Source organism: Mirounga leonina, unplaced genomic scaffold (assembly GCF_011800145.1).
Source record: "Mirounga leonina isolate KUSES-001 unplaced genomic scaffold, KU_Mleo_1.0 Mir_125, whole genome shotgun sequence".
Classification (NCBI taxonomy): Eukaryota; Metazoa; Chordata; class Mammalia; order Carnivora; family Phocidae; genus Mirounga; species Mirounga leonina.
Genome location: NW_023270305.1, coordinates 9,751,902 through 9,823,990, shown reverse-complemented (window position 1 = coordinate 9,823,990; position 72,089 = coordinate 9,751,902).

The following is a 72,089-nucleotide window of genomic DNA, read 5'->3' as shown; positions in this document are numbered from 1 at the left end:
TCTGATCCAGCTATTTCTCAGACATCACCTCCTCTAACTCTCCGTTCTCTTGCTGTTTCCAGTCACACTAGCCTCATTGAACATGGTGAAGGCTCAATTAGTCTTGGAAACCTTATAGTAGATGTTTCCTCTACCTACAACTGTGTTCCACATCTCTTCATGGCTGATTCCTTCTTGTCATCCATATCTCTTCTAAGAAAACTTCCTTGAGTGTAAAGTAAATGTGACAGAAATGAGAATGCGCTCAGACACTCAACCATAGGGAACACAACTGAACCAACTGTTGTATTTTGGTATTCATCACTGTCTTTGCACCAAAGTCATGCCTCCTCCAAATAATGATTGAGTTTGACAGAGACACTAAGGCACACTCATTGCTAAGAGACATGGAACTCCCCTGATAGCCATCTTTAGCTTGAAGACTCACAAATGGCTTTGCCAAACCATAGACTGTACAACAATCTATGACACATTTGCCCAAACTTCCTTTCTCTCTCCTTCACTCAGGGTCATACTTGCATCAAGGTATTCAGTTCCCTCAGCTTTCCTCATCTCCCTCCCTATTTTCCCTGACATAGGCACTTCCACTAGTAAAAATCTTGCAGATTTTAGCCCTTTTCTTGTACCTGTTTTTCAGAGAACCCCAATTAAAACCCCTATAAAAAATATTTGATTCTGAGACATTAATGATTTTTAAAATCTGCCGCATAACTTAAAAATCATTTTATTGTTACATTATTCAGCCCACCTACAACATTGTCCCCATTTTTTGCATTAGGAGCTGAGGCTCAGAAAGAATAAATGACTTATGCTAAGGATCATAATAAGCAAATGTAAAAACAGAACTTGCCTTCCTAAACACCTTACACTATATCTACTGTATGCCCTCCTGTGTACCAAGGAGGGTTTCAGAGATGCCTGGGAAGACTGAAAACTCCACCAGATCTGCATCCAAATTATGCTCTAAGGGTTTGTACTTTGGTTGTGACTGACCCTAGGGTTATGCATTTAGTTGGGGAGGACAGAATGCTTAGCATTTTTATTATACATGACATTCTTCTGCAGCAGTAACACATACAGTCTTTACATTATGCAAATGCATTTTCTTCTGGCCTCTCATTATTTTAGTGAATGAAGTCTACCAAAGGTCAATGTCTTGTTCAGCAGTAGGGTGGATGCCGGCTGGCAGTGTGACGGGACAAAAGCTGCAGTCCGTTAGCAGTCACTGTCAGTAGTAAGTAAGCTGTGATCCTACCTCTACTGCCCTAGCAGAGCCATTTCGCTCTCCCTTCACACCAGCCTGGAAGAAAGAATTTCCTCTGCTTTTGATATTTGAAACCCGGATCCACCTATTTGTCCAAATGCCCAGCAGAATTGCTGCTGGCTATTTGGAAGGGTCACTTTATCAAAACTTTACTGTAAAGACTTTCTGCTCCTTCACTCAGCTATCATTCCTGCACCAATACTCCTGCTTCTTGCTTCTCAAGAAGATTTAACAAACCTCAGAGAGGCCAGGGAGCGCAGCCACCAATTTGCAAATCCTGAAATATCCAAAGTAACACGAGTTCTCAGTAGTACCAGTTCTACTCTATGAGATTTGGGTGGCAAGCCATCATCATTTCCTTTGGAAAAGCCCTGCTCTGGGACGCCTGGGTGGCTCAGTTGGTTAAGCATCTGCCTTTGGCTCGGGTCACAATCCCAGTCCTGGGATCAAGTCTAGCTTCTCCCTCTGCCTGCTGCTTCCCCTGCTTGTATGTGTGCACTCCCTCTGACAAATAAATAAATAAAATAAAATAGAAAAGAAAAGCCCTGATCTTCCAACATAACACACATACAAACTTTGCGCCATTTCTTCCAGTACAAGTTTTCTTCTAAATTTTATATTTAGGTGTATTTTCACTTGATATATAAGGCATAGCAGGAAACTATTTTGGGGGGAAAAAAACATGTAAGGAAAGAAAAAGCAGTTTGCTGTCAGGATCACAGGAAAAGTGCCATATATTTAAAGGATGAATACATCGTGGGATTCTAAAATAATGAGACTGATTTTCAAGTGTACTTTATATATACCTCCTTAAGAATCTGATTCATTTCTTATTTTTTAAGATATTTTATTTATTTATTTGAGATAGAGCAAGAGAGTGAGAGTGAGAGCACAAGCCGGGAGACAGAGGGAGAGGGAGAAGCAGGCTCCCCACTGAGCAGGGAGCCCAATGCGGTGCTAGATCCCAGGACCCGGGGATCATCACCTGAGCCAAAGGCAGCCGCTCAACCAACTGAGTCACTCAAGCATCCCTGACTCATTTTTTTTTTAATTTGCGTCAACACTACTAATTTTATTATATTTATCAAAGTTAGAGGATACACTGTAATTTTATACAAAATCTGGTTAATATGAAATGCCACTATTCTAAAATTTTTAAAAAAATAAAGTTTTCTGATAGAAACTTTATATGAGAATCCATTCACTCATACAGTATTATCTTTTTGCAGAAACAACTAAAATGCAAAGAGCATAATTAAGTTTCCCAAGGTCATACATCTGGTTAATGACTGAAAAGGGATTAGAATCCAGATTTGCTAGTACATAATTACTCTCATGCTCTGTACTCATCTTGCAAATATCTGAACACCATGGTATAGTCTGATTGGTTCATAACAATATAGTTCATATATGTACACCAAGGTAAGATGACTTTATCTTGGAAGTGTTGTGGTTTTGTTTTACTAGAAGTGTTCAAAGAGCAGCTGGGAACCAGCCATCAGAAAGTTTAGGAAGATTTCTAACCCTGGTTTGGAGAAGGTAGGACTTGATTGACCTTTGAAGAATGGAGTGAGACTAACCAAGAGAAGATAAGGGATTTAAAGTATAGTCCCAGAAAAGAGTGGGAACATTTGGGGGTAGTAACTATATTACTATGTACATAAGAGAGGCTGCAACACAGGCTGGAGAAGTCAGGGAGACCAAATGTGGGGCTCTTGAAGGCTTACTGGAGAGGAGATGCTAGTTAAGTGTATTAGACTCAAGTGGGAGCTGGCCTAGATAATGGCCAAGGCACAAAGTGGTTGGCAATGAGAGAGCGAGATCTTGGAATTTTTCAGAATCTGAATTTTTGTCCAGCCCTATGTCTGACACAAACTTGCAAGTCAGAATTTATATGGTCTTGCTGTACTTACAGGTAGGTTCACATTCCCTGTGACTTCTAAACGAAGCTTGTCACATATGGGAAGGTGGTTTCTCTGAGAACCAAATGCACTTGAGCAGTAACACAAAATGCAGACTCAGGAATCATAGACTTGACCTCCTAAAACTGTTCTGGAATAGATAAAAGTAGCATAGCATGGATTGATGCAAGAAGGAAGCTGAGGACTATGAAAACAATCAGGGCAACTCTTAGCAAGGAAAAGAAACAGTGAGAGGTTTACAGAGAGGGGACTTGAGGAGTCCAACACTACAGATAAGTAAAAAGAGTATGTAAAAAAAAATCATTTCCTCTTCCTTCTCCCCCTGGCTCTACTTCCCACTTTCATGTAAAAGGCTCAGGTACTATCATTCCTTACAAATACCTTTAAAGCAGATGAGAACCCAACTGAAACATGTGTCTCAGAAGTAGATACAACTTCACAGAAGTTCAAGGGCCCACAAATGACAATACAGACGGTTACCAGCATAAAACATGTAGAAAACCATCAAAACTCAGAGAAAAAAAACAAAACCTATTTTCATATTTAGCAAAAAAAAAAGTAGGCCAACAACTTAGGTATTTAAATTGATGCATGAACCCCACAGGGCAGGAGGAAATCCAATGTACTCCAGAACCAAATTACAAGGTAGAAAAGTTCAATTCACATAAATACATGGATTAACTGATCTGAGAACTGGGTTCAGTTGTCACCTTTGGGAAAATAAAATCTGTCATATTAATAACAAGAGAATTAAGATGATCCTCCTATTCAAATGCTAATCACAATAAGGGCTTTTCTACGTGTTATCAAGCAAAATAAAACATTTTTCAAATATAAAGATTCTACAAACTTCATAATACCTCCAGAGCCTTATTAAAAGTGTTCACACATTTAAGTAAAATTAAATTCCAGCCTAATCACCTCAGGCAGATATCTTTCCATGTGAGGTGGCTTGCCCCCAGAGTCACATCTTAACAACCATACGCAAGGGATTTCACAGTGGTTTATCTCTTGTGGCATTACATATATTGAATTCAGATTATTTATGTTGCAGAACTAGTGGTTTAATGATCTAGAGGCCATGTCCACAATCTTAGCACCTAATCACTTTGACCAGGGTGGAAGAATGCAGATACTAAAAAAAAAAACAACAACAAACAAACAAAAAACCCAAAAAACAAAAAAACCCAGAAAACTTCCTAGAATAAGACTTATTTCTGGAAGGCAAGGCTGCCAAGCCCTTATACCTAAGAAGAATTACAGTTTATATTCAGAACACCGCAGCCTGGATTCTTCAGGTAGTTTGGAAATAAATGACAACCTCATTAGTCACAGAAGCTTACAGTCCTGTGCCCTCTGCACTCAAGCAACAAAGCCAAGGCCTCAATCCCAGATTGAGTTCCTTAAAGATTTCATTCAACTATCTAGTCTAGTGATGAGCATCACGCAGTATTTAGCAAAGTCCTATGGATTTATTCTCATCACTGTATAAAGTATGTTAGGAGAGTGAACACTCAGCTGCAGAAACTACCAATTTCTCAGTCTCTGCGATTTAACACAGTAGAAGCATATTCCCACTCATCTCACAGTCCCTTGACTTTTGTTGGGCAGGATCCTGGTTCTTTTTTTTTTTTTTTTTTTAAAGATTTTTATTTATTTATTTGACAGAGAGAGGCACAGTGAGAGAGGGAACACAAGCAGGGGGAGTGGGAGAGGGAGAAGCGGACTTCCCGCAGAGCAGGGACCCCGATGTGGGGCTCGATCCCAGGACCCTGGGATCATGACCTGAGCCGAAGGCAGCCGCTTAACGACTGAGCCACCCAGGCGCCCCAAGGATCCTGGTTCTTTACAACTTATATCACCATCACATTTGAGGGCCCCTCCACTGAATTATTTACATCACTCAGCCAACTAGTAAAGAGAGTAAGTATGGAAAATAAGGGACAAGAGAAAATGGATTGATAATCCAGTCTCTGCTATGTAAACTGCCTAATTTGTGTTTAAATTCAAAAAGAGGAATTTCATAGGAGAACACGGGAATGGTAGGACAAATTACAAAATTCCCTAGGTAGGGGCGCCTGGGTGGCTCAGTTGGTTAATCATCTGCCTTCAGCTCAGGTCATGATCCTGGAATCATGGGATCACTGTCTGGGCTCCCTGTTCAGTGGGGAGCCTGCTTCTCTCTCTCCCTCTTCTCCCCCCGTGCCCCCCCCCCCCCCGCTTATGCTCTCTCTCTCTTTCTCTCTCTCAAATAAATAAATAAAGTCTTAAAAAAAAATCCCCTAGGTAAATTATAGCTTCAACAAAGAAAATTCAAAATAAAAAGTTTATGCCCCACGCATCAATTCCCTCAGTCAGCCACTGATACACACCTTGTCCACCTGGTCTTTTTCACATCTTCAGGGATGGATTTGAGCCTCTGCAACCACCCCCATGCCCAAGAGCATGCAGGATACTGGGAGTGTGTTGGAAAGGGGAAATAATAAACAGAGGAACACAGTGTGGTGGGAGCAAGAACAGAGACATATTAAAAGGTGCTACCTCTTCTGGATTCTTCTTTGTGTCTGCTTAGTCTCAGAAATTCTTTGTGACAACAACACATTTGCCTTTGAATTGCCATTTCTTGGTCTCCTGGAAAAGGTGTGAGGACCTTGGAGTATCTGTGTAAGAGCAAATAAAAGAGGGAAAATGCTTAAAATAGACTAAATAAAAATTAAACATTAATATCTAGTGTATAGCAAAAACCATTAAGGTATTCATTCCCTCTAGCCTAATCATTGTTTTCATGAGAACATATCCTAAAGAAATCATTCAACAGAAGCAAATTGTTTGATAAATCAACAGGTCTATTGAAGAGTAAGTTATAATAGTTTAAAAATAAAAGAAGGAAGAGCCCAAATACCCAATACTAAACTTACATTTACTTGATGGGATATGATAGACTCATTAAAATCATACTAAGTTGCCACGTCAAAATGTTTATGTCACTGTTTTAATACAAGCAGACAATGAAATGTTTCTTTCACATAGAGTATAATACACATAAAAAATGAAAGTATTGCTTTATTGTGATGAAATGACAGGTAATTTTTTAATTCAAATATTATCTTTAATATTGCTACATCACCTTCTCGGTAATTAAAACATTTATACCATCTGCATGTGGGAGGCTAAACATACAATTTATTATTCATTCTGAAAAAAATTGTCATTTCACAAAATTACTAGTATTTGTCATCTAGGATTTTTTATTTGAGTTGCATGTCCCCCTTTTCCCCAACTGTATTGCTTTCTTCTTCACAGGATCCTCCCCCAAATCCTTTCTCCTGCAGAATCATAACATTCCCTTTGGCCCTCAGAGGGCTGGATTCCTGGGTAAAGGAGAAAGCCCATAGCCATATCCATTCCCAGCAGTCATGATTTGCCATCTCTTCCCTAAAATCCAGAAAATCCCTAAACTCTGGGGCAGAAGAAATTGTGTTTGCTCTGAGTCATACTTGAGGTAGGAGGTAAACAATAGTTTGAAGACACAACAATAAATGTCCTCTAGGGTTGTAGGGTTGAGAATTAAGTAAGATAATATATGTAAATTATCAGATTAGGAGCTGTAGTAAATTGCTTCAGGTCAAATTCTGATGGTTCATCTTATTGTGATATTGGGCAATTTATCTAAAATTTCTATGTCTCAATTATTCCATCATGTGAAGGACAAGAAGAGGAGAGGAGGGGAGCTGCTACCACACAAAGGCAGTATAAGGATTAAATGGGATAATGGATGCACTTGCTTAGAACCATCTTGGCATATTGTGTTTACTCAGATGGGCTAGCTATTTTCTCAGTAATAGTTATGAGGGTGGAAAGAGATTGTGTTTTCATTTAAATATGGGTGAATTATGTAGAACTGACCAGGTGTAAAATTCCTCAACTTTCTGCCCTCCCTTCTGTAAGAGTCATCTGCATCTCAGATGACAGGTATCCTTGTTCTTGTTCCACCTGTGTTCTTGTCCCCATCTCTTCAAATCTTAAATATTAACCCATAATTTTTCTCTCATATTTTCTTTATCTTCAACCAGTCCCATTTTGATTATCTTTCTATCCAAGCTTGTAAATATATTCAAATCTCTAACATTCTCTGGGAAAAAAAATATATTTCCCAGATCATTTTTAAACCTACTCTTTCTCCTTCAATTTTAAACTCATTTCCCAGTGATAGCCATTTGCTCTGTTCCACTCAGTTTTCAATCTACCCTAAAAGTTTCTGGCCAGACCATTCCATTGAAACTTCTCTAACTAAAGTCATCAATGAACTTCATATCAGGAAAGAATATTTTTCATTACTTATTAGATTTCTCTGGTAAATCTAATATAATTTTATGATGTATTTCTGTTGTTTATGTTTATTTTCTCCAGTCTTTCATTCTGACTATCTACCTCCTTGACTTCTGTGATTCTAACCACATCTTTCTATCTGCACTCACTACTCTACTACTTTTTCATTTCCAGATTCCTCCTCCATCAAACACCAAGACTCAGCATCCCCCAAATTCTGAGCACTGCTCTTCTCTCTCACAAGAAATGCTCAATAGTCAACCTCAAGTGACTGTTGGTTTTACCCATGATGCTAAAATTGATAACTTCCAAATCTATATTTCTATCCTTGACCAGTACCATGAACATATCAGACTCAGAGTAAAATAGCACCCAGCCTGTACATATTGACAATAAATATTTGTGAAAAAATAATAAAAAAGAATTTTTATTACAGCATCTCAATGTCCCAGACCTGCCCCAAAGGCTAAAATTAACCTAAGGAGAAATTCCTGAGAAGGAGCAAAGCCTTCTCTGTATTACTGGTCTCTGAATGGCTACAACATACAGCCATTTACGCAAATCAGGGATGTGGAAGTCATCAAAATCCTTCAGTCTATCCTCTTTCCATATTATTCTCCTTCAAGATATCAGCAAATATTGATTTCACTCCCTGGTATTTCCCAAATCTATTTTTTTCCTTTCTATTTTACCTCTGCTGCTCTAGTTGATGTCATCAGTTCCTACCTAAAGTATTGCAGTAAGGAGCCATATAATCAGTCTTGCCTGAAACTTTGCACTGTCTGAAATCCACTCTGCCCTCCAGAAAATTTACCTAAAACACAACAAATGACTGTACCACATATTTCTCTCTGCAGAACTTCAGTGGCCTTTGATTACTTACAGGATAATGTGCCAGATTTTCAGCGTGCCATGCCCCTTCTACAATTTTTGCTCTTTGACTCACCTTGCTATGAACTTGGCCATTTTTAAGACTTATTTTCTGTAATACAGCATACTAGATAATGAAAAGTCTCAGTCTGAAAATACTCAGGCATTCACAAAAGCAAACACAAACTCTGTACCCTCAGAACTTTCCTTCAACAACAGCCTCAAATTAAAAAGATTTAGATTATGACATCATAGGCAAAACTCACTAAACATACAAGAAAAGAAGGCACCATGTACAAGAGTAGACAGAAACAACAGATCATAGAATCAGATGTCCAAATACCTTAACTGTGGAATTATGAAAACTGAATATAAAAAAATATGTTAATAAAAGGGAAATTTTAAATGTAAGAAAATATAAAATGCCAGGCTTATTTGAAAAAAAAAAAAGCCAAATATGTCTTGTGGAAATAGAAAGTATAGTATTAGAAGTTTTGAAAAATCTGTAATGGAAGATTTAAAGGTAAATAGACATGACTGAGGAAGTAACTGATGAATTGGTCTAGAATGTAGCTTAAAAAGATGGGAAATATGAGAAAGAGGTTATAAGACAAAGTGAGAATATCCATAATGTATCTAATCTGATTCTAGAATGAGAATAGATAAGGAATGAATAGAAGCTATATTTTAGGAGATAACGACTAAAATTTTTCTAGAACTATTAACAGTTATAAATCAATAGCTTCAGGTAAACCACACATCTATTTTACATATCAGAAACAAGGAGATGACTCTAGAAATAGCTATAGTAAAAATACAGATTACTTACAGAGGAACAATTATTGGAATGGCAACTGCTTTCTGAGCTGCAACAATGAAAACTGGAACACAGTGTAATAAAATATTCATTGTCTAATAGGCAATAACTTTCAATGTAAAGTTGTGTTTACAGTAAATGTATCTTTCAAGAATGATGTGTAATAAAGACAGTTTTTGACAAGAAAAAAGTGTGAGTTTGCTACCAGCAGATCTCACATACCATTGGTGAGAATGTAAATTTATATGACCAGTTTAGAAAACAGTTTGGGATTAACCAGTCCAGTACACTTGGACATGGACATACCCTCACACCCTAGTTTTACTCCTACATATGCTCCATAGGAAAAACTCTCCTATATGTGCACTAAAAAAAATATACTATGATATTCATAGTGGATACAATGTCAATAGCATGATATTAAAATGGGTAACTATCATTATAATATAATTAATACAGTGTAACAAATGGGTAAATCACAAACTGAAACAAGGCATAGAATATATGTAGTATGACCCATTTATATAAATTTTCAAAACACATGGAAAGTTAATAATTATTTAGAGTCAGAAATATATGTTAAAAATACAAAAAAAAAGAATAAAGAAAATCAAGAATCTGATAAATACAAAAATGAAGACAATGTTATCTGAGTGGGGTGGAAAGCAATGGAATGGGAAGAAATATATCATGGGCTTCAAGAGTCGTGATCAGGGATGCCTGGGTGGCTCAGCCATTAAGCATCTGCCTTTGGCTGGGGTCATGATCTCAGGGTCCTGGGATCGAGTCCCACATTGGGCTCCCTGCTTGGCAGGAAGCCTGCTTCTCCCTATCACACTCTCCCTGCTTGTGTTCCCTCTCTGGCTATCTCTCTCTGTCAAAAAAATAAATAAAATCTTAAAAAAAAAAAAAAGAGTTATGATCATTTTTAAATGGAGCACGGGATACATGAGTGCTTGCTGTATTGTTATCCTTTATATCTTACCTATATTTTATAAATATTCATACGTATCTACCCAATATTTAATTTGAAAAGTTGAAGTGAAGGAAAGGCATCCACTCCACACTCTTGAGTTTTCTTCCAAATTGCCTGTACACAAGCTTGTCCTTCTTGGAATATGCTCTCTCCTATTTTTGCCTGGCTAATACTTGTACTTACCTTTACTCTCAAAACCTTTTTATCAAACCCATGGTGGATCTAAGGACTGCCTTCTTCTACCCTTCCCCCAAATACATATATACACACCTTCCTTTGTTCTCTGTGAGTGCAAACCAGTCTTTATCATGCTTTACATAATATGCTGAAAACACTTTACTTCCCTCTCCCCAACACACTGCAAGTTCCTATAAAGTGGGCATTTTCTCTTATTTTGCATGCCCAGTGTCTAGTTCATAGTAGATGGTCAATGAAAATTACATGGTTTATCACTTGGAAGTAGAGTTATGTTCTTATATCCACCAGAGTCATTCTGGAGGAGGTGGAAACTGAACAAGGTTTGAAAGGAGAAAGTAGAGGAGAATGAGGAATTTATTTATTTATTTTTATTATGTTACATTAGTCACCATACAGTGCATCACTAGTTTTTGATGTAGTGTTCCATGATTCATTGTTTGTGTATAATACCCAGTGCTCCATGCAATACATGCCCTCCTTAATACCCATCATCGGGCTAACCCATCCCCCACCCCCTCTGTTCTAAAACCCGCAGTTTGTTTCCCGGAGTCCATAATCTCTCATGGTTCCTCTCCCCCTCTAATGTCCCCCCTTCGTTTTTCCCTTTCTTCTCCTAATGTCCTCCATGCTATTCTTTATGTTCCATAAATAAGTGAAACCATATGACAATTGACTTTCTCTGTGTGGCTTATTTCACTTAGCATAATCTCTTCCAGTTCCATCCATGTTGATGCAAAAGTTAGGTATTCATCCTTTCTGATGGCTGAGTAATATTCCATTGTATATATGGACCACATCTTCTTTATCTATTCGTCTGTTGAAGGGCATCTCAGCTCTTTCCACAGTTTGGCTATTGTGGACATTGCCGCTATGAACATTGGGGTGCATATGGCCCTTCTTTTCACTACATCTGTGTCTTTGGGGTAAATGCCCAGGAGTGCAATTGCTGGGTCATAGGGTAGCTCTATTTTTAACTTTTTGAGGAACCTCCACACTGTTTTCCAAAGTGGCTATACCAACTCGCATTCCCACTAACAGTGTAAGAGGGTTCCCCTTCCTCCATAACCTCTCCAACATTTGTTGTTTCTTGCCTTGTCAATTTTTGCCATTCTAACTGGTGTAAGGGGGTATCTCAATGTGGTTTTGATTTGAATTTCCCTGATGACTAATGATGATTAACTTGTTTTCATGTGCTAGCCATTTGTATGTCTTCTTTGGAGAAGTGTCTGTTCATGTCTTCTGCCCATTTTTTGACTTGATTATTTGTTTTTTGGGTGTTGAGTTTGAGAAGTTCTTTATAGATCTTGGATATCAGCCCTTTATTTGTAGTGTCATTTGCAAATATTTTCTCCCATTTCCTGGGTTGCCTCTTTGTTTTGTTGATGGTTTCCTTTGCTGTGCAGAAGATTTTTATCTTGATGAAGTCCCAAAAGTTCATTTTCGCTTTTGTTTCCCTTGCCTTTGGAGACGTGTCTTGAAAGAAGTTGCTGTGGCCGATGTTGAAGAGGTTACTGCCTATGTTCCCCTCTAGGATTTTGATGGATTCCTGTCTCACATTGAGGTCTTTCATCCATTTTGAGTTTATCTTTGTGTATGGTGTAAGAGAATGGTCCAGTTTCATTCTTCTGTATATAGCTGTCCAATTTTCCCAGCACCATTTATTGAAGAGACTGTCTTTTTTTCCATTTGATATTTTTTCCTGCTTTGTCAAAGATTAGTTGACCATAGAGTTGAGGGTCCACATCTGGGCTCTCGCTTCTGTTCCATTGATCTGTGTGTCTGTTTTGTGCCAGTACCATGCTGTCTTGGTCACAGCTTTGTAATATAGCTTGAAATCAGGCAACGTGATGCCCCCAGCTTTGTTTTTCTTTTTCAACATTTCCTTGGTGATTCAGGGTCTCTTCTGGTTCCATACAAATTTTAGGATTGTTTGTTGCAGCACTTTGAAAAATGCCATTGGTTTTTGACCGGGATGGCATTGAAAGTATAGATAGCTCTGGACAGCATAGATATTTTAACAATGTTTATTCTTCCGATCCATGAGCTTGGAATGTTTTTCCATCTTTTGGTGTTTTCAATTTCTTTCATAAGTGTTCTGTAGTTTCTAGAGTATAGATCCTTCACCTCTTTGGTTAGGTTTATTCCCAGGTATCTTATGAGGAATTTAAAAGTTGAAATGACTGGGAATTCCATCAGGATTACAAATTATTCTGATGTTGCTTCTACACTTATGGCCAGTGTTCTCACTGCCCCATTAATATGCATGTACATCTCTGCTTCCAAGTCCTGCTTCAATCCTTCTTTTCCTTGGTAGGTGGAATGCCTCCCTTTGCTCATCTTACATTCACCCAACTCATGTATTAAAAAACTTGATCCTAGGGGGCGCCTGGGTGGCTCAGTCATTACGCGTCTGCCTTTGGCTCAGGTCATGATCCCAGAGCCCTTCATCGGGCTCCCTGATCAGCAGGAAGCCTGCTTCTCCCTCTCCCACTCCCCCTGCTTGTGTTCCTGCTCTCACTACCTCTCTCTCTGTCAAATAAATAAATAGAATCTTAAAATAAAAAAAGGAACAAATAATAGTTAAAAAAAAAAAACAACTTGATCCTAGAAAGACAACTTTCCTCATTCATATCCAGTCCTTAGGAATCATTTAATTAAATTAGAAATCATTGATTGAGCTGGTGACTAGCTGGTCACTTTACATTTTCAAGACTCCTGTTACCTTGGAAAGATAAATAGCCCTATGTGATAAGTAAGCCATTTAGGGCCTGATTTCTGTAAGAATTTTTTTTTCAAGGAAAACGTTTGTCACATAAAAAAACACATCAAGAATAACTTTAGTTATGGGTGAGGGATAAACAAAGGTACAAGATTCCTAGAACCAGTTCTCATGGAAACGAAGATAATAATCTTGTTTGTCAGGATCAGCAATAGACATTTCCACAGTAATGTTCTCCAGGGGATATAGTCCCTCAGGGTCAGAGGTTTTCTTGAGCATCTAATATGCATTCAACTTGAAGAAACTAAGGACATAATGCTTTGTCTTAACCTTTATGATTTAAAAATTATTTCATTGAGAAAACAGTAAAACACCCATATGGCAGTAAATAATATAAAGGAGCTATTCCATTTAATTACAAATATTACTGAACATCTATGACATATCATTCTTCTAGGCATGGGACATAACTAAGAATGAATTATGTTGTGAAATCTATTTTTCCATATATTTTGAATAGCCATCAAGGCTTCTCTATTTTCACAGACTCTAAGAACCTAGAATGGTGCTTTAAACAGGTTCCATGATCAATCAAGGTATGTTTTAGAGGATCATGGCAGCTACATATATGTAGGAAAAGTTGGTGGATAGTTTATAGTATTAGAATACCTTAGTGCCTTTGGAATTGCATAGGGCAAAGACATGGTGGCATGTATATTTTATGTGTATTTATTTTAAGTGGATTCTGACTATTGCCTCCATGGTGGTACTGTCCCCTCTCTATTCAACTCAGACTGCTTCCATTAGCCTGAACTCAAATGTTGCTGAACACGTTATTGGTCTGAATTAGCATGAAGTAGGCTATCAGTTAAAATGGTCCTATGAGCACTCATCCATTGTCCACCATCAACCATGTCTGGATCACTATCTAAAGAATTGCCTGAGGACTAAAGGGACCAAATGTGGAAAAAAACAGAAGGGTGGAGAGTAGGATGACTTTCCTCTGGCTTCTTCAGAATGCCTAAGGTTTAGAGGAAAATCACAACAGGGTCCTTGAGCTCTCCATCATCTTTACTACAGGAAATACAGGCTACTATTTCCTTCCTGTCTGAGGCCTTATGTAGCTGATGCATCCCCTTACCATCAGCCATTTCAGTTCCCCAATACAATGGTCGATTCTCTTTTATAATAACTCTTCCCTTTCTTACTACTCCCAAGAGATAAAACTGGTTTATTATATCTTCAAAGATCTTGCTTCTCAGAAACTCAATATTCTTCATTTAAAGCCTGTCTTTTTGCTTCATGCTCTCTTCCATCAGTGATGGAAAAATAAACAAAGGGCCAGACATCTTTGGATATGTACCACAAGGGCCAGGCAAGAGCTAGCAGCTCATAGACATGATCTAATATAATCCTCATTACACTGAATCAGCTGTTATTATTCTCTTTATTTGCATATAAGAGAGATTAAGTGAATTGCCCAAGCAATTCTGAATTAAACCAACCATTCAAACTTTCAACCAAATTGTATCAAACCCAACCTTGTATTGTTTACACTAAACCTATCAAAACCTTTTGTTTCTCAAGGAAATAGGAAATAGTACCAGTCTTGAGTAAGGGAGATTCGACTCTCTTCAAGAAAGTTTACAGAATTTTATTGTGAGAACTTTGCTAGGGAATATTTTATATTCCCTATGAATATATGAATATAAATATTTTCTAGGTAAAGAAGTTTTGTGTTTGTATGCATACATGTGCTATATCCAAGTTCACTATAAATTATTGACCCTTTTATACTATAAAGAATTTGAAAATATCTATTTTTTTGCAGATTTTAAGATTTTTTATTGTTCTCATATCATTAGGAATTAAGAAAAAAGAGAATAGTCTCTGCAGTGTTCATTTCTTTAGTAATCCTCAAAAGAAACATAAAATGTGACCTATACTTCCTTAGCCAAAACTAAATATAAAATCTGCCACGCTGAGCTGAGTAGTCCTTATGCTAACTCTTGGAAAGGAATGGCCTGTTTCCTCTCAATTCCATCTGGATCTTTCTATTCAGCTCAGATTAATGGATTCAGCTAATGAGTCACCCTGTCAGTGTCTAGTTGTTTAGCACTGGAGTTAAAAAACAAAACAAGAAACCTTCCACCTCTCCTTATAGCAATTAAATTTCTTAGCTGAATAAAACATTCAAGAGGAAAATATAAAGTTATGAAAAATAGATTTGCCTCTTTCCAAATAACAGTAGGGGTATTTTATAAGGTGTAATTCCAAAATGGCCACATTTGGATGGGCTCAGATATAACAGGGTATCTACAAATTGGATTTGGCATTTATTACAGCAGTTGAATGAGATATTATGACCTTTCCTTTACATACTTGGCTGCCCATTGTATTACATATGTGATTAATGTGTGTGAGTGTGTTTATGTGGATGTATGTGTTTACCAACTCTGCCTATTTCCTTTTTGGAACACAATGGATGATCATAAAATGATTACTTATGGAATACAAGAAATTAGAACACCTAAAATACAGGAATCCCAACTTTGTGCCCTTTTTCCTGTAATTGGCTTCCCGAAATATTAGACTTACAGGGAAAAAAAGGAAGGAACAGGACATTTATGAGTGCCTCTGATTCATAGGAATAGTTCATTATGTTGGTTGTAATTATGTCAGGTGAGGAACCAGAGAGAAAGAAAGAAAAGGAAGGACCAGAAGAGACACAGACAACATTTTAGGATAGGTGTAATGGTGAGTACAGGTGATGACCTAGAAATAAGGATATCTAGGAGAAAAAGATCACAATGAGGCACTGAGAAAAACTGGAGACAAATGTGGCACAGATAAAAGAAAGTTGTATTTTACAAAGCTTCAGGTACCTGGAAACAAAATCCCAGTTTATGGCCATTGAGCATGCATGGTGTAACAAGATAGGAAACCCAGGACATTAATCTGAAGCACTTTCAAGAACATTCAAGACTAAAAGTCTCAGGAGTTTTAATAAATGTCACATGTGTTAGGTTAAGATGTTCAGAGCCAGATTTTGGAAGTACTGAATGGTTAAAATATAATAACTTGCATCTTCTAAAGAAGTACAGAGGATAACCCTGGGATACACTTACCAGAAGAATGGCTGAACTCCTGCATCTTTAGATGTGAGCCTGGAAAAATTATCTCCAACAAAAGAGACATATTTCCTAAGAAAGGAATCATCTCCAGGAAGGCTGGACTAGCAATGACATGGAAAGAAAGAAACCATGACAATTGTTTTCCAGAGCCTTGAAAGTGGAGAAAAGCCTTGGGTGTTTAATACTTCAAGGGACTCCTCTGGTGGTAGGAAATGAAGTGGATGACTTTAAAAAATATGAGGTTGTTTACATAAGCCTTATATCAGGAAAAGTATAATCTTATAAAGAATATTAAAAATCAATATAATAGTTATTCAAACAGTTGAATGACCCATTTGATCATAATGTATTATTCATTTTATATGTTTTTGAATCCAGCATGCTAAAATTTTGTTTAGAATATCTGCATCTATGTCATAAAGAATATTGGTCAGAATTTTTTTTCTTTTTTATAATTTTATTTTTTCATCATGATAAGTGTACTCTTTAATCCCCATCACATATTTCAACCATCCCCCCCCACCAACCTCTCCTCTGGTATCAGTTTTTTCTCTATAGTTAAGTGTTTCTTGGTTTGTCTCTCTCTCTTTTTTTCCTTTGATCAATTGTTTTGTTTTTCAATTCCACATATGAGTGAAATCATATGGTATTTGTCTTTCTCTGACTTATTTTGCTTAGCATAATACTCTGTAGCTCTATCCATGTTGTTGTAAATGGCAAGGTTTCATTCTATTTTATAGCTGAATAATATATTCCATGGTATGTGTATGTATATATATATATATACACCACATCTTCTTTATCCATTCATCTATTGATGGACACTTGGGCTGTTTCCATAACTTGGCTATTGTAGATAATGCTGCTATAAATATAGTGTTGCATGTATCCCTTTGAGTTGCTATTTTTGTATTCTTTAGGTAAATACCTAGTAGTGCAATTGCTGGATCTCAAGGTAACTTTTTTGAGGAATCTCCATACTCTTCTCCAGAGTGGCTGTACAAGTTTGCATTTCCACCAACAGTGCAAGAGGGATCCCCTTTTCTCCACATCCTCACCAATACTTATTGTTTCTTGTGTTGTTGATGTTAGCCATTCTGACAGATGTGAGATGATATCTCATTGTGGTTTTAATTTGCATTTCCCCGATGATAAGTGATTGTTGAGCATCCTTTCATGTGTCTGTTGGACAACTGTATGTCTTCGTTGGAGAAATGTCTGGTCATGTCTTCTGTCCATTTTTAAATTGAATTATTTGGGTTTGGGGTGTTGAGTTGCATTGTTTTATTAAATATTTTGGATACTAATCCTTTATTGGATATGTCATTTGCAAATATCCCCTCCCATTCAGTAGGTTGACTCTTAGTGTTGATTGTTCCGTTAGCTGTGCAGAAGCTTTTTATTTTGATGTAGTCCCAATAGTTTATTTTTTATTTGATTTCCCTTGCCTCAAGAGACATATCTAGAAAAATGTTGCTATAGTCTGAAGGTTTATTTTCTTGTAACATCTTTGTCTAGTTTTTTCATCAGGGTAATACTGGCCTCAAAACATAAGAAGTATTCTCTCTTCTTCAATTTTTTGGAAGAGTTTTTATGGAATTGGCAGTATTTCTTCCTTAAATGATCAGTAGAATTCACCAATGAACCCATCTGGGTGTAGAATTTTCTATGTGGGAAGATTTTTCACTAGAAATCACACTACTGTCGTTGATATAGAGCTATTACATTTCTTTTTAAATTAGGTTTTCTAGTTTGAGTCATTCAAAGAATTTGTCCATTTCTTCTAAGTTGCAGAGATCAGCATAAAATTATTCAAAATATTATCTTATTAACATTTTAATATGTGTAGAATGTATACCAATGTCACCTTTCTCAATTCCAACACTGACAATTTTGTATCTTTCATTCATTTTTCTGATTAGTCAGGCTAAAGATTTGTCAATTTCTTAAAATCCTTTCAAAGATCAAAAAAGATCATTTGGTTTTAATGTCTTTATATTTTTCCTTCTTTCTAGTATATTGATTTCTGCTCTGATATTTATTCTTTCTTTTCTTTTACTTATTTTGTACTTAATTTGCTCTTCATTTTCTAGTTTCTTAGGGTGAGCTGAGGTCATTGGCTCAATACTATTCTTGTTTTCCAATATAGACATTAATGTGATAAATTTCCCTCTAGCTATTGCTTTAGCTTATCCCATAAATTTTGAAATGTTGTGTTTTCATTTGCATCCAGGACAAAATTTTAATTTCTTTTTTGCTTCTTTTTTGACATGGGTTATACAGAAGCATGGTATTCAATTTCCAAATATTTGGAAACTTTCCAGAGATCTTCCTATTTTGTATGTCTAATTTAGTTCCCTTGTAGTCAGAGACCATATTTTTGAAAAAAAATTACTGAGACCTACTTTAAGGCCTGAATATGTCTTTTCCTGGTAAATGTCCATGTGCACTTGGAAAAAAATGTGTATTTTGCTATTGTTAGGTGGAGTGTTCTATTAATATCAAAATTTCAGGTTGGTTTACCTGTGATGATTAATTCTATGCATCAACTTGATTGGGCTCAAAGATGCCTAGAAAGCTAGTAAAACATCATTTCTAGGTGAGTCTGTGAGGGTACTTCTAGAAGATGTTAGTATTTAAATCAGTAGACTGAGTAAAGATCACCTTCACCAATATAGGTTAGCATCATCCAATCTGTCAAAGGCCTGAATAGAACAAAAAGATGGAAGAGGAGTGAATTTGTTCCCTGCTTAAGTACCTAATTCTGCCCTTGGACATCAGCACTTGTTGTTCTTGGACCTTTGGATTCAAACTAGAACTTATACCATTAGCTCCTTGGTGCTCAGGCCTTTGGGTTGGACTGAAACTGCACCATCATCTCTCCTGGGCTTCCATCTTGAAGATGGTAGATCAAGGGACTTGTCACCCTCCAAAATCATGTGAGCCAACCCCTTATAATGTCTCTTTCTATGTATCTCTTCACAGATATTCTACTGGCTCTATTTCTCTAAAGAATCCTAACTAACACAATTGTGTTATTCAAGTCTTTTATATACTTAATGATATTCTTTTTACTTGTTTTATCTACTATTGAGGTAGGAATATTGAAGTATCTGAATGTAATTGTGGCTTGTCTATTTCTTTTTCAGTTATATCAAGTTTGCAGGTGTATTTTGAAGCTCTGTTATTTGGAATGTAAATGTTTGGGATTATGATGACTTCTTGATGAACTGACTTTTTCATCATTATGAAGTAACCTTCTGTTTCCCTAATAATATATTGTTTCTCTGCAGTCAACTTCATGGGACCTTAATATAGCCAGTATAGCTTTATTTTCATTAATGTTAGCATTGCTATACTTTTTTTTCCTCCTTTTATTTTCAACTTATTTCATTATATATTTTTTTTCCCCAAAGAAGGATTTGACAGAGAGAGACAGCGAGAGAGGGAACACAAGCAGGGGGAGTGGGAGAGGGAGAAGCAGGCTTCCCCCCGAGCAGGGAGCCCGATGCGGGGCTCGATCCCAGGACGCTTGGATCATGACCTGAGCCGAAGGCAGATGCTTATCGACTGAGCCACCCAAGCGCCCCTTCATTATATTTAAAGTGCATTTCTTTTGGGTCTTGCTTTCTTATTCAAACTGATAATCTCTGCCTTTTTATTGGGATTTTTTAAAAAATATTTATTTATTTATTTGAGAGAGAGAGAGAGATCATGAGTGGGAGAGGCAAAGGGAGAAGGAGAGAGAATCTTAAGCAGACTCCATGCGGAGCATGGAGACTGATGCGGGGCTTGATCTCACAACCCTGAAATCAGAGCCTGAGCTCCAGAGTTGGATGCTTAACTGACTGCTCCACCCATGCTCCCCTTATTGAGATTATTTTTAAACCATTTACATTCAATATGATTTTGAAATGGTGAGGTTTAAGTCCAATGCCTTGAAAACCATTGTTTCATACATTTTATCTGTCTTTTGAATATTTGGAGATTAAATTCAGTTACTTTTATTCCATGTTGACCTGATGTAGAAGTTGCTATATTGGCATTTAAGTACATGTTTACAGTTCTATCTTATATTCTATGTTATTAATGCATTACAAGCAGAAAATGCCTTATTCATCTTTCTTGAACTTTTGACATTATTGGTATTTTACAGCTAGAATCTAAAATTGCTTGGCTATCTATCTTTTCAGCAAATGAATACATCCATTCATTCTTCACTAAGGAGTATCAGTTGCAAATGGGTGCTTTAACTTCTCATTACAAGCCCATAAACATCATCTGGGTTAAAAGTTGCGCTTCTATTCTATGGTCTCAGACTATTTTTAACTTTAAAGCGGGGGGGGGGGAGGTAACTGAGAACTGATTTTATGTACTTTTGGAATCAATGGTTTATTGGATATACCACCAGTATTCCAACGGGAATGTTAGTGTGTCAAGTATATGTTCCAACAGGATGTAAGAGAGAAAACTAGCATTAAAATTACTTGCCTGATTATTTCTCCTTGTCTTACAGAATAAGATGCTTATTTTAAGTGGTATAAATGCTATTAATTCAATACCGGAGAGAGAAAAAAAATGAATATTTGACCAGCACTGTTAGCGCATTCAATTGAAATACTGGTTTTAGCCCTTTCCAAATCCCAAATGTGGAAAAGTCCAGAACGAGATGAACAACTTGACTTGTCTCAATTAGTCAGAATTTTAAAAACAGTAACGCTAATTTTAAAACCATCTTCAAAGATTTAAAGAGCAATTGGTTCGAATTAAGTTTAAAAAATACTACTATTTTCTGAATTCAGGTATTAAGATTAGTTGAACTTGATCAATATTAATGCTGTAAACATGCTTTTATTTTTTAATTTACAACTTTTTTGTGTGCTCATTGTAGTATAACATATATAAGATGTCTGGGTTTACTTATTAAGCCATGAATCAAATTTTCCTGTAAATTTGGACTAGTTCCTAACTAGAAATTTTAAGGGGAAGAAAAAAGCAGGCACATCTTATATTTTGAAGAAGTTGTAGAAAATATATCCTTAAAAATGAGTTTTTCCAAAAGAAAAAAAGAATATGACTTCCCCCTTTAAAAAGGTTTGAGAATTTGAGTGAAAGATGAAAAATGATTCTCCATATAGTGAAACCACAGGCAAAACAGAATAGTTTTGGCATCTTAGGAGCTGTAGAGTGAAAAATGAGTACCCAGAAGTAGATAATTCTATTTTGGTTGTACAGTTAAAGAAACTTAAGGGAAACACTCTTTTTTTTTTTTTAAGATAGATAGATAGATGTGTATGTATATACCTGAAGTATTATAAATTGGCCAACATATAGTTAAGCTGCTATAATTCAAAGTATGTTAAAGGCAAAATTATAATTGGGCATCTTTTATCACAAATGACTTAAAAGTAAGATTGGGTTCCATAGAATGTGAATCATCTGCATACTTATATATTCTGTTACATCAACTTGGTGAGCTATTGCCACTGCTGCTCTAGCATGTAATTTATTAATAGTAATATTAAGCAATATTCCCTTGATTTCCATAACTGTAGTTTCCCAGGATAGTGTGATGCCACAAATAAGCTAGGATAATGGTTGTTGTCATTTGTATTCGTTATTTTGGAAGCTGCTCCCAAAATAGAACTACTGGTAATAGTTACCATGTCTGATTTTGTGTTCAAGGTTATGATTTTAAGAAATGCTTGCCCTGTTATGAACCACAGTTTGTTGGTCTCCTATCAGCAACACTGAAGTTTACCTAAACCAGATAAGTCTTTAAGGGACTCTTCCCAAAGGCTTGAAATTACCAAAGATGCACTTAATAATTTCTCTAAGTGAAGTTGCACTGCAAGGCATACTGTACCAACCAGCCACACAGGCTGGCAAGATAGTTTATATGCATAGGAACTCACAGTCCCAGAGTTTCTCCCCTGAAGAATGTTTTTCAAGTTTTTCTTTAAGCACACCATACTGTTTTCCATTTAAAGGCCTTGGCCTCCTACCACTGGATAATAGCATGTTGTTGAGTAGAGAAGTGACATTGGGAGAACAGCTCTTGAATGAGGAAGACCTGAAGGATTGTTGGAGGCAGGGTAGTTTACAAATGTCAAAGATGATTATTCCCCAGGACATAAAATAAAGGTAAATAGAGAACATAAATCTTGTCTTTCTACACTGAAGGTTTTATTGTGTTTCCCCTAGTTATTGCAAATCCAATTTTCATTGGAATCCCATTGGGAGTGTGGCTCACACTAATTTTTGAGCTTGGAAGAATTATCAGAGAACAAAATCATTTGTATTGCTTTTGGACTCAAATGCAAATCTAGTATGAATATGGAACAGGCATTTCTGTACATTGAAAAAGTGTGTTTCTTTTCACCTTAAAAAAAACAAGCTACAAGAGACATATTCCTCTCCAAACATTAAGAAACAACTGAGCTAAGTTGCAAAATACCTTCTCTTCCTAGGTTGCCAGAACATGAAAAATTGCAGAGTTTCTAGGCCTTGAGCCAACCTTATTCAGGACTCAGGAAAGAAAAGAAAAAAAAAAAAAAAAAAAAACAGTCTGGATAAATTCTCAATGTAAACTGCTATGGGATCATGCTACCATGTAAGCCTGAAGAGAGGATGTACTTGTACCTCTGTCTTGCCTTTCTGTTATTCCATCCTCAGCAAAAGGCAAACCAAGTTAAAATGCTACCACCAGCCTTCCTTTCACTCAGCTCATTCAAGTCATCTTTACAGATGGCAGCCACACCTTGTGTCTACACATATTTCCTAAGTATTTCCAAAGCAAGTGGTCAGCTTTACCAACTAAAAGAAAAAAACAGATATTAGTCACATTACATGATTGAATTTACAAGGTCTAAAATCAAACAAATAATTGCACAACAGCCCTGGTTTTCTACCTGTTTTGTTCCAGATACATTTCATCAGTTGAAATAATCCCCCAAATCCAATATATTCAAATGAATAAACCAGAGGTCTCTGGCTGAAATGTCCATGGAGATCTCTGAGCCAGCCCTCCCTGGCCCAAGAGCTTCCTCTTCCCTGAACAATTGCTAAGACCCCTCAGAACTTCTATGGCTTCACCTGGCTCAATGTACAAACCTCTAGCATAAGATCACCCAACTCAGATGCAGGCCACTTGTACCCCAAACCAATCATCATCACTAAGATAAGGTATGTGTTGAAATGGAACAAGGTTAATGCAAGAGATATTAGGATTTGAGTAGGTGTTAGAGAATCTAAAAGAAGCCAGATGAAGCCAACTCTGATCTTCTTGATGTCTGTCTAATGATGACTAAACAAAATAGTAAACCCTTCCTTATAGTCATGATCGTCTCACTCTTCATCAGTTCTTGAGGCTACCTGTACATGATTCTCCTTCTAAACCTCCAAGGAGATGGAACTTCTCACATCAATATGCTAGGGACCCCCAGATCAAAAGGCCATTGTTTCTTCCCAGACTTACACTTTCTGCCCTGTGCTTGAGGCTCTGATGATACCCTGAGCCCCTCTGGCCTTCTGCAACCATCTTCTAGCAATCACCTATCCTAGGTAAATACGAAGCTCAAGAAGGCCCCTGTTAGGATTGAAGCAGATTCTTGTTTTATCCAGGTCATGGACACATTCTGGTTTGCTCTTCAACTTTAACCCTAGTCAAATATTTTAGCTAGAAGGGTCCACATTGGCCAGCTACTCGTCCCAACTGACATCCCTCCATGAATCACTAGGTCTCCTTATAGCAGACAACTTTGCCCTGTCTTCCACTCTCTGCATTTCCAGAGGCCACTAGAGATGCCATGTCTCTAGACAAGTGACAACCTCTTTTACAATGGCAAACTTAGAGTGGCCCTGTACTACATATTAGACCCTAGGAATGCTGGTTGCTATGTAACACTCATGCCAATATTTTCCAAAAAATCCATCTAACGTATGTAATAGAATATTCAGGGAACAAAAAGAAAGTAAATCTTTTCCTAATAGGTTATATACCTTGCTATAAAAATAATTAATTTTCGAGTTTTCAAAGATAAAAAAGAAATGACTAGAGGCTGTGCATGTGTCCAGGTAAGGAACATATGGGAAATCTCTATACCTTCTATTCAATACTGCTCTAAAAAATAAAGTCTATTTTTCAAAAAAAATCAAACTAGCTCTAAAATAAATACAAACATCTGGAATAAAAGAAATTTTAAAAGTAACTCTTAACCTTTTCCCTGTCAACACTATTCTGCTTTTTACATTGTTTTCTATTTTTAAAAATTGTGATAAAATATATGTAACATAAAATTTACCATTTTTGCTATTTTAAGTGCACAGTCCTATGGCATTAAGTTAATTCACATCATTGTGCAATCATTATTGCTATCCATCTCTAGAATCTTTAAATCCTTCCCCAATAAAACTCTGTCTTTATGGATTTGGCTACTTTCTAGGAACTTCATATAAGTAGAATAATACAGTATTTTTTGTAATGTGTTTTCATTTAGTATAACATCAAGGTTCTATGTTGTTACCTGTATTATAAATTCCTTCCTCTTTAATAAAAGGCTGAATAATATTCTGTTGTATGTATATATCACATTTTATTTACCCATTCACTCATTAATGAATGCTTGGAGTGTTTCAATCTGTCTCTTAACTATATATAATTTTGAAGTCATAAACAATAAAAAGATAACCTTGTATCATCACCATTTCCTTAAAAAAATTAAGCAAAGGACTTTCATGAAACACATGTTGATAAGAAAAAAAGAAAAAAAGAAAAAGAAAAAGTGGCCATATCTTATCAGCATGAAAAGGCTTAATCATCACTCAAAAATCAAAGTAGAAGACATATGAGTTACAGATTCTAGGATGTTATTATGTGACTATTGTAAATTTAATGGAGCTTTATACAATGTCTTTAATAATGGGTGATATTATGCCCACATTTTTCACCTTCTCTAACTGCTCTTCTTGTTTTTATTTCTCTACTTCACTTAGGATAGCTGCTGTCTCCTCCAAGCATTTTTCAAATACCTCAAATCCTATGTCTTGCAGAAAGTCTGACAGCTACAGTTATCCACCCACCCTGATCTTGCCTTCATTCTACAAACATATGTTGATAACTACATGTAACAAACTCTAGGTAATCAGGGCTAAGGGCTCTGACTTATTTGAATTCCTTTTGCATGTCCACATACACTGAGAAACATGGATTTTCCATACACGCATTTGCTAATGGCTTCATGTGTCTTAGTCTCTTTTGGTCTCTGCTATAATGTCTTGCCTAGAACTGGCCACAGAGTTCGTGTTCAACATACTTAATGATGGTTAATAGCATGTTTGCTCAGCATGTGTCCACATGCCATCTCTCCAATAAACAGCACACTCTACTGTCAAACGGGTATAAAACCTAGTGCAGGGTTGTGCTTGGGTGGCTCAGCCGGTTAAGTGTCTGCCTTTGGCTCAGGTCGTGATTCCAGGATCCTGGGATGGAGTCCTGCCTCAGGTTCCCTGCTCAGCAGAGAGTCTGTTTCTCCCTCCCCTCTACCCCTCCACCTACTTGTGTAGGCTCTCTAAAATAAATAAAATCTTAAAAACAAAAACAAGAAACCTAGTGCATTATCTCATATGGTAACAACAGAATGGTTGAGCTGAAGAAACTATATTCATTACCTGAGTAACAGCACAAAGGTAAGTATCAGATTCCAAAAACTACTACAAACCATTAGAAAGCATATGGTAAGTGACTCACAGCAGTTCAATGCTTTGGTCAGAGCTTGAACTACAGAAAAGGACTCTCAAATCTGATGCCTTTTGTGATGGCCATCACAATCTTTACCGCATAACACTAACTGCACCCAGCTAAGGGTAAATAACTCAACACTAGTACTCCTCTTTATAGAAAAGGCTGTGTATACCTGACCCCAAGCTCTAGGTATATGGAATGGGATAAAAACCATAAATATCTAAGTTTCCACTAACATTTGACCATACATATACCTCCTAGAGAAGTTCCAGGTTTCTGGCTATTTCTTCAAGGTCCCTTTGCAGAGAGGAGAACAGGGAAAAAGTATGCTACTAGAAGTCAGAACATCTGGGTTGATTTCACATCTGCCATACTCAAGCTATCTGAATTTAATTCATTTTCTCTTCAATCTGAGAATTTATTTCCTCTTGAAAATAAGTTGTCTTTTTTACCTTTTGTGAAGTCATGCAATATTACATGTATAATAAATGTGATTTTTTTTGTAACTGTGAATGGCTAGATATACCCAAGCAAAGTTTGTTCACATACTGTCTATGAGGCACAAACTTATAGCATGGAAATACTGGGGACAATACTACAGATTTTAAATCTTTTTCTTTCTTTCTTTTTTTTTCTATTCCACCAAGATTTGATTTCCTATTCTTTCCTAAACAGTATCAAAGAAAAAATTTCAGATCCCTGGGATGGTTAGAGGCACAAATCATGGCAGGAAGCACATGGAAATCCTGGAGATTTGAAGTGTGGGTGCATCTTGATAGTAACTTGTGCACAGATTCAGATATGTCTGTGGATATGTGTAAGCAGTATGCAATGATAAACATTTATTGAACATGTACAAGTGCTGGGCCCTGTAAGGATAATGATAGCAAATGTTTAGTAAGCCCTAATTTGCATCAGGTACTGTTCTAATAACTTCATATACACTATCTTATTTAAATATCACAGCAATCCTAATAGTCAGTGACTATTACTATCCTATTTTACACACAAGGATACTGAAGCACAGAGAACTTGAAAAACTTGTCCAAGGTCCCTCAGCTAGTATGTAGAAGAGCCAGAATTCCAAACCAGGCACTTACCAGAAACCATACTAAGCATTTTTCTGCTCCCAAGATAACAACAAAGCAAAGCAGAAGTCTGGCTGAGTGAAGAATGGATAAAAAATCTTTATGAAACAGCAGCTGCTGAGCATTTCCATCTTTTCTTCTAAACCTTAAATATAGGCAGTTACAACCAGGAGAAAGAAATTCTTAGAAAACTTCTAGATTTCTCAAGGGAGAAGGAAAGACTGGTAGTGACACAGCAAATGGGTATGTTAAGGCTACCCAACACTAAACTCACCACAGGGAGCAGAAGCCCTTCTCCCCTGGTAAACATGACTAGCTAAGGTAAATGAGCTTAAAGAAAAACATAAGAAGCTGAGTACAGCCTTTAAAATAGGATGTCAGCACACAGAACAATGTATATTCTGTGATTCAGAGATCAATGTTTAAAAACAAACATAAATATCTTAAAAGAGCTAGGCTAGGATATATTGATGACATTGAGCAACAAAACACAATTACCAAGAAGAAGCAAATAGATTAATTAGTATAAAAGAGAATAATAAGCATAGATAATAAAAACACAATAGCCATTTATAGCAGTTTCAGAATGAAATAAATAAATGAAGATGTTAAGTCGATAAAATAAATATAATAATAATATTCTATCAATATTTCCCAGGATTTAAAAATATGAACACCTAAGATAAAGGACCTTGGAATGTGCAAAATAGTGTAGATAGAAAAACCTCCACACATGTGTGCATTTTAAGGAAATTTAACAAAATGTTCTACATGCTTTCAGAGAGTGAAGTTATTTTAAAGGAAAAAGTTTCAGATTGATACCAAATTTTTCGCTATTAACATTGGGAGCCAGGTGACAGAAGGCTAACATTTTCAGAGTGTTAAAGACCTTTAAACCTGTAACTACCAATTGTTTTATTTATTTATTTTATTTTAGAGTGCAGGTGATTCCCTGAATAATAAAACCCCTCTTTGAAAAAAGTAAGAAAAGAAATGAATCTTAGACAATGTTATGTGAAATCTGGGAAATGAGTGTAATCAAATAACTTAGTAAGGTTTATTATTGTCTAAAAGTAAAGAATATAATGAAAACTTAGGAGAGGTGGTGATGAAAACAGAAGGGAGTTTACGAACCATGTGGGAATATCCAATGGGTTTCTCCATCTTTCTCAAACATTTCTGTTAGTTATTTATAATCTAAAGCAAAACACTCTTCTCAGCACTTCCTTCCTCCAATCATTTAAAGACAAAAATCTGCCCAAAAGTATTGCCTGGTGGTATGGGAGCCAAAAGGAATACTCAACAGAGGACCAAGGATATACTGGTTTTCTATTACTGCATAACAAATTGTCACAAATTCAGAGGCTTAAAACAGCACACATTAATTATTTCCCAGTTTCTGTAGAAGTGTAGACACAGCTTAATTAGGTCTTCTGCTTTAGATTCTCATCTGGCAGCAATACAGGTTTAAGTGGGGTTTCAGTCTCATCAATGGTTTGATGGAGAAAGATATACTCCCAAGCTCTCTCAGGTTGTTGACAGAATTCATCTCCTGAAGCTGTGGGACTGAGGCTCCCATTTTCTTGCTGATTTCCATTCCTAGAGGCTACCTGTGATTCCCTGTCATGTGACCTTTTCCATAGGCAATTCACAATATGTCTGCTTTCTTCTTCAAGACCAGCAGGAAAATGTCTCCCTCCAGTCTGTGAAGATGAAGTCATATATAACAAAACATAATCATGGGAAGACATTCCATCACATTTGCCAAGGTCTATTGCTTAGAAGCAAGCCACCGGTTCTACTGACACTGAAGAGGGAGGGGATTTACAAGGACATGATCGGTAGTAAGTGACCAAAAGGTGTGTCCACCACAGGTGCACAGGGGTTTCCACCTTGGAACTTATTTCCTCCTTCTATTAGACTGCCAAGGTAGGTCAAACTTGATCCTGTCCATTACCGCAAGAGATAACATTCAGGAAAATATGAACTGGCATGCCAAATTTTCAAGCACCTACAGAGTACAATCACTATACAAGAAAAACTACAAACCAAACAGCATATGCTACATAAAGCAGAATTATTGAAACAGATGGCCTACAAATATAAAATAAGCACACTAAATATTCTCAAAGATAGGAGGGAGTATACTATTAATATAGAGCAAGGGCAAGAAGTCATAAAAAAAAGTTGGAAATATTGTTTGCAGGATACAGTAGCTAGAAGTTTTTAAATGTTCTAATTAGTATGAGGACAACTGAAGAGTGAATGAGCAAGCTGAAAGATCAGATTGAGGAACCCTCTCAGAAGACACCAAAAAGGAAAAAAAAAAGAAAAAGAAAATGTAAGGGAAAATTAGGAGAATACAGAGGTTAGAAGTAGGAATGCCAATAACTGTAATAGTTTCAGAAGAACAAAAGATAATAAACATGAGAAAGAAGGTATTTGCAAAAAGAATGAAAATAAATCTCCTAGAATTAAAACCTTGATAAGAAACCTCAGCCTGGAAGGGTCTATATGGTGCCAAATAAGGAAAGGAAACATCCGTAAGGAATGTAAGGTAAAGAAACATCTGTACCTATACATGTTAGAAACATCCAAAACACATGGACATTATCCTCCAGAAAGAACATAGGTTACCTATAATGAAACTGAATGAGACTGACATCAGATCCTAGAATTCTTTGTTTAGCAAAATTTCCATTAAAATATGAGAGTGAAAAAAAATATCTTCAGGCATGTTGATCTCAGAAGATTCAACATACAAAAATTCCTTTGGAAAACACTCTTGGAAGAAGCATTCAAATAAGAAAAAATACATATCCAGGGGGATGCTGCAATCCATATTTTAGCACAGATTATAGTTTACCTCTTAAAACAAGGATAAAAGAGGAAAGCAGTACTCTGTACTGTGTAATGAACTTAGAACTAAAATGTAGAGGGAGGTAAGTGGGAGAAAAGACCAAAACATCCTAAGAATGTCATAATTTTGCTTCTTTGGGGGAAAGATGCAGATAATAATAAATTTAAGAAATCAATATGGATATAAACAGGAGGATTCTTTATTGAAAGAATAAGGAATAAGGAATAAGAATAAGGAATATAAAAACAAAATAAGCACCTGGAATTTCAAAACCAACAAAAGAAAACCTGACATGACCAATGTTGACCAAAGTGAACAAAAGTAAAGGACATTAAAGGGAAAACATTAAATAAGATCACACAAACAATTCCCCATGTAATTATGAAAATAAGATTAAACTCACCAATAAAAGAGAATAACTCAGACTGAAAATAAAAACAGTTACAACAATATATCATCTGTAATATTTGAAAATAAAGTAAGAGTTGAAAGTAAAAAATGGATGAGAGATATGTCATAAAAATATTAATGAAAAGAAATATGGGAAAGTATTCTCAATATCTAGCAAAATATAGTTGCAAACAAAGAAAATCACAAGAGTTGAAAGGGGATCATTATACTGGCAAAAAGTGCAATTGAACAAGATCATAAAACCATGATAAACAGCTATCACTACAACAATAAAATCACAAAATATATAAAACCAAAATGGGAAAAACTAAAGAGAGAAATAAATAAATTATCAATTGTTGCTAGAGATTTTATTATACTTCTCTCAGAAATAGATACAGAAGGCAAAATAAATAGAAATATGAAAAATCTGGAGAAATGAACTTCTGTTCCTTGAAGGACACCCTTAACACAACACAGAAATACAACAGTAGGGACAGGGCAGGTCATAAAACGGTATCTATAAAGTGAGGACCCCAAAACAAATGTGAATAAAGATATTAATAGGTAATAGAAGAAAACAAAATTGACTAATAAGTGCAAGAAGAAAATGTCAGACTCACTAGAAAGCAGAGACGTGCAAACGAAAGTACGACATATGATTTTACATCATAAGAAAGGCAAAAACAATTTTTTTAAATGACTAGTACCTATTAGGAAAGATGCATACACCTGTGTACCAGAGATGGCAATGCAATGTCCAAAAAAAACCCAGGCTCCCTTGGCACTAGTACTAGTATCCAATGAGGGTGCGATCTCAGATGGGAGACATGCCAGCAGAAATACAGTAAGTGCACAAATCCCCAACTCAGTTCATCCTAGGTGATCTCAGCTGGCATTCAGAGTGTGCTTTAATTTAAATCTAGAAGCAACAACAAAAGAAAAGACAAAAGTCCCACTCTCTGCAGGAGGAAGGTTGGGATAGGCCTTACCTAATTCACTCCATGGCTGTCCCAGATGTCCAGAGTATCTTGAGGACCTCAGATCCTGTCTTCCTGGGAGACCTCACTCTCCAGTGATGCCCAGTTATGTCCTAGGTTTGAGTGGCTTAATCTCATGTTTTATTTCCCAAGAGTAAACCCCTGAATATTACTTGTTTCTCCCTTCTTAAGCCACAAACATTGGACTCCAGATAAACCAACATACATCATGTAACTGGATATAACAAATCAATAATAATCTTTTACTGCAAATTAGTTTCTGATTAAACATAATATGATAATTATGATCTGTTAGCAATTACCAATTTTTGATTGACTAAATGCTAATATATCATAATGATCAATTAAACTCGATTCTTAAAATTACTTCAGCAAGTACCTCCTCATCTAATGCCTTTCCAACACAATAATAATCACCTCGCAATTTCTCTGTGTGTATTAGCACTGTGATCTTCACATAGACAGAAATCCTTTTTTGCCACATATTCATGACACTTTGTGATCAGTTTTGTCAGATAAAACATAAGACATCAGTTAAATTTGAATTTGAGTTAAATAATTTTTTTAGTATAAGTATGTCCCAAATATTACTTATACTAAATCTGGCAACTGCTTGATTCCACATTAGCCTGGCCTCTAAATAGCAGGGCTGTTGATATTTAGTATTTTCTTCTTTCTGTTCACTTTTGTCAGAACTGAGTCTCATTCTTCTGGTATTTTTTCATTGCCCATAAAGTGAAATAGGCTTCCAAGACAAAAGAAAGGAACATGGATTTTTCCCCTTAATTGTAATAAAATTATGATATAGGTATTATTATTCCCAATGTATAAAGAACAAAACTGAAGTTCATATGTTCAAAATTTCTCCTGGGATCACAGAGCTACCCAGTGGAGTCAATTCTAGAATATGGAGTAGTCTGAGTCCAAAGTCATTCCCTTTCCACTTAACCATACTATTAGGAAGAATAAAAGAAAAACTCAAAGACTTGGCAATGCATTGGGGTGGGTGAATGGGGCAATATTTTTGCACTGATTGAAGAGTTTTGACCAAAGTGGGATAGTATCCAAAATATATAAAGCACTTAATAAAACTCAACAACCAAAAAACAAGTAATCCACTAAAAAAATGGACAGAAGACTCGAACAGACATTTCTCCAAAGAAGATACAGATGGCAAACAGACACATGAAAAGACGCTCAACATCACTGATCATCAGGGAAATACAAATCAGAACTACAATGAGATATCACCTCATGCCTGTCAGAATGGCTAAAATTAACAACATAAGAAACAATAGGTGTTGGCAAGGATGTGGAGAAACAGGAATACTCTTACACTGTTGGTAGGAATGAAAACTGGTGCAGTCACTCTGGAAAACAGCATAGAGGTTCCTCAAAAAGTTAAAAATCGAACTACCCTGAGATCCAGCAATTGCATTACTAGGTATTTACGTAAAGAATACAAAAATACTAATTTGAAGGGATACCTGAACCTGATGTTTATAGCACTATCTATAATAGCCAAATTATGGAAAAAGCCCAAATGTTCATCAACTGATGAATGGATAAAGAAGATGTGGTGTACATATACAATGCAATATTATTCAGCCATAAAAAAGGAATGAAATCTTGCCATTTGCAATGATCTGAATGGAGCTAGAGAGTATTATGCTAAGCAAAATGTCAGAGAAAGACAAATACCATATGATTTCACTCATATGTGGAATTTAAGAAACAAAATAAATGAGCATAGGGAAAAGAAGAGTGAGAGAGACAGACCAAGAAACACACTCTTAACTCTGGAGAACAAACTGATGGTTACCAGAGGGGTGGTGGGTTGGGAGATGGGTTAAATAGGTGATGGGGATTAAGTAGTGCGCTTATGGTGATGTTAAATGTGTTGTATGTAATACTGAATCACTACAATGTATACCTGAAACTAATATTACACTTTATGTTAACTAACTGGAATTTAAATAAAAACTTAAAAAAAAAAAAGAAAAAGAAAAAAGAACTCCTGATACTGATGTTGGGATCTCAGGCTGGGTTAGAGCAATGGTGCCTGGACCTCTGTAAGTTGCAGAGCTGAGCTCACTGTGCTGCTTCTTTTAAGTCATCTACTGGAAACCCAACAGTGAAGAGCCATCTTGGACATGCAGGGAGAAGGAAAACCCAAAGCAGTGACTTGAAACCACATTTACTTGTCCCTATTCCCAGAGCCCCCAGATAAGTCATTTTACATCTTCTTGCTTTAGTCACCATATATAGAATACAACAAAGACCAAATTCTAAATCCTAATTCTAGGAACCATTTACAAAACTCAGTGCCCTTTCCTCCATCTGTCCTCCTTCACTGAGAAGACATAACTCTCCTACATTTAGGAAAATCACCCAAATTATATGAGCTAATTATCCAAGTCATTTATCTCTCTCTCTCTCTCAATTATGGTCACCTTTAAGAGAATCCAATTGCTTCTTTTTAAACAGAAGATTAAACCACCTTTTGGAATATAAAAGAATGTGCTAATTGGAGTTCAAATCAAATAAGGGACACAGCCTAAATTTACACTTATAAAACAAATTATCCTCACCTTTGCACCCCTAACTCCATGGACTTTTCAAAACAGAAGAATGACCCAGAGTCACCTTGAACCTGTCCATCCTTACAACCTGACAATGACTGTTTTGTTGTTGTTGTTTTGTTTTGCTTTGTCTCTTTCAACCAGAAGTAACTGCTCTTAACTGTGAGATTATGCAGCTCTGTTCGGGAAGCTTTTGTGAGTCCCTGTAGTATAATGACTTTCCTTTAGAGAGCATGTAATTTTAGGTTCTTGCATAACAGCACAGATTTTTATAGTATTACTAAACTTTGTAATTTTATTTCCCTCTGACAATTAAGTGCACATTGATGTTATGGATTTTTTTCTTCCTTCCATCACAGTTGGATGAAATTGGAAAGGCAGACTGTGCTGTGTTGGGAGTGCTCATGTCTAGAAGTGTAAATGTTTTGTGATTCCCTTGTTGAAGATCCATTTCACACATAGGCAAATCCATCACATTGCTACTGTTTGCTTTCAGTTACAAACAAGCTGTAACCCAAAACACACAATGCACCAACCAAAAACAATCACTGTGCCATTTATGCATTCCCTTTGTTTAGGAAATAGTTTAACAGTTTACAGTACATTAGCTCAGATGTTTAAACTAACCTTTCTGCAGAAAGTGAGCATCTTCCAAATAAATGCATTTTTTTTCTCTTGGAATTCATCATTTCTCGTCACTAGCCATATCACTTTCTTGTCTATTGCACCAGACCTGAGCAGTAACACCTGTCTTCTATAGAGACCCTCACTGCTTCCCTTTGCTATGTAAATGAGACACATCACCTGTTCAGATCCAGGCAGCTGAATGCAGATGATTATGAACTGATCAACCTTATTTGGACATGTATGACACTTTGTCCTTGGAGGCAAGGTGAAGGTTTCTCTACCACAAAGATGACTATTCAGTACCCATTAGTCATATGACAATTAGCCTCTGAGTTCCTCTAAATTGAATTTTGTAATTTATCCAAGAATCTCTAAGAATGATAATGCTCTCTTTTAATTTTCATTTGTTGGCTTTAATCCATTCCCTGATGATTAGAGTTTTGTAGGCTTGCTAGGACTTAATGATGCCTCTCCTAGAAAGGTTTATATGATCAATAATAGTATGATCCCAAGACAGGGTGGATAGAAACTCTGAAATTCAGTCTGGCTCAGCCTCTACTCTATGGTCAGATGCAGGCATTTCCCACTAGAAATCACTTCCCATAGTTGGCAGATGCCACGTCCTTATACTCTGTCACTCAGATTTGTGAAACGGAGGTACTAGACAAATATTTGTGATCTTCACTCCATGTAATAACCTTATCTTAAAATCTACAAGTGGCTCTTACTCCTTCCCTAACACCTGGATATGCTCTCATGGACTGAGTGTTCACACCCCCGCCAATTCATATGTTGAAGCCTTAACCCCTAATACGGCTGTATTTGGAGATGGGATCTCTAAGGAAGTAATTAAGATTACCATTGTGTATGTATGTGGTGAGAGCACCTGAAATCTACTCTCTTAGCAAGTTTCCAATATACAATACAGTATTATTAACTATAGTCATCATGCTGTACATCAAATCATATTGTACTCCTTAAATATATATAACTGTCATTTAAAATTTCTTAAAGAAAATCTCTAAAATTGTTTTTATTTGAAAAAAATAAGGTTAAATGAGGTCACAAGGGTGGCCTGATCCCATAGGATTAGCATCCTTCTAAGAAAATACACCAGAGAGCTCTCTCTCAGCACACATGCACAGAGGAAAGGCCATCTGAGGACACAGTGAGAAGGGGGCCATACACAAGCCAAGAAGAGAGCTCTCACCAGAAACTAACCATGCTGGCACCCTGATCTCAGAATCTGCCTCCAGAACTGTGAGGAAATAAATTTCTGTTGTTTAAGCCCTCTAGTTTATGATTATGGTAGCATGACAGACTAATACATACTCGTGTGTGTAAGTTATCCTAGAAGCCATCTTAATATTCTTGGGGTTTTCACCAAAGAAGTTGCAGATGAATTGGGACTCATTTTCCACACACAAAACACCATCTCTAAAATTACACAATCAAGAAATTAATACATGGAGATGTATGGTCTCGGATTTAGTAGCTGGGCAAATAATTATGGATTTATTCCCTCTAAACTTTGAAGCCTGCTTCTATGCGCTATCCTGAATAAACCCAAAATAGTCAAAAAAGGAAAGGAAAAAAGTGTTTCCCCAGTAGTGGTCTGTCCACTAATGTCCAGAATGGTATGTCTAGAAGCAGTATCTCAGAGCTCAGAGATTTTGCTGAGGTAAGGATAAAATGGCAGTCTGTTCATCCTTGATTCCCTAAATACTCACTTTTCATGTTGGTCAAACCCACCAATCACTTATTACTTTTTCTAACAGAAGTTTTTCCCAGATTCAGGAACCTCAATTGTTAGGCTGATTAGACTACAAAGTTTAGTGGCTGCGCTTGCCTAAGTGTGAACACACAGAATAGAGCAGTCCCCACACACTGCCATGTGAGGATGACCCTTCTGTGGCCATTCTGTCCATAGTCATTCAAGAAATTCTCCAGCAAAACTGACTCATGTCAGTTTCATAAACAATTTAATTGGGTCCAAGAAAATAACCAGGAAACTTTGCCTGGTGTATCAATGTAGATTGAAAATCTATAGCTTTCTTTGTGTGTGTGTGTGTGTGTGTGTGTTGTGGGCTAGGAAGCGTTCATTGGAATTGTTATTTTTAAGAATGCATGAAATACCCTGTGTACTGAAAACTGTGGAGATCTGAAGATCCAAAATGGACTTAAGTGAGCCATGCCCACTTCAGGAGCTCAGTCAGCATTAGACTTCTTCCTTCTCACAAGTGTCCCATGCCAGCTGGTTCCCTATCCCTCACTCCTCTTTCCTTCCCAAGTTCAGTGCTTTCAGCTAAACCTCTGGGGCATTCCCTGTATTGAGTATTTTAATTGAGAATAGGGATAAATAAATGTGAAGGAGGGGATGAATTTAGCCTCCTCTTTGACTGAGGCACCTATTCAGTGAAGGTTTGTCCAGTAAGAATTCAGTGATCCAGGTTCTTAGAACAGAGAAATTTTTACCCTGTGATGTGACTTGCTCTTCTTCCATTTGGTGACTACAGATTGTGATTAATGACTCTCTCCCCACTCATCTGGCCCAAATCCCCTCTAGACCCTCCTCTGGGACTATGTAGTGAGACTAGAAATGCATTTCTCTTCCCCAAACTCCATCTCCCATTCCTGGAAGAACTCTGCAGCTTCCTGTTGAACAGGGCTAACAGGGGAGCCTGTGTATATGCTGGCCAAATTCAAAACAGGATTTATGAATCCTGAGCAGGATTTTCATGCTGTCTACACCACCGCAAAATTATCTGCTGACTCCATTTAGTGAACAAGGCAGCAGGTTGAAGCCTGCCATTCCCAAGCCCAGCAGAAAGATTATGTGGTCACAATGCTAATGCAATAATGCACAGACTAATGAACGGGACTTCTACTGGGGAGGTGGGCTTATCCAACCCAGCATCACTTTTCTAGTGCCTAAATAGGAGGCAAATGAAAGAAGGTATGTTTGCATACTATTTCTCCACTTATTACTTATGCACAGTGTATATTATTCAGAATAAGCAATTATCCCAAAGAAAACAAAACCATTTGCATTTCCCAGGAGAGAACTTGCCCCTTTGAGGACATTAGTGTCAGAGAGTAAGAAACCACTGCTTAGAGCAGAAATAGTACCATATTCCCTCTGCAGGACAAAATCCAAATGCTTCAGCCTGGCGAGCCCAACCTTCCACATCCTGGCCTTGCCCAGTCTGATTTGTTTCACTTCACAAATGTCCAACATGGTCCTTGCTCTTGAGCTGGACTCAGTTCTTGTTCAAAATAGAGACCAGTGTTGTAAGCACCAATGTTTAAAAAATCATGGGTGGGAGAACCTCCACTATTCGCTTCCTTTGGTGAAATACATACAGTGAGCATTACAGTATGAAGATGATTCTTCTGCATAAATCCTTCCTTATGTACTTTACCCACAGTGTTTTTTCCTGGATTTTTAGAGCATGGTTTTCAAATTTTCATAAGCAATCAGAGTTCCTTAAAAGGCTTGTAAAAACACAGATTGCTGGGCCCCATCCCCAAAGTTTCTTATCCAGTAGGCCTACGTTGGACACCAATAATTTGTATTTATAAAAAAATTCCAGGTGGTTCCTATGCTGCTAGTCCAGGTACCAGCTCTGATAACCACTGTTCTAAAGTTATGCTGTCCAACTGCAGACAGTCAAAGTAACCTTGAAAGAGAAGAAGAAAAGTGGAGGTATCACAATCCTAGATTTCAAAATATCCAAAAAAGCTGTTTAATCAAAACATTATGGCACTAGCACAAAACAGACACATAAATCGATGGAACAGAACAGAATACAGAAATAAACCCACAATTATATGGCCAATTCATCTTTGACACAGGTAAAAATATGCACTGGGTAAAAGACAGTCTCTCCAACAAACAGTGTTGGGAAAACTGGACAGCTACATACAAAAGAATGAAACTGAATCACTTTCTTACACTATATACAAAAATAAACTCAAATGGATCAAGGACCTAAATATGAGAACTGAATCCATAAAAACCTAGGGGGAAAAAAAACAGACAGTAATTTCTCTGACATTGGCTTAAGCAACATTTTTCTAGATACATCAAGGGAAATCAAAGCAAAAATAAACTATTGGGACTACATCAAAATAAAAAGCTTCTGCACAGTAAAGGAAACCATCAATAAAACTAAAAGACGACCTACTGAATGGGAGAAGACATTTGTGAATGACATATCTGATAAAGGGTTAGTATCCAAAATATATAAAGCACTGATACAATTCAACACCCAAAACACAAATAATCTAATTAAAAATGGGTAGAAAACATAAACAGACATTTCTCCAAAGAAGACATACAATTGTCCAACAAATGCATGAAAAGATGCTCAATATCACTCATTATCAGGGCAATTCAAATTCAAACCACAATGAGATATTACCTCACACCTGTCAGAATGGTTAGCCAAAAACACTAGAAATAATGGGTGATGGAGAGGATGTAGAGAAAAAGGAGTCTTCGTGCACTGTTGGTGGGAATGCAAACTGGCGCAGCCACTGTGGACAACAATATGGAGGTTCCTCAAAAAATTAAAAATAAAATTACCATATGATCCAGTAATTTCTACCACTGGTATTTACCCAAAGAATATGAAAACACTAATTCAAAAAGATATATGCACCCCTGTGTTTATTGGCAACAAAAGCCAAACTATGAAAGCAGCCCAGGTTTCCATTAATGGATGAATGGATAAAGAAGTCATGGTATATTTATATACAATGGAATATTACTTGGACACAAAAAGAATGAAATCTTGCCATTTGCAACAACATGGATGGATCTACAGAGTATTACACTAAGTGAAATAAATCAGTCAGAGAAAGACAAATGTCATATGATTTCACTCACATGTGGAATTTAAAAAACAAAACAAACAGGGGCACCTGTGTGGCTCAATCAGTTAAGCATCCAACTCTGGATTTTGGCTCAGGTCATGATCTCAGGGTCATGAGATTGAGCACTGTGTCAGGCTCATGCTAGGCATGGAGCCTGCTTACGGTTCTCTCTCTCTCTCTTCCTCTGCATCCCCCACTTAAAAAATAAACAAAGAAAAAAGGAGACAATTCATGAAAAAGATTCTTAAGTATAGAGAACAAACTAATGGTTACCAGCGGGGATGGTAACCAGGGTTACCAGCGGGTGGCAGAATGGGTGAAATAGGTAAAGGGGATTAAGAGTGCACTTGTCATTATGAGCACTGAGTAATGTATAGAATTGCTGAATCACTATATTGTACACATGACACTAACATAACACTATATGTTAACTATACAGAAGTTAAAATGTTTAAAAAGTTGTGCTGTCTAATAAGGTAGCCACTAGCCATGTGTGGCTACTGAGTAGCTGAAATGTGGCTGGTCTGAATTGAGATGTGCCATAATTATAAAATACACTTTGGATTCTAAGACTTTTGTACATAAATAGAATGTAAAATACCATATTAATAATTTGTATATGATTATATGATAGTTATAATATTTTTGAATATTTTAGGTTAAGTATAACATTATTAAAATTAATTTCACTTGTTTTTATTTTTTAATATGGCTACTATAAAGTTTAAAATTATATACATGGCTCACATTATATTTCTATCTAACAGCACTGTTCCAGAGGATGATATGTGGGCTAAAGATGGGATACTGTTAATATGCAATCGAATGGTGAATAAAGATTCAAAGTGGAAACCAAATTCAATTACCTGAGTATTAACTGACTCTTCCTAGATCTTAGGGGAGCCTATATCTAAGCTATGAAGTAGCTAAGATGATCTAATTCAGAGGAAAGGGGTTGGTCAAGAAGAGAGAAACTTAAAGAACAACTTAGGTCAAAAGTATCTAATAGAATTAGGACTTTCAGAGAATCAAAACATGGTTTTCCATTTGCCCAGTCTTACAGGTGTACCAGCATGCGAAACACAGCTCTTATCCAATGAATTTGACTTCAATGTATACAAATTGATTCTTCAGGGAGATTGCTAGCTTCACGAGGACAAGAACTAAATCTCTTATTTTATATAATTTTGAATACTGAGAATTGCATCAATCTACATTATATATGAATTAATGAAGATATCTTAAATATTTTACATCCTAAACCAAGAATAAAATCATGCTCGTATTTTGTGGGACTAACATCAAGTCCAGGGAAACATTTCTCAGCTGGTGTTGAATATTTACAAGTAATCTATAGTTGTAGTAGTTTAGGAGAAAATATACACCTTTCCTTGGATATTCACAGCAACAACAACAAAATACATTAAATACAAAATTGCTCTGAGAAGTCCTACAATTATTAAACATTTGACTTTATCTGAGCATTTTATATAAACATGAGATGATTTTTGCTCATAGTATCTTTTAACTTTTCATGAAGTTAAATTTAACATTTAAGTTTTTATAGAACTCACTTCTGGAAGATCTAGTCCAGTGACAAGAGGTTTCTTACTCATGATTAACTTTATGGGCCAGGAGAAAAGAAGCAGGAAGGCTACTCCCTAATATACCATGTAGATAAATCCTTCCTGATACTACTCTCTTTACTAAACTTTGACCCTCCCAGTCTGTGAAGGCAGGAAAGAATTCTACCATTTTAGCTCCATCTAATCCTTTCTGGAATCAGCAAAAGTGAGCACACTGAGATGAGATCTCTGTATGGTAAAACCCTTCCCAAGATCTTTCACTTTCTGGCCCTTTTCTTGGGATTTCTCAGCATTGGTCTCATGTCTGACCCATGACTTGAAGAAAATGTCCTCAACATGTTATTTTGGTGGGCTGACCACCAAGTACAAGAAGATAGTTCTCAGGCAGTAGCTGATAGACCCAGGCAGTAGTCTGGCCAGGAGAGCAAGAGATAGAGAAAAGAAGTAGAGGAAAGTATAACTGTGTTCAGGGGTGAGGGGCCCTGTTTGCAGCAACTCCTTCTCAAATATCTTTAAAGGTGCTTGAAAACAACTCTAATAACATGTATTATTTTTCATAAAATCATTATGGTTACCTTTGGACAAAAAGGATTTGGGCTTTCATCACAGCAGAGGCTAAAGTAATTCGGAAGGTAAATATTTAAAGTAAAAATATGTTGTTTGCCTTAGCTCCAAATCACAAACAACAATCATTCTCTCTTATAAATTGATTTGGGATTCTCTATGACAGCGTTTTTCCTCTAGCTGGACTTTCTTCCCCAAACTCTGATCTGCCCTGTAAATGACAGAGCAGGACTAAATTATTATTCCCCCCCTCAACACTATCTAAGGTTGGACTGCTTGCTTATGTGTATGCATATGATGTGGATGCACTCCTTAGGGAGGGGCTATGTAAGTAAAAAGCATTGTTGGAATGTCTTTGTTTTATTATTCTGCATTGTTATTCCCAAACCTAAGCAAAGAGTTTTCTCTGCTGATGCAGAACCAGAAGAATGCACTGTTCTTACAAAGTCATTTGGCAAAGATACGCTTCAGTAGGAGGGTCAAGAAATTATCCGTATCACATTCTTGTGTTGGAGAATCCAGCTCAAGCTAAATCACTCTTCCTTAATTTCATAAATATTCATTTTATAGGGAGGAATTTATCCAAGTCAAACTATGTTATTCTTGTAAGTGACAAAGGACAGGGGATAAGCAGGGCTGGCTTCCTCAAATCCCAAGCTTCCTACCCTGTGAAGTGATGGCATGACATTTAACTGAGGTAGTTTTTCCTTTCTGCTTACCTGTGTGGTAGGTAGCTAAGAGAAACCGATTCACTTAACATAAAATATTAGCAATTGTCAAGGTATTTTTTTTTTCTCTACGTGATTAAAACACTGTGGAAAGAAATGTATTTCCCTAAGTGAGGTGTGAGTGTGCTGGCCCCAAGAAAAACCCTACGCGTGGAAATGGGGAGAAAATTTTAAGTAGACATGGAAAATTTCTCTCATTACGTTACTATAAGAATCTTAATTAGTCCCAAAGGTTTTTCTCACTCATTTTAAAGCAAACTCAGGTAGATCAGACAATGAAATATGTGTCAATCAATCTCTGCTAGAGTCAGCCACTCTTATGCAATCTGACCCTCTATACTTGGAATTGTGAGTTGGCTAGGAGTTTGTTCCATTTGAAATAGCAGATACGTAAGTGGAATTGTGCCGATAAATGAGCTTTTCTAATTTAGTTCATCCTTGTAAATTAATAAAAAATTCCTGCCAATCAAACATGTGCATGTTTGCAGGAATATTATCAGTAGGTAATGGAGATAATTAATACTTCATGACATCAAGGTCTGAAATTAAAATCAAATCTGAGACTTAACTGCGATTATTAAATCTGAGGAAAATTATCTTCCAGATGACAAGTGTCACAACCCTGAGCGCCCGAATTAATAACAGGGAGCGAGCCTCCAAAAACACACTACACACTGCTTTTTTTCTGTGTTGCAATAATTACCACATCATGACATCAAGGACCTATATGTCTGGCTCAAGATAATATTGCACATCAGTAAAATATTACTGAAGCAGAAAATACAAATTTCAGACAATGTATCTAGTAGCACAATATTACTGAAAGGGTACAGGGTGGGGAGGTGGGAGACACTGGCTATAGTTCTGACTTTTTGAGACCTGGGTTCTAGCCCAGAATCTTGCTGACATTTCTCCTTTTGACTCTAGTTAAGAAAATCATTTTACCTAGCTGATTCTTAGTTATTTCATCAGGTGAAGTTAATTTTTGCTCCATTGAAGAGATGGATCAAAGAGGAGTGTTTTTGAAATAATTGTTTTCTTTTACCCATTCATCTTTCCAAGATGTACTGCGCTCCAGCCATTATGTGAGGTATTTAGGAAAGAGAAATTAGAAAAGACAAGACACAGTCCCTGATGTCAAAGGACATCATAACCTGGTGGGAGAATTATCTACAGAAAGCGTACCAAGACTGAGAGAGAAGCTTGGAGTCCATGGGAGGCGTGTCTCATGTGGCAACCCTGAGGGTGGGTTGCTGGCAAGGAGACCCCGAGAAGAGAGGATGCTGGGCTGAATCGTGGGGGACATGCATCTTTTAACAGACAGATGAATGCCCAAGGGAACAAGATAACTGTTCATAAATTATTCTTTCCCACCATAACTAGGTTGGAGTGGTTGATTCTCAGGGTATAGTTACATACTAATGTGTGACTATCATAGGTACAAGCTGAAAACAAAACACTGTTTCTCAAATCACATCTGCACTCTGGAAGTGGAGTGGTGGAGTGCTATGGTTTATAAAAAGGAAAAAAAAACCAGCTTGCCTGAGGATAGTTGAATAGAAAGGACTGGAGCTAGAATTTGAACCATGTGGCTTAACCTGTATATGTAAGATTCTACTTTTGTTGCCATTGTAAAGATCCAAGAATTATTGGGGTAAGGCCATTGAGGACCCTTTCTTTTAGGGACAGGACCCAATAGAACAGTTGGATTGAGGACTGATCCCAGACCCAGAGAGGAAGCCCAATGCCCCTCAGGGAGTGCAGTCATGGAGACCAAGTTTGTTTGCAAGAGTGAGGAGAAGTGTGAGGGGTGAGGAGAGGGATGCGGCTGACCAGGGCCCATTGAACCTCAAACTGAAGGCTGAAGAGTAAATCCTGACACAGTGTTCAGGTGTCTGAGCTGGCTTTGGCCCTGGCTTCCTCTGCCAGGACTGACCCAGGGAAGGCTATGCTTCTTATAACTGAGAAAGGGAAGGGAGAGGCAAGTCCTGACCATACCCAGGGGTGACAGAAGGGGAGTGAGAATCCTGTGTTCATCTGGATCTGGCAAAGCTCTCCCTGTCAAGGACTAGATGTACGATCTACAACTGTCCCTGCTGCTGTTCAGACCCTATACCTTCTGACATACAGGCCCTGAGGCCTCCCCTTCTGTATAAGCTGGGCTGAAACTCAGGTGGTATGCACCCACACTGGTGGTTAAAATATGAAGAATCTTCCATCCTGGTGTGTAAATAACCACGATGCAAGCTCCAACCTCCCTACCATCCCAACCCCTCCTCCATGATCTTCCAGGGCTCCCCTCTGAGGACCTTCAGGGCCTCTCTCCACCACTAGGGCCACTGTCTGTTCAATGCCTAGGCCCTGTGCTATATACACTCTTAAATATTTTGAATGTCACCACTAAGTTGAAGAACAGTGCTACCCCCCTCCATGCCCTGGGGGACAAAATACCCCCTGCCCCTGGTCCCACTTGCTGCTCAAATGTGAAATCTCCTCTCAGCTCAGATGTGACTGATTGGAAACTGTTGGAAAACACAAGACTTAAACTCAATGCTGGCCTAGCATATGCCCTTCTCCAGCACACACCCAGCATACGCTGCTGTTTCTTACTCTCCTGTCTGATTAAAATCCTTTATATATTACTTTGTAGCTGAGACATGAGATGTTCAAATTGTGTTAAGACAAAGGGTTGCTAACATACAATTTCCTCTTTCCTCTACCCATCAGAGCTTGCCATTCGTTATCTCACTTCTTCTGAGCCTGTCAGATGCCGGAAGTCTAATTTGGGACACCAATTATCACTTTGGAAGTGACAGTTGCCGGAGGGTAGTACGGTCTTATGACTGAGCACAAAGGTTAGTCAGAAAGACCTGTTCTGGAGTCCTGTGTCAGCTACTTAAAAGAAAAATGACTTTGTATAGGTGATTTCATCTCTTCAAGTCTCAGTTGTTCAACTATATATATAATGGAGACATTAAGAGGATCTAACATATAAAGTTGTTGTGTGGGTTAAATGTGATCCTGGACATTAAGTGTTTAGAATGCTTTAGTGCAAAATAAGTGCTTAATAAATGCTGGCTGGTATTGTTGCTTATTAACACCTTTGCAGTATAATGTGCTCCGACTCTCAGAGAACAAGTGTGTTCGGTCCTAATGTGAATCCTTGAAACCCAGAAAGAATGCAATGGAATATCACGGGAATGTCATAAACCATGGGAGACTGCTGAGAGCACTCTGCGGCGGGGGTGCTTATCCTGCTGTCAGCCACCTTCCCATAGTGAGGATGTGGCTGAGTGTTTCCACAGGCATTACAAAAGCACTGAGACCGACTCTAAAATCTGGGTCTCATGAGAGCCCTGCAAAATGGGGGTTTGGAATTTACTTGTAAACAGACAAACATGTGCTGCGGTTGAAAGGTAGCTGAATTTCCAGGCCATATCTATTCTTCTGGGAGTTTGGTGTGTATTAGCATAACTACAGAAATCATTTTTTAAGCAACCCTTCAATGGCCAGAGTTGCAGTGGACTCCCTGTTAGCACAGGGAGCCCTGGTATGCTGCAAGCTTTCTGTGATCCAGAGAGAAGGATCTGGAGAAGCTTACCCCACCCCCCCACCCCCCCACCCCTGCCTTGGAACAATGTTTATTCCCTGTTTTATCCTCCAAGTGAAGGCATATGTTTCTTCGATTTGTTGTTTGCAGCAAGGTGCAGCTTAGAGGGGAGTGTGGATGCGCTTGTGTTTGCCATGAAATTAAATAAGAGCAATGATACATAGCCAATGTGCACCCATAAATTTCAAGAAGGAAAATTCCAATGTGGCATGAGGATAGAAGTAGCTGATATATTAGAAGGGAACGACACTGAATCTTGTGCGAAACGAGAGAAATATAATTTCCCTGCATTATCTTGTCCCTTTCTTAATTGCCTACCAAGATGCATTCATCAACTAGCTTCCCTAGGCTCAAGCTTACGACTTGCATGCATTTTTATATAAAACCAGCTTGTGTTTTAAGTATAAAACACACTGCTTGTGCTATCACACCAGACACAGCAAATGGATAAAAATCCTCACTTGTCAGTTTCTAGATACAACGCACTTCGCATTTCAAGACTGGGAAATAGGCTGCAAACACCGAGCACTGACAGTAAATATGGAGCTTTGGAGTATCAGCTGGACCATATTTACTGTGGAGCAGGCTCATGCCACTGTCTGGGCTTTGTACAACCTTGGAGTTGATAGAGGGAAAGGATGGCTAGCCATCCAGGTGCTTCCCATCCCGCTGGCAGGCTCAGTGCCCCCTTCCAGACTCGGAATTAGTTGCTGAGAGATGTACTCAAGCTCCATCAAACCCTCAAAAACTGAAAGGAAGGCGAATTTGGAGAATGTGGGCTAACCAGCAAGTCAGGACTCGATGTGGAAGAGAACATGAAGACCACACAGAGAGGGCACATACAAACCATAACATCTCCTCCTGACAATAAGGCCCTCTGGTACATACACCCCAAAATGGCAGAATGTAGCCGATGATGGTCCCCAAACAAGAATGCCAATAGGAGGAAGAATGCTAAGTAACCTTAAGTCCAGTGATCCCTGAGGTGGCAGAAGCCACATTTCCATCTGTGTGTGCTTTAAAGGGCCCTATTCCATTCCTTGCCGCCGCCTCACCATGCAAATGGTGTACTGTAAGAACTTGGCACAGAAAGCTGGAAACATATGGAAGCAATTCCTAGTTCTGACACTGTGTGATTTTTGGCAAATTATATAATCTCTCTTAGCCTCAGTTTCTTAATTTGTAATTTGGTGATAATAATAATATCAATCTCATAGAGTTATTGTGATTATTGAGTCAGATATTGCATGTTAACAACTTATCATCATGCTTGCTATATAGTAAGTGCTGAAAAAATGTTAAGTATCATTATCGGCTTTGACTGATGTTGCACAAAAGCAGTGTGTATACATAGAATTGCAGGGAACTTTGTTTAATAGCTTAGGTTTTGAGGTCAAGGAAGAGTCTGTGACTTTACCCAGAGCCACACAACTAGTCAAATCTTTTATTTTTCATCATTGTTTTGGGGTTTTTAGTATAAGGCTCTTGCACATATTTTGTTAGATTTATACCCGCTTCATTTTTTGTGTGTGCTGTTGTAAATGATTTTTTAAAAAAATTAAATTCCAATTGTTCATTGTTAGTATAGAAAAGTACAACTGATATTTGTGTTATATGTGTGCTGTGACCTTGCAAATCTCATGTGTTAGTTCTAGGAAGGTTTTTATCGATTATTTGGCATTTTTATATCTTCTATGAATGGATACAATATTATTTCTTCTTTTCTTATGTGTATGTTTTTTATTTTTCTTTCTTTATTGCACTGGCTAGGGCTTCCAGTACAGCACTGAAAGGATTAGTGAAAGAGGAAAGTCTTGCTTTAATCCTAATATTAGGTGAAAAATATTCCCACTTTCATATTATATATGACGTTAGCTGTAAGTTTTTGGTAGATGCCTTTTTCAAGTCAAGAAATTCCTCTTCTATTTCTGACATGCTTGAAGTTTTTATCATGAATAGGAATGTTAAACTTTTTAAAAAAAAAATTTTCGGGTGGCTGGGTGGCTCAGTCAGTTGAGCTTCCAATGCTTGATTTCAGCTTGGGTCATGATCTTAGGGTCCTAGGATAGGGCCCTAACTAGGCTCCATGCTCAGTGGGGAGCCACTTTCTCTCTCGCTCCCTCTGGCCCTGCCCCTGCTCTCTCTCTCTCTCTCTAAAATAAATAAATAAATCTTTAAAAAATGTTTTTGCATCTATTGAAATGATCATATGATTTTTCTTCTTTATTTTGTTAATATAAATTATGTTGATTTTTTCAGAAGATTTTTTTATTATACGCAGTGAATCATGGAACACTACATCAAAAACTAACGATGTAATGTATGGTGTTTAACATAACAATAATAAAAAAAGAAGATTTTTTTTATTATAAAACTAGAAGAATTATAACTTTAGCAGAATTATTTTTATTTTTCCAAGGATAGACATTTTGATTTAGAGAACTTTAGTAGGGAAACTGGGAAATAGCTGTTTACATCAGTGTTAAATGTAATTAGTGGATATCTCCTATAGGTCCAGAGGGTAGGACATCTGCTTCTGAATTCAGAGAGTGCCTGTGGGTTTGTCCAGGGTGTTCCATGTGAAACTGGCTTATGCCATTATTTTGAAAAATAAACTCATTTTAACATGTTATTTTCCCTAAGCTGAATATCAAACACTATGTAATTCAGCTCCAATGCTGAGATGTGCTCTAATAGGCCCTGAGGAGAAGGTCCATATAGAGACCAGCCAGGTCTGTCACAGCTGAGGGCTGGGAAAGGTGCAGAGATGGCTGTGCCAGCATGCGCAGGCCACAGCAACTACCATAACACCTGCCCTAAAGGTCCCAAGACAGAGATTATAAAAGATAAAATGATTTAATACCCAGGCATTGGTTCCAGAGCTTTCCAGCCTCCAGTTAAAAGTTGATGTGTGGGAGTTTGAATGGGTGCTTTAATAAAATATTGATTCACTTGGGTCCTGATTTTTTATAAAGAAATAGGTCTTTTGCTCCTAAACAGCACTTGCTCCTTTCTAAATAACATCCATGCCCAACTTATACTTTGCTTTCAGCATTCAAGTTTGATCTGTCTTAGACTCTAAAGAGTCTTTTGGTGCTATTGTTCTTGGCTCCTTTGCCCATTGTCCTTTTCATCTCACATCCCTCTAGCAATAGCTATTCCATGAAATGAAGTTAAAAACAACAACAACAATAAAAAAATTACTTAAACCATTTTAACAAATCAGTGCAAGATCTTTTTCTCCTTTTAATTTCCTCGCTTGCAGTTGGGTGCAGACAGGAGCCCTCACAGCCCCAGACTGCAGCAGATATTCTGGTTCGCATGTTCCATATGAAGGAAGCCATGTATTAAATTGGGATGAGCCCTTGCATTTCATCACAGAAAGTGAGTGTTGGCTTGAAATGGAGGATCAGCTCATGTGGGGATGAGATGGTGGCTGGGATCATCAACTGCTGCTCCTGGGCAAAGGACCGAAATATTAAAACTGTTGTTTATGGCCCTTATCATTTACAAACAGGTGAACAGAGAAAAAAGACTTTCAATTTCCCTAAATTAATTTGCAGTTGAGGGTTCTCTTGTGTTAAAAAGATAAGAAACTTGTATAGAATTACAGAACAAGAAGTTTACAGCTGTCTAAAGGAACTGCAAGTCTAAGGTTATCTAGCAAATATGGATAAAAAATGACTGTTACTCTTTATGACACATTTGAGAAATTGAAATAGCTTTGAGACAAATAATACCCTAACTCGTGATCCCACTGCCTGGGAAAAACTACTGGGTAAGTTCAGTAAAGTTGGCTCCAAGACAGTAACTGTTGGCAGAAGGTGTAGTCAGGACCTTGATGCACTGGGAAGCCCAAACCGGGTATTATTTTGTATTTTAATTTCAGGAAGTCCTTCCCCAAACCAGTGTCATTGGCTCAGTAAAGGGCTGCTCAACATTTCAAAGTGAAGAGGTATCAGCTTTTCTTCTCTCCACTGACTGGTACTACTACTGCCTTGTACATAAACACTCATCCACACATATTCACTTCCATATTAATGTTTATATACCTCTCTCTCCAACATTATATATATATAAGGACACTCACAAAACCTTTTGTATCTGTAAAATAATGATGATAGTATAAAATTTATAATACTAATAACTTGTATTTATTGGATGTTACAATGTCCACATAACTTACCAAGCTCATTTCCACCTCACAAAATCCCTATTTGATACAACTATAAGAACCACAACCATCCTACTGATGACAAAGTTGAATTTTAGGGGTTGGGTAACTTGCTCAAGTTCCCACCAATAGCAAAGAAAGGACTCCAAAGTATAACTTCTCTGATTCCAAAGCCCATGCATTCAACCAGTCCATATACTACCTGATATAACTCATTCAACAACTATTTAGTGTGTGTCAAATATAATGTTATATGCCTTCCTAAATACCTTGCACTTCCAATCGTATACACAGTCCTCTCCCCATTTCCTGCTTTGAAATTTAGTACCACTCGTGTCTTATCAGTAATATTGGAGTATTTTTCTTATAAGAATTCTCCTGGGTTTTGTCTTTTGTTATTTAAGATAGTGTTTATTTTTCCCTCCTCCATGTATTCATCAATTATGCCGTCACAAATTATTCTGAGATAAATTTAAATTTCACCTCAGTGTCAGATTTCTCCTCACCTTCCCCAATGTATAGACATTCTTCCCACATTTGAGATTATGCTATTTCACTTCACAATCATCAATTTGAGCCATATGTCTTTTTGTCCATTCTAGTTGTAATACTGTATAGAATATGTTTTAATGTCTTTCTTGAGCATTAAACTGGGCACCCAGTTTTAACTTGGTGAATTCCTATTGAATGATCAGATGATTAAACAAGTACCCCAAAGATTACATGCTCAAAACAGCAGTGAAAACAACTGCAAATAAAACACAATAATAATTTTTAAAAGCAAGTGTTTATGCCTTTTGGGAAAATGACACCATATATCAAAGCCAAAGGAATGATTCCTACAAGAAGACAGAGAATCAGAAAGGGTCCAGGGCAGAGTAAAGTCAATAACTCCACTTTTACCTTAGGGAAAATTCCTCTAACTGGAGGCTATATAGCTTAAGCTAAGAAAAAGGCCACCTAGAGTTTTACACAAAGTGAAGTGAAACAGCTGTGCTTCATGTCAGATGCCTTCTCTGGGCTTAGAAAAGTCTAGAATGTGACCTGGAGATCACAGTTCATTCTTTCTTTCACAACAGTGTGGGGACAGATCTGTCTGGGTGAGATGTTCAGGATTTGTTTGTGCAGGACCCAAGATTGATGTTCATTACCTTCCCTCAACCATTTTACTCTCATTATGCACAAGGGCTTAGGTTAGCAAGGATTAAAGAATGAATTATTCTAAAGCAAGAAGCTCTAGGCTCAATACATACAAATAGAGAGAAACTGGCTTTAAAAAAAATAAACAATGTAGGATTAGATTATGAACTTGTTCACTGAACAGTTACATGGCAATTTGCTAAGGTAATTATTACCATTAATTCGAGAGCCAATAATTATAGCAGTTCTACCATTTCATCTCTCATTTATTCTGAAATCCTAGAAGCAGATTTTTTGTTTTTGTTTTTGTTTTTGTTTTCAGATACCTGGTTTGCTTGGCTAGTCTAAAAGCCTCCATTCTATGTCTTTTATAATTTTAGGCATTTTTTGGTGGGAATCACAAACTTTTCAGAAAGCCTTCTTACGTTAGTGAAACAATGCACTGAGATCCAAAAGGTAATTAATCTTGGTCACTCTTCCTTCTGTAGAGCACTCCAGCCTGGAGGTTAACAGAAAAGAAGGCAGTGGCTGCCATTTTGGATCTCATTCTGTTTCAATTTTCTGGTCACAAACACCAATGATTTTTCTAGCCAAAAGGGGTGAACAGGAGCGTATAACTCTCCCCTTGATGCCTTTCCCTCAGGCCCTTCAGTCTTTGGAGTGCAGGACTTGGTGCTAGTTTAATTGAACTGCTGTGCTTGGCTTCTCCTCTGAAAGAGAGAGATATATGGTCCCTCTGGTGACTTGTTGCAACAGATTTCAAAAACAGCTGGATTTTACTCTGTGAATTAAAAATACTGCTTGAGATTGGGAGCCTCACGAGAAGAGTAACTCCAGATACCAGCATGTAAACAAACACTTTACAAAAGGTGTGCAAAAGTTTTGGCTTCTCTTCCACTTGACTACCATAAATTTGCATTGCTCAATTTTTCTTTATTGGACCGTAATAATGGCTGGTTTGGGGTGTGTGTAGTCATGGTGTATCTTGGTGGAACATCTAATAAATCTGTACTTCGGGCAATAAAATACCAATATCCTTGCCTTAGAGAAGATATTAGCTTCATAGTTTTGAAAGAAGACAATTATCAGCACTGTTGCATTTGCTCACAATAGGTTAGAATAGGCTCATTTAAATCTAAATAACCTAATTACACTGATGTTTTGAGAAGAAGAGCTAGAATCAAAGACTTACAGAATCTAGGAACTGTAGAGTATCATCATCAGAATAATCTATGCAGCTACTTGAATATAAAAATGAAAAAAAAAAAAAAAACCACAAAAACAGGCCCAGAGAGTTTGAACTGACTTGATTTATTGCTCAACTAGTTGGGGAAGGATGGAACCAATATTCAAAGGCTTTTAGGTCTTCCGTGTCCTAAGACTTTTTCTCTCCTCTACATAACACTGCCTCAAAGCACTGGGGGAAGCTCTGAAGCTTATTTCCTAGCTATATTACACAAGAGAAGGTGAGGTAGATAAGGCTTTATAAAGCCCTAGTAAGATAGTAAGATAGGATGCTTTAGCTGGATGACAAATAGCAGCCAAATAAACATGCACATGTTCCTTCCCATATTTCGTCTCAGAATCCAGCCTTCCCTTCTTACCCTTGGGCTGGGCTAATGATGGAACCAGGTAGATAGATAAGAATAGGCATCAGAAACCAAGGTTTCAATAAGTCTGCATGACTCATTACCAGAGAAAATTTCTCAACAGACAAAGAGGAAAGGAAGCTATCTAGGAAACAGGGAGAAAAAGTGGCAGGGAATTCTTGATTGGGATGGGGCTTATAATTAGGTCTTAACAGAGGGTGTTGGGCCTTTAATTCGTTATTGCTCTTCCAGACCCAGGACTGAAGGACTAGCATGGAGAATATTGCAAGGCAGAGCCTTAATCCAATATTCTACCTAGCTAGTTCACAGCAATGAAATTTAACCACTTATTAAATCTCCTAACGTTTGGCATGCCCTGTGCTGGGTGACAGATGCAGAGATGAATGGGCCACACTCCCTGCCCACAAGAAAAAGACAGATATGTACAGTGAGAACTTCAGAGCAATGTGGTACATGGTAGAAGCAGCATGTGGTTCTGGGGAACAAGACAGAGATCTCATTTCTGACTGTGATTAAACATCCCAGATAAGGGAATGGAGTGATCTCAGAGCCTTTGTGTAGGAAGAATCTACCTGCTCCTCTCATGTTGAATGCTTGCCTACTCTAAATGTCCAAGGATGAGTGAATAGAGCTGAGGAGAAGGGACTATTATTACAGGAGGTCAAGCTTTCAAAGACAAAAGCAGGGCAATAGAAGGCAGTTCACTGGCCACGATTATCTTCCAGTATGAGCGTGGTTTGTGGCCCAGGAATGAGCTATGGGCAACATGGCTCTGCCACCCCAAAAAATCTATAGCTAATGAAAAATACCTGAGATGTGGCACAGGATACTAAGGCCCTCCTCCACAGGGAAAGGAACAAAACTGAGACAGGATCCCACTGTGCTGAGAGCAGCAGAGCTGTCAGTAACAAGTGGACATCCAACAGATTCGCTGCATTGTTTGAGTTTTTAGCCCATGTTTAAAATAGGCAGGTTGGCTGCAAAGGAAGAGAGCTCAATTTTATAGACACCTGCTTCTGTTATGAGCTCCTACTCTGCTTTTACCTGGGCCCTCTCTTTGCTAGTCACACTCTTGCCCTACAGGTACAGTCCCCCCATGCTCTGTATGGTAAATCACTATGAGTCAAGACCCTTTGGGGTGAAGCAGTTGAAGAATGTAACTGAACCTGACTCTGCTTTTTGAACCTGGGCGGGCTCTTTCTTTGGGCCTTAGTTCCTTCCTGATATCCCCTGAGGACATGGTAGATGGAGTTGAGATTCCTTCCAGGAAAGCTGTAAAGAAATAATGATTCGAAGACAGCATCCAACTTTATGATTATAAAATGTAAGGAAGCAGTTTAACATCAGTGCTGCATGGGAGTGGGAGGGAAGAGAAAAGAGGTAGTAAACATGCAGTGTGTCCTGAAGCTGTTCTGTGTCTTCAGCGCAGTCAAGCAGACAAAACAAAGGAGAGGCTGAATCCTTCCTCATGTGCCTTGGGCTCCACAGGGAGCATAAGATCATCATCATTATCCTGCTCTACCTCAGTGAAGATGAGTCCCTGAAACAGAAGGGATAACTGATACTAGAAGCACAGTCTCCCCTGTTCAGGGAGTTTTGTGTCTCCGAATGCACCTTGCTGATGAATGTCTGCTGTCTGGAGATTCTGGACCCATACAATTACTGGCCTGGCTTTGCAGCAAGACTAGCTACCTGGCTACGTCCAAAATGGCTAACGGACATAAATAATACAGGTCTTTTTTCTCCAGTGAAATCCCTCTGGTGACATCCTGGAGTCATAATGCATGCACAAAGATATTGATGTGGCTCTTGCACCTGAGTGCTGGCACCTTCTTCCACACAAGATATACTTAACCTAAGGTAAGTCCAGAGACACTCAATGCATCAACAGGCAGATGTTGGTGGGATGACTTTTGGAAAGCACAATTCCTGGTGCCTCTGCTACTGGTTTATTTAGCATACTTCCCAAGAAATGTGATCTGTGACTTTACTTTTCATGTGGTGCTATCCATGCATGCTCTGATACATGGGGTGAGGGGGTGCTCCATATGTTAAATATCCACTTAGCACTTTTTCTCCTTGACAGTGTGCAGCTTCCTGCCATACTTACAATGCCCATTTCCCAACATATGCCCTTCCCAATTTTCCTGATTCCTCTCTGCTCTTTCATTCACCTCCTATTCCTGCCATTCCAGAATATTCTCCACCCACTTCTAGCTCCGTCATTTTGCTCACCCTGCTCCTCTCATGTTGAATGCTTGCCTACTCTAAATGCCCAGAAGAATTGTTTCTTTTTTTTTAAATATCCCTCATTGCTATCAGATAAATATCATTTCTCTTACTCTCAAGCTCTGGAAATGTGGTGTTCTACAGATCATGCACACCTATTCCCAATTCCACATTCAGTTAAATCAAGGTTGGTATCTTGAGACCAGCCTAGGTGGTGGGAGTATAGTATTTACACCACAGAAATTGGCAAATGCTACAATTCAGAGCTTTCTGTTACCCTAACGTCAACCCATTTATGAATAGCAAGTGGCACAGGAAATTATATATAGGTGGAACTCAATAAATTTTTACTAAATGGATTTTCACATGCTAAAGATATCTATTTTTTATGTCTACCATACAAGATATTTTTGTTTGTTTTTTAAAGAGTAAAATATTTAATCATTGTAGACAAAAGAACTTGGTAAAATTTGAAGAGCATATTTGAAAGAATGTTACATTGTTTACAAACAGAATACATTAATTTAATGGAAACCAAAGCATTACTGTCCTCTGTAAAGCCAGCAGACTTCCTGCTCTCCTCCAGCTGACAGATTTGCTCATCTGAGGATGAAAGTCTCTCCTGCCCAGAAGAGACTTCTGAACACAACTGCTGGAGCCACAAAATAACTGTGGCTCTTTATCTTTCCTTTATTTTTTCCCCAAAGCAACAATAGCCTTAAAAGAAATTTCTGATCCAAGATACCCATTTTCTTGGAATGTAACCTTAGCCCACATGTCATCTAGCTATGACCTTCTTTTTGATGAGAAAACCTCCGGAGGTGGAAGAAATGGTTTGGATACAAACTAGGAGGCAGAGGGTATATGGCTCAAAGATATCATGATTCTTTAGAGTATTAAGAAAGTGAAAGAGGTAGACATATGACATTAATTTCTGGTTCTAAATATCCCCCAGTCTCTTATTTTTGAACAGCGCCCTAATTGTAAGTATCCATGCATGCAAGCACACAAACAAGATCTGGTTCATTTAGGTAACAAAGGATATGAGGTAGCTTACAGATTCCATAAAAGTCTAGTGAATCAGACTCAGAAAACAGGCAGGAATCAAGAAAACAAAGTGACAAAACACAGCCTAGGTCCTGTCCCTGACAACTCATGTGTTAGAATCTCAACACTTCTATTATCTGTGGATAATTTCTCAACTGCGTTCTGCGGGTTTGAGCTTCTTCTTCGTGATTTAAAGCCCTGGGCAGGAGTATTAGCTTAGTTGAGCCTAGATTACATGTTCCTATGTTAGCTTACTGATTGAACTCTTTAGACTCCTATAATGGGAAATAGGCACTGCCTCCCATAAGAATTCCACTCTAAGGAATCCCTTAAAATAAAGAATGTGGAGCTAAAAGAGAAAATGAGAACTATACATAGAAATGTAAAAAGAGAGAAGATAGGGAGGAACAAAGCAAGACAACTCCTGATCTGCTTGTGTATCTATCTTTCCAGGTAAAAATAAATCTTGAAAATCATGTAGTTTTGATATTGCCATTAAGGTATATTTTGAAGCTATCTAAGCATTGAAATACTACATAATTAATTTTATAAATAATCCCATTCACTCACCTTTCTATTAAATCAGGTAAAGTGTTTGGGCCAGCGTGTATTTACAAAGTGGGGAAAAAAAACTCATTTGAAATAAGGGATAACTGATTTAGTCCTGAAGAACCTAAACTAAGTCTTGTTTTGCTTGTTCAATAAAAACAATTAATTAACTCTACATTGATTTTCCAATTACATCATCGAAGAGCAATGGCTCCATGGTGATTAAAGTTGTAGAAAGTCAATCTGATATTCAGAAAGCCACCAGAGTAATCACTGTTGGTTGTCTTCCCCATTCTGTGCATACTCTTGGTCCTTTGTATTTTTTTTTTATTTATTTTATTTTTTTAATTATTTATTTTTTTAAGATTTTATTTATTTGAGAGAGAGAGAGAGTGAGAAACAGAGAGCATGAGAGGGAGGAGGATCAGAGGGAGAAGCAGACTCCCTGCCGAGCAGTGAGCCCGATGCGGGACTCGATCCCGGGACTCCAGGATCATGACGTGAGCCGAAGGCAGTCGCTTAACCAACTGAGCCACCCAGGCGCCCCAACTCTTGGTCCTTTTTAAATGAAAACGTTTTGCTTCATATAACCATCTTTACTTCATATGACATGTCTCAACTTCACAATGGCTATCCCATTCCCCTTGCCAGGGATTGGCTTAGAGGGGGTATATGACCCAACTCTGATCATTGAGATTTGAAGGAGAGCCTATGGAGGCCCTTTGAGAAGATAAAGAATCATGTTGGTCCCTTCACCCTCTGGATGTTATTAGGACCACATGTGATGCCTGAAATTGCTCCAGACACCACACTAGTTAAGAGGGAGGCTATCACTTGGGAAAATAACCAAATGAAACACAGAGATTCAGGGCCAAATACATGACATACCTTGCACAGAACCTGCCCTACCTCTGGATTTCTTGTTATTTGAGACCATGGTTTGCCTTTTCATGAAAGGAATTTAAGTTGGGATTTCTTATTAATTGCCATCAAATGTGTCCTGTTATCACTAGTTGGAACAATGTGTATGTATGTATGTATGTATGTATGTATGTATGTATGTATGTATGTACTTATTTATTTATTTTGGAGAAACTGAAGGCTACACTGCTCACAGTGTCTCTTAAGAGGCAAAGCAAGACAGGGGCAGAGAGACAATTGTTTTTCTTCTAGGAAGAAGGTAACAGCACACCCTTATAAAAAGATCATCCTAATTCTTTGGAATTAACTTAACGTTAAGGGCCAAACTGGATGCTCCTCCTGCCTTTCACAAATTCATGTCCCAAATTATGATCTAATGATCACATGCACTGAAATGACATTCAAAGTGAAGTCATTTTTCAGTACTGTGAAGCTTACTGAATTTGTCATATATCTAGTAATACAAATAGTAACGCAGGCTAGAAAGGGCATTCTATTAAGGGTGTATGCTTTAGAGAAAGAATAAATGGACTCAATTAGCTGGTTTCATAGGAAGCAGGTCCACTTAGAAAGGGTTAATGCAATATAGTTACCATCCATTGCCTGCTAACCACATGTCCTACGTGATTCATACTGCACCAGAATCGTGTAATCTTTAAACGATTCCACAACTTAGGTTTTATTAAACCCATTTCTCTAGGAAAGAAGCTAGGTTTCAAGGAGGTCAAGTAAATTGTCCAAGATCACACAGCCAGTAATTAACATGTTGGAATATGAATCCAACATTCCTGACTTAAGAAGATAAAGATATTTATCTTTTTTCTTCATCTTGTTTCTGGGTTAATAAGCCCAGATTAAAAAAATACTGAGAAAGGCTTCTTTTGGTCATCTTTTCCATTTCTTCCTTTTTAAAAAAATTTTTCTATTCTCATCTTCCTTTTTTTTCTTTCAATTTTTCTTCTTTCCTCATAACATATTTAGAGTAACTATGAAGGATACAAAGCTGACGCAGAACAGGTCCTACTCTTGCTGTCTTCAAAAAAGCTAATCCAGGGGCAGAGCAAGATGGCGGAGGAGTAGGAGACCTGGATTTCGTCTTCTCTCAGGAATTCAACTGGATAGGGATCAAACCATTCTGAACACCTACAAACTCAACAGGAGATCACAGAAAAAAATAGCAACAACTCTCTCATCAGAAAAGCGACCACTTTCTGGGAGGTAGGACGTGCGGAGAAGTGAATCCAAGGCGATATTCGGGAGGATAGACGGCAGGGGAGGGGCCTCCATCAGCTGCTTCTGGCAAGAGATAGAGCCGCGGAGCACAAAATCAGAACTTTTAAAAGTCTGCTCCGCTGAGGCTAAGCGGGGGGTAGAACCCTCCGGGACAGTGTGGTCACAGGGCCCTCAGGGTCACAGAAAGACCGGGGGTGCCTGAGTGCAGCAGAGCTCCCAGGTATCGGAGTGGAGAAGCCGGCTGCAGAGATGGAGCCCAGGCGCAGGCTCTCAGCTCAGGGTTGCCATAAACCGTGATCCGCGGCACAGTCGGGCCACTGCTCCTCCAGCTTGTTGATCTCCCAACAAGCGGCAGATCCGGGGAGACTCACCTTCCTCCCCCGGGAGGAGCCGCGCAGGAGTGCACCACAGGGATCTGCTGGGTTTGGAGACTCCACCCGGGGTCGGGTGCCAGAGATAGAAACGCGCGGTCACAGGCCGGGTGAGCACGGAGTGCGGCCGGAGACCGGGGAGACGGGAGTGACTGACTGCTTTTCTCTGGGGGCTCACTGAGGAGTGGGGCTCCGAGTTCTCGGCTCCTCCGGAGTGGAGATTGGGAGGCCGCCATTTTCACTCTCCGCCTCCAAAGCTGTATGGAAAGCTGGCAGGGAACAAAAGCTCTGGAGAACAACCCGAGCAGATTACTTAGCCCGGACCAGGCAAGGGCGGGGCAATTCCGCCTCCGGCAAAGACTTTTGGAAACCACGACAACAGGCCCCTCCCCCAGAAGATCAGCGAGAAGAGCCAGCCAAGACCAAGTTTACCGAACAATGAGAACGGCAGAACTCCAGTGCTAGGGGAATACTGCACATAGAATTCATGGCTTTTTTACCATGATTCTTTACTCTTTAAAAGTTAATTTTTTTTTAACTGTCTTTTTTTCTTTTCTTTTTTTTTTTGAATTTTTCTTTTTCCCTTTTTCAACCAACATCTTATCAATCCCTTTTTAAAAAAACATTTTTATTTTTCATTTTTAGAGTCATATTCTATCCCTTCATAGTAGCTACCCGTATTTTTGGCATATATATATATAAGTTGTTCTCTCTTTAAAATTTTGAGATAGTTTCTTCTAACCGATCAAAATATACCCTAAATCTCTAGTATATGGTTTTTTCTACTCCCCAGCCTGATCACATTCTCTCCCTTTTTTTTTCTTATTTCTTTTTTTAAATCCTCTTCTTTCTTTTTTCAAACAACTTCTTATCAATTCCTTTTATAAAATTTTTTATAATTTCCATCTTTACAGTCATATTCCATCCCATCATCATATCAACCTTTATTTTTGTACATATATGAGTTTTTCTTTCTTTAAAATTTTGGGAGGCACCTTCTTCTAACAGACCAAAATACACCCCAAATCTAGTGTGTGGCACTGATCTATATACAGCCTGATCATATTTGATCACATTCTGGTTTTTTTTGTTGTTTTTTTGTTTTGTTTGTTTTTGTTTGTTTTTATCTTTATCTTTTTCTTTTTCTTATTTCTCTCTTTCCCTTTCTTTACCCACTGCTTCAGGTCTTTTCTGATTTGTTTAGAGTATATTTTCTGGGGACGTTGTTACTCTGCTAACATTTTGTTCTGTCATTAATCTATTCTCCTCAGCACAAAATGACAAGATGGAAAAAATCACCTCAACAAAAAGAACAAGAGGTAGTACTGACTGCCAGGGACTACTCAATACGGACATTAGTACGATGTCGGATCTAGAGTTCAGAATCATCATTTTAAAGATACTAGCTGGGCTTGAAAAAAATATGGAAGTTATTAGAGAAACCCTTTCTGGAGAAGTAAAAGAACTAAAATCTAACCAAGTAGAAATGAAAAAGGCTATTAATGAGGTGCAATCAAATATGGAGGCGCTAACCATAAATGAGGCAGAAGAGAGAATCAGTGATATAGAAGACCAAATGATGGAAAATAAAGAAGCTGAGAAAAAGAGAGATAAACAACTACTGGATCACGAGGGCAGAATTCGAGAGATAAGCGATACATAAGATGAAACATTAGAATAATTGGGATCCCAGAAGAAGAAGAAAGAGAGAGGGGAGCAGAAGGTATAATGGAGCAAATTATAGCAGAGAACTTCCCTAATTGAGGGAAGGAAACAGGCATCAAAATCCAGGAGGCACAGAGAACCCCTCTCAAAATCAATAAAAATAGGTCAGCACCCCAACATCTAATAGTAAAACTTACAAGTCTCAGAGACAAAGAGAAAATCCTGAAAGCAGCTCGGGAGAAGAGATATGTAACCTACAATGGTAGAAACATTAGATTGGCAACAGACCTATCCACAGAGACCTGGCAGGCCAGAAAGGACTGGCAGGATATCTTGAGAGCACTAAATGAGAAAAATAAGCAGCCAAGAATACTATATCCAGCTAGGCTGTCATTGAAAATTGAAGGAGAGATAAAAAGCTTCCAGGACAAACAAAAACTAAAGGAATTTGCAAACACAAAACCAGCCCTACAAGAAATATTGAAAGGGGTCCTCTAAGCAAAGAGAGAGCCTAAAAGCAACATAGACCAGAAAGGAACACAGACAATAAACGGTAACAGTCACCTTACAGGCAATACAATGGCACTAAATTCCTATCTTTCAATAGTTACCCTGAATGTAAATGAGCTAAATGCCCCAATCAAAAGACACAGGCTATCAGACTGGATGAAAAAATAAGACCCATCGATATGCTGTCTGCAAGAGACTCATTTTAGAACCAAAGACACCCCCAGATTGAATGTGAGGGGGTGGAAAACCATTTACCATGCTAATGGACACCAAAAGAAAGCTGGGGTGGCAATCCTTATATCAGACAAATTAGATTTTAAACCAAAGACTGTAATAAGAGATGAGGAAGGACACTATATCCTACTTAAAGGGTCTATCCAACAAGAAGATCTAACAATTGTAAATATCTATGCCCCTAACATGGGAGCAGCCAATTATATAAGGCAATTAATAACAAAAGCAAAGAAACACATGATAACAATACAATAATAGTGGGGGACTTGAACGACCCCCTCACTGAAATGGACTGATAGTCTAAGCAAAGGATCAACAAGGAAATAAAGACTTTAAATGACACACTGGACCAAATGGACTTCACAGACATATTCAGAACATTCCATCCCAAAGCAACAGAATACACATTCTTCTCTAGTGCCCATGGAACATTCTCCAGAATAGATTACATCCTAGGTCATAAATCAGGTCTCAACCGGTACCAAAAGATTGGGATCATTCCCTGCCTATTTTCAGACCACAATGCTTTGAAACTAGAACTCAATTACAAGAGGAAAGTAGGAAAGAACTCAAATACATGGAGGCTAAAGAGCATCCTACTGAAGAATGAATGGGTCAACCAGGAAATTAAAGAAGATTTAAAAAAATACATGGAAACCAATGAAAATGAAAACACAACTGTTCAAAATCTTTGGGATGCAGCAAAGGCAGTCCTAAGAGGAAAGTATATAGCAATACAAGCCTTTCTCAAGAAACAAGAAAGGTCTCAAGTACACAACCTAAGCCTACACCTAAAGGAGCTGGAGAAAGAACAGCAAATAAAGCCTAAACCCAGCAGGAGAAGAGAAATAATAAAGATCAGAGCAGAAATCAATGAAATAGAAACTAAAAGAACAGTAGAACAGATCAACGAAACTAGGAGCTGGTTCTTTGAAAGAATTAACAAGATTGATAAACCCCTGGTCAGACTTATCAAAAAGAAAAGAGAAATGACCCAAATCAACAAAATCGTGAATGAAAGAGGAGAGATCACAACCAACACCAAAGAAATACAACAACTATAAAAACATATTATGAGCAACTCTATGCCAGCAAATTAGATAACCTGGAAGAAATGGATGCATTCCTAGAGATGTATCAACTACCAAAACTGAACCAGGAAGAAATAGAAAACCTGAATAGACCTATAACCACTAAGGAAATTGAAGCAGTCATCAAAAATCTCCCAACAAACAAGAGCCCAGGGCCAGATGGCTTCCCAGGGGAATTCTACCAAACATTTAAAGAAGAATTAATACCTATTCTTCTGAAACTGTTCCAAAAAATAGAACTGGAAGGAAAACTTCCAAACTCATTTTATGAGGCCAGCATTACCTTGATCCCAAAACCAGACAAAGACCCCATCAAAAAGGAGAATTACAGACCAATATCCCTGATGAACATGGATGCAAAAATTCTCACCAAAACACTAGCCAATAGGATCCAACAGTACATTAAAAGGATTATTCACCACGACCAAGTGGGATTTATCCCTGGGCTGCAAGGTTGGTTCAACATCCACAAATCAATCAATGTGATACAATACATTAACAAAAGAAAGAACAAGAATCATATGATCCTCTCAATAGATGCAGAGAAAGCTTTTGACAAAGTACAGCATCCTTTCTTGATCAAAACTCTTCAGAGTATAGGCATAGAGGGTACATACCTCAATATCATAAAAGCCATCTATGAAAAACCTACAGCGAATATCATTCTCAATGGGGAAAAACTGAGAGCTTTCCCCCTAAGGTCAGGAACGCGGCAGGGATGTCCACCATCACCACTGCTATTCAACATAGTATTGGAAGTCCTAGCCACAGCAATCAGACAACAAAAAGAAATCAAAGGCATCCAAATTGGCAAAGAAGAAGTCAAACTCTCACTGTTTGCAGATGATATGATACTTTATGTGGAAAACCCCAAAGACTCCACCCCAAAACTGCTAGAACTCATACAGGAATTCAGTAAAGTGGCAGGATATAAAATCAATGCACAGAAGTCAGTGGCATTCCTATACACCAACAACAAGACAGAAGAAAGAAAAATTAAGGAGTCGATCCCATTTACAATTGCACCCAAAACCATAAGATACCTAGGAATAAATCTAACCAAAGAGACAAAGGATCTGTACTCAGAAAACTATAAAATACTCATGAAAGAAATTGAGGAAGACACAAAGAAATGGAAAAACGTTCCATGCTCATGGATTGGAAGAACAAATATTGTGAAGATGTCAATGCTACCTAGAGCAATCTACACATTCAATGCAATCCCCATCAAAATACCATCCACTTTTTTCAAAGAAATGGAACAAATAATCCTAAAATTTGTATGGAACCAGAAAAGACCCCGCATAGCCAGAGGAATGTTGAAAAAGAAAAGCAAAGCTGGCGGCATCACAATTCCGGACTTCCAGCTCTATTACAAAGCTGTCATCATCAAGACAATATGGTACTGGCACAAAAACAGACACATAGATCAATGGAACAGCATAGAGAGCCCAGAAATGGACCCTCAACTCTACGGTCAACTAATCTTTGACAAAGCAGGAAAGAATGTCCAATGGAAAAAAGACAGTCTCTTCAACAAATGGTGTTGGGAAAATTGGCTAGCCACATGCAGAAGAATGAAACTGGACCATTTCCTTACACCACACACAAAAATAGACTCCAAATGGTTGAAAGACCTCAATGTGAAACGGGAGTCCATCAAAATCCTAAAGGAGAACACAGGCAGCAACCTCTTCGACCTCAGCCACGGCAACTTCTTCCTAGAAACATCGCCAAAGGCAAGGGAAGCAAGGGCAAAAATGAACTATTGGGACTTCAAGATAAAAAGCTTTTGCAAAGCAAAGGAAACAGTCAACAAAAGCAAAAGACAACCGACAGAATGGGAGAAGATATTTGCAAATGACATATCAGATAAAGGGCTAGTATCCAAAATCTATAAAGAACTCATCAAACTCAACACCCAAAGAACAAAGAATCCAATCAAGAAATGGGCAGAAGACATGAACAGACATTTTTCCAAAGAAGACATCCAAATGGCCAACAGACACATGAAAAAGTGCTCAGTATCACTCGGAATCAGGAAAATCCAAATCAAAACCTCAATGAGATACCACCTCACACCAGTCAGAATGGCTAAAATTAACAAGTCAGGAAACGACAGATGTTGGCGGGGATGTGGAGAAAGGGGAACCCTCCTACACTGTTGGTGGGAATGCAAGCTGGTGCAGCCACTCTGGAAAACAGTATGGAGGTTCCTCAGAAAGTTGAAAATAGAGCTACCATATGACCCAGCAATTGCACTACTGGGGATTTACCCCAAAGATACAAAAGTAGGGATCCGAAAGGGTACGTGCACCCCGATGTTTATAGCAGCAATGTCCACAATAGCCAAACTGTGGAAAGAGCCAAGATGTCCATTGACAGATGAATGGATAAAGAAGATGTGGTGTATATATATATATATATATATATATATATATATATATATATGCACACACACACAATGGGATATTATGCAGCCATCAAAAGGAATGAGATCTTGCCATTTGCAACGACGTGGATGGAACTGGAGGGTATTATGTTGAGCGAAATAAGTCAAACAGAGAAAGACATGTATCATATGACCTCACTGATATGAGGAATTCTTAATCTCAGGAAACAAACTGAGGGTTGCTGGAGTGGGGGGTGGGGTGGGAGGGATGGGGTGACTAGGTGATAGACACTGGGGAGGGTATGTGCTCTGGTAAGCGCTGTGAATTGTGCAAGACTGTTGAATCTCAGATCTGTACCTCTGAAACAAATAATGCAATATATGTTAAGGAAAAAAAAGAAGAAGAAGAAGGTAGCAGGAGGGGAAGAATGAAGGGGGGGAATTGGAGGGGTAGACGAACCATGAGAGACGATGGACTCTGAAAAACAAACTGAGGGTTCTAGAGGGAGGGGGGTGGGAGGATGGGTTAGCCTGGTGGTGGGTATTGAGGAGGGCACATTCTACATGGAGCACTGGGTGTTATGCACAAACAATGAATCATGGAACACTACATCTAAAACTAATGATGTAATGTATGGGGATTAACATAAGAATTTTAAAAAAAGAAAATTTAAATTAAGAAAAATAAAAAAAAAAAAAGCTAATCCATACATACCTATAAGTCAAAGTGGAAATTAATAAACAATGTAAGAGAGACGAATGAAGGATGATAGAAGTTTGGAGAGAAATGAATGATTTCATAACAATGAAAAATTTGTACAGGAAGAATGCAGACAAGTGGTCCTCTATGAAGACAAGCAATCTAAATGCATATTATACTTAGACATCAATGAGATCTTGACTTTTAGAGATGAGAAAATCTTGGGAAGACAATACACAGAGATAAACATTTCTCAGGTTCTGAAAATAGTCAGTTTTTCTGGCATATATGAGAGTATCCTAAATTCAACTTCAATTACCCCAAGATGTACCGAGATAGAGTCACGTGGATTGGTGGACTAGAGGAGTGGCGTGTCCCTCCATTACACTGGGTGTATCTTCTCTAATCAAGGATTCAGGATCCTCGGTTGATCATTCATACATGCTCCCTAGGTCAGATGCATGCAACAACCTGCTCCTGAGTAGATATAAGGATCTTAAAAGGTTCCTTCTATCTGTATTCCTATGGAAGAAAATACTTTGCATGGATATTTACTTCTTTGGGATGAATACACAGTGCTTGAGAGAGTGAAATATTTGTAAAGGTTTAATATGTTAGGGAGCTAGAGGGGGTGAGTAATATTACATCCATGTTAATAATTCTCCTAGAGGCAGGAAGGTAATTTATTATACTCCATTACTGAGATTGGGAGATAGGGTGAGAAAACTCAAACATTTCAGTCAAGATAACCTTCCCTTGCCCCTGAAAAGTAAGTTCTCATTTATCTTCCTTCTACCCAGATAGCTTTGACTAAATACTATTATATGAAAAAAGAGTGTAGTAGATTTTAAATAGGAGGGAATAATACTATGTTTAATATGGCTATATATCATCTGTGCTTTCATGAAACTCTTGCAACAACTATTTGCTCATTCAAAATTATGTTTGAAAACACCCTTTTGCTGGTTTCCCTATTTCTTATCACATGGTACCAATAGACATAGGTGATTCATGAGTTTTACAAATATATGGATTCCCTAAAGTAACTGTTTCCATATTTTCCAGGACTGTCATAAAGTTACAGACTTAGACCAATTGAGATGATTTTATCATCTATCCTTGAAGCAGAGGAACAGGTTATAAACATTCCAATCCACAAATTTAATAAGCAAATAATGTAAGTAATAAGAAAACTGCCAGATTCCCTATCTCGATTCAACTCAAAATACATTTACCACAATTTATGAACAGACATTCTAGGAAAGTAGAGGCAAAGAGTTCTAGAACATAGTTCTTCCGGGAAGAAGATCACTGTGGGATAGAAGGTGGGAGCTGAATGATTGATGTGAGGCAGAATATGGTCAGCTGTGCAACAGGTATGGATGAGTGCCACGTGATGTAGAAGAGATGGGCTTCACACTTGACTGCAGAGTCAGGAAAGGCTTCAAAAACACTTGATGTCTCAGCTGCACTCTGGATAAATGGACAGAAAGAACTTCCACACATAAAGATGGGGAGGAGTAAATGAGTAAAAGGAAGGCCAAAGATGGCCTCTATCAGTTGATGTGGAGACAATATAGTAGTGAAAAGATCAAGAACTGCATCAGACAAAAATAGATTCATATCCTGGCTGTCCCACCATCTAACAGTGCAACTAAATAAAGCCTACTTAATTTCTTAGGCCTCATTTTTTTCCCTATGTGAAATGAAAATATTTGCCTTGTAAAACTCACCTTAATTGGTTTGTTTTGAATATTAAATGATGTATGCAAGTGTTTAGCCCAGGCCAATGGGAAATATTCTATTATTCCTTCCCCTCTAGTCTCGTCCACTTTTCTCTACTTAACAAACCCTATCTATCACCACTAGGAAGACATACAGCCTGCATTCATTCATTCCAAAAGTATTTACTGAGCACTGTCTATATCATTCACCTTCTTCTCCTAATACCTACCACACTTTTTTTCAGTGTAGCATTTACCTTGAGAGCAGAGAAATGTTCACACTTTCTGTCCTCCCCAGTTTGAGAATCTCTGTTGTCCTAAGTCAGGACTAATTGGTGAACTATAGGAGTGGCAGATGTGAGTGACTGCCATGTGTAAACAAAAATCAAGACAGGAAGCTCATCCTGGGATCAGTGGTTACCCTCTGTCCCTCTTTAGTGCAGCAGGCCTGAAAGATTACTGACTTAGCCAGCTCTGGACTTATGTAGACGATGAACCCTCGCTGTGGAATTTAATTTCCCATTTTTTAGTTGTCACTTGAAAATACTGGCCTATTCCAGCTCTGGTTCCAAGATGAACACATCTTGGCACAGTGTGAGAGTATCATCAGGTGCTCATAGCCCAGTAAGGCCATTTGGAACAGAAGAAAGAATATAAATAAAAGAAACCAAGTGCATTAGCAACTCACTTTTCTCCATATGTTAACATAATTGCCACTTCCCTCCTTTTCCCGCATGGCCTCACCTTTGTTTTTTGTTTTGTTTTTTTTTCTTATTTTGTTTTCTTTTTTGTTTGTTTGTTTTCAGTATGTGCTACAAAGAAATTAGAAAGTTGAACTATTTTCACTATACAAAAATAAGAAAGTAACACAGTTGTAGTGTCAGGGAGTCTATGAAAGTTTCTAATAAACAAAACCACTGCTGGGAGGTCCCTGGAAGAATCTTTTACTCTGTGTGCAAAATGAGCAGGTCCTGAGCCCATTTACCTGAGTCAGGTTTCTTGGAACCAAGCCTGGAAAATCATACATGGAGATCATCATAAATAGTTTTATTTTTGCTATTTTTTTCTTTTACATTGTTATCCTTTTCTCCCCCACCCTGATCCCAATTCTATATTTGATGGTTTCTCTAAGGCAAGAAGGAGAAAGACAGCTATGAATCCCCACAATTACAGAATCAGCAATGAGAAGACAGTACATGCTATTGGGGTAGAGCCCACTTAATGGAAAGACCAATGGAACCTCTACTAATTTGCTGCAGCCTTTAGAAAGGTATATCCAAAAGCAAATGAATGCCCACAGTCCTACAAAAATAAACAACTGATAAATATTAAAGGGGTTTGATATGTCCAGCAGAGCTATCTTCTTTCTATTATTTCTCTCACCCTCCCTTACCCAGTTGAGTCACTTAGAGGATGCATTTAAGAAAAAAAAAATTCAATGTTCCTTTTGTCTTGCCTTTAATGTCTCCTAAATTCATCCACTGCAGATTCATATGAATTATAAAATACTTTTCCTTAAGAGTCCAGATATTCTTGAAGAAGAAAGAACAGTCAGAGTGTAAATTTAAGTCAGCAGATTGCTTTTCTCCTAACCTTACCATGTGGACAGAAGTTTTGAATGGCTGGAGGAAAGAGTATTATGGCATGTGGGTTATTTTGAGGGTTTTGGATTTGGATATGACACTGGAGTCTAGGATTTTAGCCAAGAAAAAAAAAAGGAGGGAGAGAAAGAAAGAGAGAGCAAACTCTGCCAGTGATAAACTAGGGCCAGACAGTAAAAAGAGAACATAAAGGAATTCAAGAAGTACCGAAAGCCAATTTCTCAGTCTATCAGACGCTAGATATTCAATACAGTAAAAACACTTTCAGAGGGTGGCAACTTTCTAATCACCATGTTTTTTTTAGGATAATGTTGTTTATTATTAACAAAGGAAGTGTCTGGAAACACTTTCTGGCCAAGTAGATTCTTGGCTACAGCAAACTTCTCCAGATTTATCGTTTGATTTGTTGCTGTTGCAGTTTTCTTTTTTAATTATTGTGATGTGCTCAGTTTGAAAGCATTTTTATTTTCACACCGGAGATATATCCAAAGATCTCTGGAGTAGACGCTCCCTCAAAATTCTACTCATCAGCATTGGGTTGTGATGTGGGAAGTGCTACCATCCACCCAGGTTTAGACACAGTTCTGAGCTATGCGTTCCCAGTCTTCAGGTCACAGGGCTCAACTGCACATTTCCTACTCTGTGTCTGGTTCTTTTCCTTGCCCCATATGATTTTCAGTTCATTTCTGCTTTTGCTTCTGGCATGATGCTACTTAGCATGTCTTCAGTAAATAAAGATTTGGCATGTTACAGGCTTTTTTTCACACTGCTGCACTCAACGAGAACTTTCTGTTGGTTCTTTTTCCAGTGAGAATGTCTTAAAGATTGCAGGTTAATTCCTCCTTGTTAGATGCTTTATTCAAGAACATCCTGATTCTGGAAGATTCAGCTTTCAGTGGTTATTTTTAGTACTCAATTGATTCAAGCATATTCCAAATTCTGAGGAAAAAAAATCACTTCAACCAAGAGATCCTATCAATCACAGCGTGGTTTGCATGCTTATTTAGCTGGTTAGTAATTAAAGGCAGCTAAAAATACCAGGCATGCATGAATGGTGTGATTTTTATATCTTAGCTCCTTTCCAGAGAAGACACAAGTTCCATCAATCAAACAGTTGGTAGCTGAAGTCATTATCACTGAAATTAAGGCAATTATATACAAATGAATATTAATGAAGTATCTAGTCAAAATTAGGGTCAGTTCTTAACACATTAAAAGAAATTGTAGAGAATCTAGGTTCACTGTTAATCCATTATAAAATAACTTGCAGACACACCTTCCATATTAAACTGCCACTACAGTTAAGAGGGCTCCCATCACATTTATGTTATCTCTTGTTTCAGAGACAAATGATTTTACATCCATACTATAGCCTTTATTTTAATATTTCAAAATGGCCTGTAAACCTACATTTAATATAATCACACAACATCCTAATAAGAAAAAGGCACATTGGCCCCAGGCACTGTGATTTTATAACTTAAAAAAAAATCTACATGACATTCATTGCAATTTACATCAGTTATTATTTATAAAATAAGGAGACTATACCAGATGATCTCAAAGGCTTTTTTAGTCCTAACATTCTATTGTTAGAGGATTCCAACGTAGAATGAGAACATATCACTTTAAGAACTTTGGAAAATCTAATGCTGGTATATAGTTTACAGTTTGATCCTTTAAAATGCTATGACTAGGAAAGAAATTATGAGAATGTAAGAAGTCTGACTTTTCTAGATAGGCTTGCACATAATTAAAGGCCCCCAAATGAGACATTCTTTTTTTTTTTTTAAAGATTTTATTTATTTGACAGAGAGAGATACAGCGAGAGAGGGAACACAAGCAGGGGGAGTGGGAGAGGGAGAAGCAGGCTTCCCGCGGAGCGGGGAGCCCGATGCAGGGCTCGATCCCAGGACCCTGGGATCATGACCTGAGCCGAAGGCAGATGCTTAACAACTGAGCCGCCCAGGTGCCCGAGACATTCTTTTTTTTTAAATTTTATTTATTTATTAGAGAGTGAGAGAAAGCACAGGCAGGGGAAGGGGCAGAGAGAGAGGAGAAGCAGACTCCCCACTGAGTAGGAAGCTAGATCCAAGGCTCAATCTCAAGACTCTAGGATCATGACCTGAGCTGAAGGCAGATGCTTAACCAACTGAGCCACCCAGGTACCCCCCAAAAGGGACATTTTAACCAAAAGCTGGTAGAAGCCCCCCAATAACCAGATGTGTGTCTCCAGGCATGGCCACCACATCCCACAGCTCCAGGGACACCATTTACATTAGGGTCTATACAAGCAGTTCTCCTGGGATTGTGCAGTGCACAAAATGTGTGGCTGTAGATGCTAGCCCTGTACAGCAAATGATTTTGTACCACTTTATTTTTCTTATCTTCATGCTACCTATTTTATATGCCACAGGGAAACAAAAGAAAGAAATAGAACACTGGGGGCACCTGGGTGGCTCAGTCAGTTAAGAGTCTGCCTTTGGCTCAGGTCATGATTTCAGAGTCCTGGGATTGAGTTCCGCAGCAGGTTCCCTGCTTGGCGGGGAGTCTGCTTCTCCCTCTGCTTGCCACTCCCCCTTACTTGTGCTCTCTCCCTCTCCCTCTCCCTCTGTCTCTCTTTCTCAAGTAAATAAATAAAATCTTTAAAAAAACAGAAAGAAAGAAAGAGAGAAAGAGAGAGAGAAAGAGCAAAAAAGAAATAGAACACTGTTCTGTGACTATTGGAAGTGGAAAAATTTGGACTCAACAGGTCTTTGGGTTAGTCATGCCTCAGCCAGAAAAATCAATGATCAGGGCTTTTCAGATGGTCTCTAAAAGGAGCCAAAACTTAAGGAGCCCATTCCAATTTCAAAATATGTAGAACTTTGAAAACTGGTAAAGAGGAATGAGAATAAGAAGGCAATAAGAAGGCAGTAGGTTAACTGAGCTAGAAGGATTCTAAAAAGGATGGATCTGGAAAACAATAAGGGAAAGTAAAAATGGTTGGGAGAGGCAGAGAAAAGACAGTTGT